Raw genomic sequence first — 71217 nt, 5'->3', positions numbered from 1 at the left:
CACATCGGCTCTCTCACTGATCTCTTATAGGCCCTGATAGAGTTGCGACACGTGCGAGTGAGACGAAACGGAGGCGTCTTCTTCTTCTCGGTCAGGGAGTCGGGTGGATTTCAGCGCTGACGGGTCCACTGTTTTGCAGCCTCCGCGACGCGATATGTTTTCCGTTTAGCTAGGGTTTATTTTACACGGAGTGGAAAAATTGAAAACTTACAAAGAGCAGTCATAATAACGATACCTCAGCAGCTAGAGCGTGGAATACATTGCGTAATCGGAAATGATTGATACACGCGCGAGGATTACGCCTGTATTCGATTCGCGTCCGCTCATCACTAATGCATAAAGTTTAACCGTCAGCGATTACACCATACGGACAGCCCATATACCATAACATTCCGCATGCCAAGTTCGACATTAGAAAGTTCGGCAAGTCGTAAAAAATGCCTCGCTCGCGCGCATTCCATCGTAAATAATCTCGAGTTCGTTTCCAAACCATCCTCTTCTCTTCTTTTTCCCCCCGTATTCTCACGGACGAATCAATCCTCTCTTGGCCCACGTTCGAAAAATCGTAAAAGCAGAGCAACAGATTTCCTCGCTCTCTCTCTCCCCTTGTCGACAAAGAGACGGAAACACGGCAATAAAGCCCGATAATCATCTCACACGAAATTCGTCCAAAACTCTTGCCGCCGACAGATGCCGTCCGTTTCTACACGTTGCACGCATAGGTCAAGGATTGAGAGCTTCCCTTCGTCCGTTCGCACCATAATATATCTCTCCCACGTCGGGGAAAGCAGAGCGGACGCGCGCGGGCGCATGTTGCAGCAGCAGCAACCCCGAAAAGCCGTATACTTATAATGAAAAAAAAAATTGCTTCGGCTCCCAGAAAGTGTTACGTCACACACGCAGTCTCGCCTAAGTAGCTATAGAATTTTTCGTGTCCTTGGTCCGCGCGCGCGCGAGCGCCAGGAATTCTATCGTATAGTCGAGGTCGCACGCGATATATATATATATATATATATATATACATACATACATACATACATACACGCATCGACTCTCTCGGCTCTTTCTTCTATCCGCTTCCTCGAGTACCTTATGTCGTCGTCGCTCTGCGGCTCTTCCCTCTTTCTTCCGACCGACCTTATACTCCTTTCTCGCGCGGCTGCGGTCCGCATCGGCTGCAAAAAATTCCCAGGATTATCGAAAGGGCTCGCTAATCTGCGCTCTCTTCTCGGATCCTGCCCTTTAACGCGCCGTAATATATAATACGCGCCCGATATACGCGCGACTCGAAGGCCAATTTCTAATCCTCTCAAGGATCCGAGAGTGTGTAAACTGTACGCCGCCGACTCGAAGAGAAACGCAGAGCTGTATAAACGAGTATCTGGCGCGTAGCCTTGCCGGACCAGTGCGGATACTCGTTTGGGGAAAAAATTTTCGAAAAAGTTGTTGCGAGGGTGAGGGCCGCAAAAAAAAGAGGAACATGGCCGAGAGAGAACTGTGCGCGCGCGCGCGGCCTCTTTTCAGCTACGAGGTGTGTGTAGGCGCGAAGGGGAAACGAGCGGAAAGCGAGAACGGAAGAGTATGTGGATAAGGTGGGAGTTTGGCAGCGGCTGTTGGATTATTGTTTTCTCGTTGCGAAACTGACGGGTGAGAAAAGGGAAAATGAGGAAAATATTCGGGGTGGAAATGTGTTCTGTGAGAGCAAAGCGGAGCGAGGAGAGTTTCGAAGAAGAGGCGGTGGGACGGAAGGAAAGTCTTGCGGACTTTGTACGCTCTGCTGAAGATTGAGTTGGAGAAATCTTTAAATATTTTGTGCAGAGATATATCGGATAATTTATTTCGCTATTTAGAAATTACTTCATGTCATTATCCACGTTTACGATAAGCTTAGCAGTCATTGTTAATACGAAATAATGAAATTGTAAAAACTTTAAGCTATCACATTATGACAACGGTAATAGTGTGTAGCGTTTCATTATTTTATCCACACTTTTTACATACATCTATCACGTATTATAATTCGCAAGTTACACTAGTATCAAATAATTACAGAGCACCAAACGTTTTGCCGATTTAGAATAACCACTCGACTCTCCGAAAGCTGAATTCAAACCTCATTGAGCATAGCGCACAGCGATGGCCTACAGCTGTCAAGCCGTCCACAAATCAAGCCGTAAAATGCAATACGCAACGTTGCCCAACAGCATTACCCCGAGCTTTTATTATCATCCGCGCTAATTTACATTCACTTCGATTTAATGCCTTCAAACACTGAAAGGGTCGTCGAGAGTCTCCGCCGCCTAAACAAATAGAAAGCTCTAAGTAGCGGCCCCTTCTCGCATAATGGCCGTTGCGCATTCGCCGGCCGCAAACTGCATCGAGGCGAACTCGTCCGTAGCGTCATAAAGTCATAATACCCCCTGGTTGTGGCCTTGAAGGCCGCTCGATGCCCGGAAGTTCTCTTCTGCGCGTGCACCTGTGAGTATCGAAAAAAGGGCGGTGAGAGGAACGATCTGAGGTAGATCTGGACGTGGGTTTCCCGTTTCCTCCCTCCTGAATATCTGCTATATCCTTCCCCGAGCTCGTTTATAATTCATCATGGGTCTTTAAACCCCTTTCTTTCTCCCCGATGGATGCCTTCACGGGGCCATTGGTATACTCGACGTACATTCACCTTGTGTTCCTTTTTTCTTTCTCCCCGCGCGCGTCTTTTTTATTTTTCAATCGTCGAGGAGGAGGAGAAGGAGGGACATATGCATCGTAATACGAGATGCGTACAAGCGGATGACCTTCGCGTGCGGAGCAATCGACGATGAATTAATGTAATTTTCGGACGAGGGAGGGTTGCGTAAGGACGGATCCGAGGCTGCCTTGGGCTACACTTGCAGGTGAGCTCGCGGATCAATGCCTTTCCGCTGAGCTTTCTAATGCTCCTTGTCCGTGTGTGCGTACGGCAGTCGCGGCGAAGGTTTTTCGAATTTTTTCGCCCCCTCTCCTCGGAGTGAGCCTGTATCGAGAGTGTCAGGTACTTTTTGAAAGCGAGAGAGCAATTAATCGCTCGAGCACGGTGTACTTTATTTTTTCAGACGTCAAAACACGTGGAAAGTAAACATTAGAAGGATCCTCTTGAGAAACGTTGATTTATGTCGTCCAATTGTTGATGAAAAAATGCGAGAGGCAGATAAACATTTTCGAAGGCTCTCTCACAGCTTTGACAGGTCGACTACACAAGAATGGTTTTACGGTAGCAGGCGCGAGATTCTCGGATATTCTTATAATCCGGCCAAAATTATGAATACGCCTTCAAAATCATAAATCAGCGGCTTCGCGCGAGTGCAGGACGTTCCAAAAGCGTTTGATCGATGCGAAAACAAGAACGTCGACAGTTCGCGAACTTCCAAAAAATTCCTCGATAATAAAACAATTAATTATACAAAAGCTACTCTGCGCTGCTCGCTCATAATACAGCTATGTAAAAGGACCGAAAAGGCCTAGACACCCGCGCTTCCATCTGTTTTCTCTCTCTCTGCGTTTCGCAGAAGATTTCTCTCTGTTTTACGACCCCGTTGTATATTTATGGTTCGTTGAAAAATGGGTTATCGAATCGCAGCTGCGGAAAGAGAAAACGAGAGGAGCTGCAAAGAAGAGAGACAAAAATAGAGGAATAGGGTATAGAGAAAAATTGACGACGAGAGTGTGTGTTGTAGCGTTAGTTTTTTGTGCGCGTTGACCCTCTCTTTCTCGGCTTCTCTCTTTTTCTAGGATGGCCTTGAGAACGGAGGATAAAAGAAAGGCTATACAGTCGTCGCGGGTTCTTTAAAGCTTCTTTTTTTTCACACTTAAATAACGATTTGCCGCGCAACGCGCTGGAAGAGACTTGCGTGCCGCGGGAGAAAGAATCGGGGCTTACGTCATCGGAATCAATCATGTTATAAGCTTTGCATGAAAATAGAGGGAAGAGACGCGGGTCCGGTATGCGACTTTCATGGGATAATGAGACGACTAATCACGTGCTTTGCTTTTGGTTTATGGTATACAAATCACGATTGTCTATTTGTCAATCCTCTTACCGAAAAGTATCGCACAAGACCGATCATTAACGGCGAAAGTTTATTGACAAAGTTTAAAAAAATATATAACTGCACGTAATCCGGATCTCAAGGTGTGCACCAAAATACGCATACGCACTAAATATCGCGGATAATTGGAACACTTCCAATTATCCAAACCCATATTCCAAGCGCGGTCTTTCTCCCAAAACTCTCGCTTTTATCCCTCAGCTCGCATACTTTCCATTTCGGAATATATCCTGTCTGGTTTGGTCTACCTTCACCGCCGGTGCGCGTGTTATGCTACACACACGCGCGGGCACGTCCGAATCACGTTTTTGTGATTCACGATACACATACCCACGACGCGGCGGCAGACGCGGGCATTTTTAGGCACGTAAACGCAGCCAAGGCCTCGCCTGTCTCTCTCTCTTTCTCGCACAGCCGACGAAATTTCGCGTGTGAACGAGGTCGAGAGCAGGAAGGAAAAGCGCGGAGGAAACGGACGGAGGAAGCATAATACGCGAAATTAGCCACGAGTGCGTGTAATTCCATCGAGAGAGCTAAGTCTAAAGCGAAGCGACGGTATGTCCGCGAGAGGGGATTATATAAGCAAAGGTGAGCCGTCGCCGCTGAAGAAGATGGGAAAAGAAGCATTTTTTCGACTCTTTATTATCTCTTTCTTCGTTTTGTTGCTCGCGGTTTACGAGTAGACGCCTACTGCGCTTTTTCCCCGTCGCCTCCGCCGTGTGTTTTTACGGCAGCGAGTATTAGCGCGGCGGTATATTCGCCGCGATTAGACATCTCTCGCGCGAGCGCGCGGGGATTATGTATAGCTATCTGTTATTTATTAATTTCATAGAGATGTGAAATTCTGCGGATCGTATATTCCCTTTGACGTCGGCGGTATGGGAGGGCGAGCGATGAAAGCGAGATGGCGCAAGACTTCGCATTCAATGAAAATGCAAATAAACACTCCGATTGTCTCCGGGCTTTTATTATATTTTAGGATTTTAATTAGACGCGGATAGACGGCCGGTCGTAAATTTCATTCGACGTCGCGATGCGCGTTGCACAATTTCTAATACTTATTATAACCGATAAGAAAAAAAGCAAACACAAACACACGCATACGACGAGATGATCGTCAACAGTTGGGTCAACATTTGCCCTATACGTGCATCGCGAGCGAAACATCCGAGAGTATTCAGCGAACAAGAAAATAAGAAAACGGCTGCATCGGCGCGCGTTTATGGCATCGGCTCTAAGTTGGCCGAGGCTACACGTTTTACGGCGATTTTGTCGCTCCGCTGCAGATGGTCCTCGCGCTTTTCTCTCTCTCTCTCTCTCTCTCTCTCTCTCTCTCTCTCTCTCTCTCTCTCTCTCTTTATCTTTCCTTTTCTTTTTTTCCTATACTCTCCTACTATCCGCCGCTGTATATAGCGCGTATATAGAGGTGAGGCGCTCAAGGTCTCTCTCGCGCGCGCGAGTCGCCTTCGTAACTCTTTTTTCTCCGCGCGTCTCCTCTATTTTTAATGATCGAGCGCGGGAAATGCGCGAAAATTCCGCGAAAAGCGCGCGTTTCACTCGGCTGGAGTCATCGCGACGTTATACTCTGTTGCTGTCTGTTGACTGTTCGTCGTTTGCCTATTAGGAGCTGTTTCTGCGCGCTGATCGAACAAAGCGCGGCTTTGATACTTTCGCGTTTGTAGAAAGTATTATTTACGTTCGAAGGTTTATCGATGTGCGCGGGCTTTGAAATTTTTCGAAGGTTGTCTGATCTCTTATCGGGATCGAGTTGATTTAAGCGATATTATGCAAATTCGAACGATGCGTGGCTTTCGTGTTGTATGGATGTAAATATTAAGAAGTATACTTTCCTACACGCTAAATGTCCTTATTGCGTTTGCATAAGTGTTGCAGATAGGTGTACACAGTATATAGGAGCCGCTTTGTATTGCGTTGACAGGATAAAAGCAATAGGATAGTCCATTCAGCTTTATATTGACGTAAATTACTTTTATGATTTAAAAAGTGCGTATCGTTATGATACACCTTTTAAATTCCAAGTTTTAACCTTATGCAACTTAGAATTTTCATTGTAAACTGTCCAATTCGCGCTTATATGTACATCGAATTAGTAGTAAAGCAAAGCTACTTTGGACTAGCTTAGGGAAGATATTTCACCTATGCTAAAACTGTCTTTTATCGGGACTATGTTTGAGCCACTCAGACTATAACTGCACTATAGAGTTTATTCAAACGATTAATTCTATTATGATCAGATAACTTTCAATAACGTACTGCACGGTATCACTTTTCTGAAACTTCACTCTCTCCCAAAAGAAAGACGAGAGTAGATCACCGTAAGAGCAATAAGGGTATAATCGAAATTGGCCAAGTGCCTAAGTGGCCCACTGCACGAGTAATTAAGCATCGAAAACCGCGCGGTCTTTTACCCTTGACAGCTCGCGCACATTCGCCGGCGTCTCTCGTCGCGCGACGATAAATACATCAGTCCATACCTACTCTCTCGCTCTCGTAAAAGCCTACTTTTCCACCGACAACTGTCCCCCTCGTCTCTGTCGCAAGAGCGCGATGCATCCGTCGCGCGCGGTTAGAATCGCAAAATCGCGCCGGTTGCGCAAGCCGCGCGAAAAATCGAAATTTCGCGCGTCCCGCCATCGCACCGGCATATCTCCACGTGTGTGTATGTACACGGTACGAAGAGAAAAAAGAGGCAACAATGGCGCCTTTCTCGCACAATGTCGCCGCCGAGGTTCTCTCTTTCTCGTATGCATGCATACGTATGCATCATGCGCTAGCTTACGTATATACAGCTCTACACAGCGAGTGCACACACACATGGATGCGAGCGCGGGTTATGGAAGCGGCCGATAACGCGTTTTATATACAGAGCCATTTCTTCGCGTCGAGCATTGGAATTTCGTTATTCTAGAGCGGTTGCTTTTCGGACAAAGAACGTGGATCAGCGATGGGGAAGACAGAGAGAAGCCGAGTGATAAGAATCGAGTCTGAATCGACATCGGGAATCAAACAGCGCGCGCGTACGTGGGGGCGGTTGCCCAATATTATATGCAATCGGTGGCGCCTTTCTCGCTCTGCGCCAGTAGGCGAGAGCGCATAAGTACACGGCCGAAAACGCGCGATGGAGATAAGGAAAGTGAGAGGAGAGCGAGATATGCATCTTTCGCTTGTGTCTCCCTCTCTTTCCATGTATGCTTAATTTGTAGCTCGAAATCCTACGCGAGAGCGATACGAGGTTATAGATCCGAACAGCTCTCGAGTACCTCATAAAACAGTGAGATACGGCGCAAAGTGTCTCGATTCATCTTCGGAAGCAAAACAAACACACGCACGCACGCACACACACACACACGCACACAAGTAGTGTGCAAAACAAACATAAACGCCTCTGAGCCTCTATTTTTAGCGCTGCATCGAAAGAAGCTCGCGCGCGAGCGCGAAAAAATGTGGTCGCGATAATAAAAGCGAGACAGCGAGAAAAGAGCAATCGCAGTGGCAACGAAAGATAGAGAGAGAGAGAGAGAGAGAGAGAGAGAGAGAGAGAGAGAGAGAGAGAGACGAAGAGAAGAAAGAGAGCACTCGTGAAGAGAGATAGATAAAGAGAGAGAGAGACCTCTTGGTATTCGTGGAGAGAGAGACTGACGCTCAATTTCTGACGACCCCATTTCGCAATCCCTCACAAACGCACTCACGTAGACACACACACACACACACACACACACACGTGCAGGCCAGCAACACATCGAGTCGCTGCTCTCGAAAATCGTCAAGCTGCGCTACTGCGTATATAGGAATATATACCTATTTTATACTCTCGTCGTGCTGTTTTTCATGTTGGCGGGAGATGCAAATTTGAGGCTCTCGCGGATGTGCAGGAAGACGTGTCCTTTTTCAGGGGGCTATAACAGCTGGAGAAGAATGTAGCACTTGTTTATTTTTATGGATCGAGTTGTTGGTGTCAGAGACGGTCGTATACAGAGATGGAACGATTGAATGCGGTAATTATGCTCCCGCCCACAGCGACGACCAGTTACAAAATCGATGTGTGTCTAATATGCGTCTTTTGCTGTCCGCCGAACACGTGATAAGTGCATTATTAGCCAGCGTTCTCGACGATTTTTCTGACACTCAACCTTTTTCGTTCTTCTCTCCGACATTTACGCCGACTAGACCTTCGCAGAAGCTTGTCGTTCCGTTTTTATATTTCTTCTCCGTCGGCACTAAAGGTAGAAAGTAACGACTTTTTCTAGCACAAAGCCGATTATTTCGTCAAATCCTATAACACATAATTTATCGTCGAAAGCTGCACACATGCATCCGTATTTATGCCTGACAAGCGTAATTGCGTTTTTAGCCGGGACGAATTGCCCTCTCGTGTGTGTGTGTGTGCGAGTGCAGTATTATCGCGCGAGGAGATCAGGCATCATTTTCATTTTTAATGAGACTCGCGAGCGCGCGAGTATTTGTTTCACAGATCCTCGTATTTATTCGTGCCGAATAAATCCATACGTATGAAGCGCATAAGGCATAGGAGAAATGCAAATGCCTCGAGCAATCGCGTCACTTCGTGTTATACGCGTCGCTCGCGTGCCCCTTTTTCTCTCTCTCTCTCTCTTCTCTCTCACTCACTCTTTCTTTAGAGGTAACTATTTCGTTCGGAGTTACGGGAATAATTAAAACGAACAAAAGAAGAGAGGCGAGGTGAGTCTTCTACAGCGTTTTCAATTATGCTCGTAATTCCTCCTCATCGAGTTCGATTCTCGAGACGGAGAATTTGATGCATCGAGGCGGTTCGTGACGAAATCCTCCTAGTACCGATAGATCTGAAAACTTTCGGATTGTTTACCAAGCTGGAAAGCCGAGTTTAGAAATACTTGTGAAACTGTGCGGACTATCACGAGTTCTGATATCTCTCGTGTATATACTTTTATTTCTTTATCGCCCAGATGTATCAAAAAAGAGTCTCTTGATCGACGAATAATAAAAAGTATATAAAAGAATTTCATGCACAGAGCCGCGAACGTACAATATTATCTGTACACATCGTAAGTATGGCTGATTCTCAGGTACGTGTGCGATTGGAAAATTGGCACGTGAAAAAAAGCTCGTTGGTTGGCACTGAGATCGGGACTGACGTGACGTTACAATCTCCGGAGCGCGCCGCCGTTGGAAAATCAAGTGCAGCGCGCTGCTCTTTGTAATCTACAGAACGTAATAGGGTCGCTATACGTGTCTCACGCGATAAGACTCTCTCTCTCTCGCGTCGGTCTCTCTCTTCATATAGGTGTATAATCTAATAAGTGTACAATGAGCGTCTGTCTCTCGCTCGAATTAAACGCATTCTTCTTTTTCCAGCGCGCGCTCTCTCTCTCTCTCTCTCTCTCTCTCTCTCTCTCTCTCTCTCTCTCTCTCTCTCTCTCTCTCTCTCTCTCTCTCACGGCGAATCGAAGTACGCGCGATGTGTGTGCACTAGGCGCGCGACGACCGCTATCTAGGTTACACACAAAATTTTATCTACATACTTTGGATACGACGAATTCCAGTTTTTTCCGGATAGACGATTAATTAATAATTTATGTAGCTCGTGTAATTGAACTGATCTGATTTGTAATTACGATCGCGCGGCGGCAGAGTCAATAAATCATCTTTAGTGTGTAAACAGTCAGTAATTTGTGGTATCGATAATTCTCAGTGTCTCACGCTCAATTAAACTTCACGATTGGGTAAGAAAAGAAAGTAAAGTATTTTTGAAGTACGAATTTTTTTCCATTCCCTCTCCACGCAAAATTCACCCACACAGTATTATACCATACATCCATCTCTTTCTCTCTCTCTTACAGCACTCGAAAAATATATGTCAACCTCTCGTTGCCCCTACCACATTGTCTCCCATGAAGCGCGCATCTCCCCGCCGCTCCAATTGCATGCGGCACGCACTCGGCCCGCGCGAAGAATGAGAGCCATAGAGCGCGCGCAAGTAGGCCAAAGCGCGCTTTCACGCGATAAGGCCTTATCGCTCCGTAGCTCGCGCATATCTGTGTATGTGCGCGCCACCGTTTTAAATACACAACCGCCCACGAGAGACGCTTCCCACGCTGAATGGCCCGCGGATTTCTCAATCGTCGATTCTATGCGGCGGAGAGGGGCGGGAGGATGCACCGATGTGAACAGGAGCGAGTTTGTCGCGCGGATGAGAAGCGCCATGCGCGTGCTCTAATAACGCTCTGGGCGATTTCGTTGCTTTTTTTGTTGGAGTAGGTGCAGAGTCACGTGATTATGTACTTATATTGGGTATTAACCTGTAACTTCCAATTTTTAAAATACAACGAACAGATATGATGAAACGCGAGCAATTTCTGCCGTCTGTTTCAATTAAACCAGACAAAGCATTCGCGTCCGAACGTTAATTTTACAAATGACGCTTTAAAAATACACGTGTTCGCGTGCGTGACACCTAATCACAAGCCGCTCGTCTTAGAAGCCGCGATAGAACAAAGAATACATCCGCCGAAAATAACCCCGAAATTGCTTTGTTTATTTACACGGCCAAGCGACACCTCGTGAAATAAATCATCGAGAGCCGCATCGTCAGTCGTCCTTTAGCGTGTCGTCCTATCACGTTTGCTTTTCTCTGCGTTTGTTATACTATTGGTAGACGAATTTAGCGACGGCGTCGCGAAAGTGGATCGAGTTCATTGCTCAGAGAGCGGCGCAGAGGGTAAAAATAATATCGAGCTTGCCAGAGAGAGCGCGCGCTCTATAACTCGAGGTCTTTCACGAGGAAGACGGAGAATGTCAGCGCGAATGTACTTCGCGCCTGTAGAAAACCTCGTGGTCACGTGCGTATAAAGAATCGGTGCGCGGGTGGAAAGTTGGTCTGTTTTTGTTTTCGCGATGCTGCGTAAACAGTGAAGAGGTGTTGTTGGGTCTGCGAAGACTTTTTTTAATTTTCAACACGGGAAACTAATGTTTTTTCAAAGAGTCGTAGTTAAGTAGGTTATCAAAACTATAGAACTGATAATGCCGCTCCACGTGTAATTATTGTGGCTTTTAAAAGCGGAGCTGGTCGAGTAGTTTTTTACTTTCAAGATAGCGGCGGCAGGAAGCTACGTCAATTCGAACACGCCAAAACACTCGCTGTTTATAGAGAGATAAGCTACACCTGAACGAAATTGTTGGGCAATAATCGATAAATAAAAAAGGAACGAGGAAAAATTTTCTAGTCTAACAAAAAAGAATGCCTACGAATTCCACCTTCTCGCTATAAAATTTCATCTCAGCGTCAACAAAACACTCTCCGCTCGTCGACTAAAGGACGTCTCGTCTCTTTGCTGAAGCACTTGCGCTTGCGCTGCGCAGCAGCAAAAAAGCTCTCCTATCATCGCTACATGTTTGCTCTCGCCTCCTCCTCCTCCTCTAACTCAGCGTAGAAAGTCCCTTTATAGATACGTCCCTGCCATCGGTAGTATATACATACATGCGCGTATATAGCGCTAACTCGGCATGCAAACAATAACGCTCTCGAGGCGCGAGACCTTGAGACTATGCGCTGCAACTGCGCGCGCGCGAGCGAGAACGTAAAACGGTCTTACGTAATAATCGCGATGAGGCTGAGCGAGAGAGAGAGAGAGAGAGAGAGAGAGGGAGAGAGAGAGAGAGAGAAAGAGAGTATGGCATAGAAGAGCTAATCGCGAGCTGCACCGCTTCGCTGCTCTCTTTCGCGGCCGCGATGCGTATGCGCGCGTGAGTCGCTGTGTCGCGATGTGCCTTTTATATAGAGAGAACGATGGGTTGTCGCTTTTTTCTGTCTGTGGTTTAGATGCGATCACTGCATATATTCGTGCGATGAATTCTATTTCTTAAATTCATTTTTTACTTCGCTATACGGAAAGAGTGAAAATTTCTAATTCATCGGCACAGGCGCGTCCCTCAAGTCTATTGCACACACACGCACACAACTTTATATTCGCTCGCACGCACGCGGCGATAAGGCGGAGGCGGCTAATAATCCAAGGCCCCGTTTTATCGGGAGCACACGCCGCTGCATTCAGCGGAATTAAAATGAATCTCGTAAACAGCCAGGCCGGTTTTTCTATATATAATACCACGCTCTTCCTTTTTCGCGCGAGAGAAGCTCGCGTAACGCCGGCCTTTCGCGCGCGCACGCGGGAAAAACAGAAACGTCATATACGAGCTTACGTTATACTAGGCGCTCGTTCTTTTTTTTTTTTAAACGAGCGGTAACCTCACTCGCTGCTGCAGCCTCTCATTTCATTACCGCACGCATACGTGCATATTCTGCGTATGCGTAAACAAATTACGCGCTCTCGACTATGCGCTGTGTATATAGTGCGCTGTGTGCCAGTCATTCTCTCTTCGGCTTTCGTTATTTTCCGATGCGGCGATATTTGCCAACTCGCTGACGATCGTCTCGTAACTGCTTCATCTCGAGGATTATTTTATTCGTTTGTTCGCGGTAAATTTGGAGGGGAGACATCGGAGCTTTCATCCGCGAAACTGGAACTCGGGAATAAGAGCGCGCGCAATTTCGTTTGGGGGTCAAACTGTGAAGTTTCCGCGAAGTGCCACGAGAGAGCTAGAAAGAGAGCGCTGTTATGTACATGGTGCGAGAGAGTTGGCCATTCATTCCGTCGATTGATATTAATTGTGCTGCAGCGATGTATCGTAGAAACTGCGCCTGAACTACACTATGCGTGTTCATAGGCGGTTATTTGTCGTTGCGATGTTTGGAGAAGCTTTTTGAATCGACGTGCAGGTTTGCCGAGGACTGTAGTAGTTGATCATTTTATTGCAGCTGGAGAAGATACTAAAATTGAAGGTCGATAGGAAAGAATTATGAGAAAGAGAAATACCCACGAAGGAGGAAAATATGAAACTGTTTTCCGAAAATCGGGCCTTTCTATAAAACGATATTTTCCTCGAAGACGCGTTATTAATGTTCTACACGTCGTCTGGTACGACACCTTACTGTACGTGTAGAATAATACCGGAAAGCATGAGGAAATAAGCATACTGGTTACCGCATAGCACACATGAAAATAATCGTAACAATAAAAGGAATTGAAATTCCACCGACACTAACAGCCTGCGTGTACTCTAATCTGCGAATCCAGATTGCTAAAGAATCCGGAACTATAAACTCGAGTCTTATCTCAACTCGCGCTATTTACCGTCCTTATGCTCAAGAACTAATAATATCACCGTGTGCGGATACGAAAAAAAAACAATCACCCGCAAATATCGCTCATTAATCTCGCGCGCGCACAGCGCTGCGGAATCACCGTAATATCGTCGACTTTATCTCGAGCGAATGGTTTCGCAAGCTCGCGAAGAAAGCTATGAGCACCGGTATCATAGAATTCCTGTCGTCTAAAGTACTACGTGCTGGTGTATCACTATAAATCGATCGATCAAATTGTGGAGGTAGAGACCAGTTTAAATTATATGGTTGTGGTAAAAATAAAATTCGCGATAACTGTAGTCATTATATACGCATAATTCACACGACACAGAACCCGAACCCTTTCCATCGGATCATTTCGTACAATGTTCTCTCAAGGGTCATCTCACGCACCGTCGAAGTGACGAAAAGAGAGCAACCGGCGAAAGAGAGAGCGAAAGTAAGAGGAAAGGGCGCGTACGCATATTATATATTGTCGCTTGGGACTAGCGAGGCTCGTACGCATTCGTCACTTTCGCGCGAGTGAAAAAACGAGTGTGGAGACAATAGACGCACACATGCATATGAGAAGGAACATTTCGCGCCGGTTGCGCAATCAAGGCTAACAAACGTCGGCGTCGTGGCTTATTTATCGGCGAGAGTATATGCCGAAGATTCAAAGGCGAAAAAATGCAGCTTAGATTCAATAAGGTAAACCAGCCAAAATCAGCAAAAGCGATCGCAGAATACAGTCGAAGCTCGAGAGAAACGCTACTAATGAATTCGATCCCTCTCGCCGATAAAGCGTCGAATGCGCGAATTAATGCAAAAGAAAGAAAGCCCTGGTATAAGAGAGAAGCGAAAAAGGCTCGAAAAAAGTCAAGGGCTTCGATGGAGCTGGGGAGAAAGAGGAGGAAAAGAAAGAAAAACGCGAGTTCGCGGCGAGTAAGGGAAAGAGTCAGCGTGAGAAATTTCTCTGCGGCGAGACCTTGGCGTCAACTCGTCGTGTGTGTAATATAAGGAGCGAATTGCCGCCGCTGCGCTCCCGTTACACACACACACACACATGTGTGCGCTATACCTGCGTCTCTCTCTCTCTCTCTCTCTCTCCGGCTATTTTTTACCTTGCAATCGTTATTATCGCCGTGTATTTATCATAATTATCCCGCGCGAATATACACATATGAAGGTGGTGCGGTGCGACGAAGGCAGGAAGTTGGAAGGAACCACGGGCCGTGTTATTATGTGCGCCGTATACACACTCTCGGCGCTGCGATGATGTTTATTTCGTATACGAACTCTCGGCGGCGCGGCGGAGGACATATAAGAGGGCATAAAAATAGTATATTGTGCAACTAGGGGGGAAAATTGGTTTTTTCTAGCGAGAGTGATGTTTTGCACGAGTAGGAGTCGAGGGCGCCGTAGGCGCTTGAGACGGACACGAGTGCTCAAAACATCACCCGAGTCAAAGTCGCGAGAATAGGGGAACTCTCGGTAGACTACAATAACACGCGTATGGCGTAACCCGCCCGAGTGTCCCGATATTTGGTGCACCAAAAATCAAGAGCCATAAAAACTTTCCTCACCTTACGAAAAAATTTTACTCCATTACGTCACGCCAAACAACATTACAACATACACTTTTCCAATCGCACGTATGTGTGTGTCCCAAACGATACACGTCGTCGCAATCGTCAAGAGCAATCATAAAACAAAGCGAGCAAAAAGGATGCAGGACAGCGCTCCCGAAAAAAAAGAGAGCAAAGGACTCGCCGAGGACGCGTGGGTGCGGAGGCCACGAGAGTGAAAGTGCCGAAGCGAGTATAATAAGCGAACAAAAAGGCCGCATCGACGATGAGGAGTAGGTATAAGAGGCATAGCATAAAAGAAATGCGCGGCAAGGGATGCCCTCGTCCTGATGTATATACTCGGGCCTTCCTCCTTTTGAAGCTCTCTCGGCCTTGATCCGCGTTATATGCTCTCTTTGTGTGCGTCGCGGCGACATCGCACGTATACATATCCAAATGAATATGGACCGGTGCGCGGCTCGTCGAAGCGACGCGCTATCGGCAAAAACCCGATGATAATTAATGCGCCGCGCTCTCGCTGCTTCCCGGAACGAGTATAAAGTTGAGTATAGAGTCGCGCGTGCGGAGAAAGAGCCGAGAGTGCAAAAAAGAGGAGAGACGACAAGTCGAAAGAGCTATTGTGTGCGAGTGTGTGTGTGCCTTCGCAGCTCGAGAGAGTTCGCAGAAACGCATTAGGACAAAAGTGCGAATAAGCGATCGCGACGCGTTTATCACTCCGAATCCGTCAAAGCCATATAGTGTCTCTCTCCTCTTTTCTCTCTCTCTCTCTCTCTCTCTCTCTCTCTTTCTCTCGGCTAAAACGACGAGCGCCGAGAGAGGCGAGAAAGATGGCATCACGGCACCGAAATAGAGGTGCACATTATGCGCGTCGTGGATGGATGCGAAAGTCGAAATCTTTTCTCTGAGAGAGAGAGAGAGAGAGATTTAGAAGTATGTATAAGATTTAGTAGCGCAGCTTGTAGATTTTCTGACAAAAAAGCTCGGCGTAAAAACTCTTGTGTTTTGCAACAGCCTTGAGAGCTGAGGATTGTCGCACTATATACGAATCGCGGAATCTTCGGCGAGGCGGGCGCGTAAAAACTGAGATTGCCTTTTTTGAAACGCGTCGCGACGCTGTTTATACTGACTCTGCGATGCCATAGAGGGAAAACTTTTCAACGTATAGATATATTACTATTATTATTATCGGCATCGAGCTATAAAGAGGATACAAATTATGCACATCCCGAACAATGCACACAGGCAGACCTTCGATATTTCGTCAACGGCTAATCCCCAATTACGAGGCTCGACTCATTGAAAAACCTTCTGGCAGAGAGGGAGAAGAGGCTCCGCGCACGAAAAATAAAAGAGACACACAGTTGCAGCAACATCCTCCCGGCAACAACAAAACGCAGCAGCAGCGAAGTGGAGTCCCTCTCTCGAATTAAAGTCGAAGAAGAAGAAATGTGCGCACCATAAAACAAGTCATCCGGTTCGTCTGAATCGCATCGCTGACCTTCGCCACTCACGGGTATATAATATACATACGGAGAGAGAGAGAGAGAGAGAGAGAGAGAGAGAGAGAGAGAGAGAGAGAGAGAGAGAGAGAGCAAAGGAAACCAGCAGCAGAAGCAGCAGGAGGAGAGAAGAAAGAAGTCGAGAGAGAGAGAGAGAGAGAGAGAGAGAGAGAGAGGATCGCCGAGGACGTGCAGACCGGTATCCGCGAGGATTCCCACCTTCCTTCCTTACGACCTTTCTTTTCGCCCATATCCCGTCGTCGCGCGCGACGGCTGCAGGTAAGTATACACACACACAGACACACGAGCTGCGCGCATAAATTCTCTCCCCGCGAGCTTTCCTTCCACCCGCCGCCGCCGCTGCTTCCTTCTTCGACTCCTACAACGTTCTCTCATTCTTCAATGGCTCAGCAAACCGGATTCGGAATATAAAACCGAGCACACACCGCAAATGAACTCTAGCACCTATGCTGAGCGCTTGTATACCTATACACTCTCGGTTTTCTCTCTCTTTCTCCTCGTTATACACCGCGAGCCGCCTGTACGTGCATGTATGTATATATATCCTTCTTTGTCCGCCGCTGCTGCTGCTGCTGCCTATACGTTTCCTTTCTTTTCCCTCTCCGAGAGTCTACAGCGCGATTCGCTCCAGTGAAAGGGAGAGGAAAAGGAAAGGGGGATGTGTACGTACCGAGCTGTACGCGCGCACTGTATATGCGCCGTCCTGCGCGCTCTGGCATCGCTGAGACTTGTGAGAAAGGTGCAAGTGCGATATTCGCGTATTAAGCAAAGTGGAGAAACGACTGCGACTGGATTTTCTCGAGTGGGGGGTATGCAAAAAAGAGCAGCTTTCTGTGCTTGCGGTTTTGACGGTAAGAAAGGATAAGCGAGACAAGCCTCGTTGCTTTCGATTTTCGAAAGACTAAAAAGGAGCGATTGAATAACGCTCTCTCTCTCTCTCTCTCTCTCTCTCTCTCTCTCTCTCTCTCGGTTTGCGTCAGACCTTATCACTTTTTGCGGATATTTATTGTTATGCGCGGGCAAAGCAATGAGATTGAGCTTGTAAAAACGGAAAATTTTTCCCGCTTATAATATAACGTGCGTATAACATGTATAACGAGCTAATTAACGGGAAATCACGCGCGAGATTTCGTTCGATCGCATAAAAGAGAACGGAGAACAGTCTTAGCGCGGCGAGGCTTTTACCCCCTAATACGAACGTTGGAACAAAGATACCGCGGTGTTGGTACATGTGCTCGAGAGACCGAGGAAACGCTATATTTACGCAGTCCCAGGAGAGAAAGGAAGTGATCGTTACTCCGGCGTGACTCGAATTTATTTTCGCTCGTATCTTCGTATCAACTCGCCCTTTCTTTGCGATGGTAATTTTTGTTTGTTTTGAGGCCCTGAATACTCTGGTAACGTGGTTTATTTCGCCGTTCCTTTATCGAGGAGAGTCGATACCCTCAAATCAAGAAAAGGGTCTCAAACATACTCAAAAAGATATACTTGTCATAATTCACATAAATGCACTGCTCTTCGAACAAAAATAATCCAATTATACCGTTCGCGCATATCGCCGCCCAACCAAATACTTCGATCACTGATACAAAAAAAAGATGAATTACTTAAAAAACAACAAGATAATAACCTCGCCATCTCATCAGCGCCTCACGCACCTTCATATAGCGGTTTCTCGCTCTTACCGAAAATATTCTGTTTACCCCGACGCTTCGGACACACGTCGCGAAAACGAGAGACGTCTGCGTACACACGATCCACGATGTATGTATATTACAGCCGTCGTCTGCCACGTGCGCGCGCGCGCGAGCGATAATCAGCTGTGCGAGCGAGCAAGAAAAAAGTGTATGTGTGTGGGGGGAGGGAGGGATATTCGCTAATTATAGCGCGCTCGTGAATGAGTCAGGGCTCGTCGACACGCCGATAAAAAAGAATCGTCTGCTCGAAGCGACGATAAAAAGCCGCCGCTCTTTAATAAGCTCGCGTTTAGCGGGGATTCGCGGAGATAAGGGGAGAAAGCGTCCTCGACGTCTCGGTGTGCATGTGTGCATGTATTGCTGTAGTCGTTTCTTTGGTCAACACTAGACCACTGCTGTATATGCGCGCGTGTCGAGGTACACGCATCGACAATGAGCGAGAATGCATTGTGAGTTTGTTTTTCGTTCGGCCATAGTTCGGCTGGGCATTAGAATTTGAAATGGAGTTTGACGAAGCGAAGAAAGGAAAAGGTCGACGGAATTAGAAATTTCGGTTCAAACGCGCTCGTTGCTTCGATTATTTTCGGCCCGAGCACGATCAAAAAGGCATTCAATCTAAATTGCGTATAAATCTAAATAATTATCTGTGACGATAATTTTAAAGAAAAGATAGATCGGGAGTGAGAGAGAGAGAACCGTTCTTACGTACGCGATTTTCCGTGCTAATAGAACCGCGATGATGAAATCTCGAATTAAGTTGCATAATTGGGGCGAAAACGTGGAAGCGGCGGCGACACCTGGGTTTAGCTAAAATTATCACGATGTACGGAGAGAAAAAATAGTCTTTACAATATACACCAGGGAAAAAAAGGAATTAAAAGTGCGCACACCCTCGTAGCTTATAGCTGCGAGGATTACGCAACGACTCGTATACGTACCGCCGCGTCGACGGCCTTCCAGGCTCTTTCAATTTTAATCAGACCATAAGTAAATAAACATTCAGAGAGCTCTCGATAACTTTCGACGCGAGCAGCGCGCAAGCGCTGCACAGCCTTGGCGCGCGAGATATTAGCGAAAAGCGCGGATGCGCGCAAATATTTGCGGCGATGTACGCGACGCGCGAGAGATTTTCATGCCGAGTGAGGCCGCGAGCAAACAACTTTTTCGATGATCTTCGGCTTTTTTCTCTTCGCGTGTGTGCAGGAAAAGAAGAGTATCTTGTGTAGTTTTGACGCAGAAATGGCATAATTCTTGACTGTGTTTTTCGATTAAATTGGTTCTGATCGAGATTCTTCATTAGAAAGTACAAATCGAAATTTATTGGCATGAATCGCACAGTATCGGTATAGGAAGAAGTAGCGTTGTACAAACACGTGCTTAAAAAATACTCTACTTTTATCAAGTGAAAAAGAACGTCGGAAGTTTTCAACGAATCGGAGCGAAACCGCGAAGGAGACGGAAGCCGATAAGGCGTATAGCTACTCGGACTTTAAAAAGTCATGCACACACACACACACACACACACACACACTTAGCCATGGCTTTTCTTTCTTCTCTCTCTCTCTCTCTCTCTCTCTCTCTCTCTTTCTCTCTATCCCTCTCTCACGACCCAAACGAAGAACAAGCACGACTGTCGACCTCGCCGGATTTATAGTTTATCGATCACGCAAAGGCGATGCCGTATCTATAATTTGTTTTCGCTCTCCGGGTAGACAGCGTAATTGTGAAAATCAAACTTTGCGTAAATCAAGGCACAATACACGCTTTTACGACGGTCTCCGCTTGTGCGTTTGGCTGCGTGAAAAGCAGGCACGATGTCAAGTGCGAATGACTTGCTCTCGGTGTCAAACGTTCGAGTCCGATGGATTTTCGTGCCGATTTCGCGCGACCGATCTGTGCGGTCTGGTTTTGATACGGTTTTAATTATTTGGTCTGACTGGTGTTATGGAGCAATGAAATTACAAGTTGTAAGTGATAAGAGCTTGAACGATCTTATACGGCATCGGTATTTATCGTGAGTTAAAGTTTTCCGTATTTGAGAAGAGCCGCGCGGAAGGTGAACAACAGTTTACAAGGTAACATCAGCGCAGTTTATCACTAGCGTATGCAAGCAAACGGTACGACTAGCTATATCGCGACTACTTAGTTCTGACTTAAGTATAGAATGAAAAAAAATGGAATTTGCCCAACGCTTTCCAAAAACTACTTCTGAGTGAAAGCTGATAAATACTACTTCAACTAGACAATCAGAACAAACATTTGAATGTCCACGATCTATTTTTAGCAAAGGGAATGCGGAGAAAACGCTACGCGATCGTATCCAGAGCTGTGAGCGCAGACTTATCTTGGGGACTCATCGGCGGCGAATGAAAATAATCTAAATCACGTGTACTCTCACGGCGCGCGTATAATCGAAATTCAAAGCCCCGCGTATGCATCTATACGTGTTTGCTTTCTACACAAACGATGTTATAAGCTACACGGAGAAAGAGATACGTTTTACGTTGTACCGGTGTATGGATGAGTGCGTAATCAGCCGTACATACGAAGCTATAATCGTAAAACAAATTATTTTGGACTGGAGCTTTCCCCACCGCTTAAATTCCCGGGTTCTTTCTTAGCCTCTGATCAGTAAAAATAGGAAAATCTATAGTCTAATAGACTGTCGCACTACTCCCTTGTTGGGCTCACTGCTTGAACCGCTCATGCTGTAACTGCCTAATAATACTTTTTTCCTCAATAAAAAATACTCAAGAATTTCCAGAGTGACTCCGATTGGAAACACGAGCGAATAGAAAAAAATCGTACGTCAACCATCAAGTACACAAACATTGTACGAGATGACGCGTTATAATATTCAAATATTACGAAATCGAAAGTATCACGATGACTTAAGCATATCAAAAACAAGCAATGTTACAAGAATACCTATCCTCGTATACAGACCAATTTCATGCATCCACGAATATTCATAAAAGCAGCATTTCACTCTTTCTCTCTTTCTAATCAAATCGACACCTGTCGAAACAATCCTTATCGTCCAATCCCGAATCTCTCCCTCCATTTTCCCCGCACTACAGCGCACGCAATGTTTACGGACGTCCACGTTTCGATAAGATATGTACAAGTACCGAGAGAGAGAGAGAGAGAGAGAGAGAGAGAGAGAGAGAGAATCGACGAATTAAAAGTACACGTATACGCACACCGATGAGTGAGCGCAGAGGACGACGTGTGTAGTAGGGGAAGTAGGCTTGCATAGACAAAGTGCCACGTGCGCAGCGTTAAAAAAAAGGCAACGCGTTAGAAAGGAGATACGCATCTACCGACAATGTATACACACGCGGAGAGAGACGAGCACAAGGTCCTTTGCTCACCGATACTCGCGCGCACGATCGTGTGTGTTATATAGTAAAATGTAGTTCACAGTCACAGCGTGTGTACAGGACGTGAAAAAAGAGACTCGCGCTTATCTCGGAAACGAGGCGAGCTTGCATATTATATACTTGTGCAAGAAATTTTAATTTCCACACGAGTGAGAAATGTATCGGAGAGAGAAAGAGTGGCGATGACTTGCAGGGCTATACATTGTAAAGCTGCCGACGTTGTGAGTTATAGGCGCCGCGCCTAACGAAGATAATGCGCTTGATGAGCTGGAGAATGTTTTTTGTGTGCGAGTCTAATCGAGCTCGAAAGATTTTATTGTAATTTTATGAGGATCAAGCTGCTTGCGGAATGTGAACGTGTGAAGTTTCTGCAAATCGGTATCAAGCTCTAATTGTTTGCACTTTCAGTCGTTTATATGATAAAGTTTTACACTCTCTAAACATTGATCAAGTGCCTGTGTCGATTGAATTTCATTGTATTCCCTCGATTTCACAACGAGTCGCGCTTGTCGAATTAAAATATACGCGCATGCATTCCAATGAAGCCTGGAAAAGAGAGCTTTTATCAGTCGCTAGATCGTGAGCCCAGCCCGAGAACTAGGGCATTTCTTATCTCTGCTCCAAAAACGCTGCCGTCTTCCAAACGAAAAGCGAGATGTACACAGTTTTAAACGCGCGTTTTATGTACTATCCCCAGACCTACGCGGTTCCTACATCGCAAAAATTTCAAAGCCTAGCGAGAGTGAAATTCAGAAAAGTTAGAGCGCGTTATAGTTCTATTGTGACGTCACTTTGGTTACGCCTTCCGACATTGTGACATCACACGGTGCTCGCGCTCGGCGGCAGCGGCGCTCTGCTCCTTTCAAAACTCCTCACTTTCTTCTCGGCGATCATATTATATTCTCGTTCCGGACGAAAATAAAGGCGGAAAAACGCGCCACGCTTATCAAACTGGGTCACGCACGCGGCGGGCTCCTTTCGAATTGGCACCTTTCATCCCTCGCTCGAAAACCTCCGGGCGTTAAGCAGACAGCTGCATACAAAACAAACGAGTTTTTCAGCAGCAGCCGAAAATCGCTTGTTGGCGAAAACGCAAAATCGGCAATGCGCTACGCTTACTCTCTTTCTCTGTCTCTCTCTCTCTCTCTCTCTCTCTCTCTCTCTCTCTCTCTTTCGCGCGGCAACCCTTTCACCGAAGGGGCCAGCGCCTACCTCTTTCTTTCTCTAACTAGCTTCGGAGCGCATTACGGGCAGAGCACCTGGCCGAGAGCGAGCGAGCGAGACGGCACGAGTGTTATATAGACGAGAGTCCTCTATACACTACCACCACCAGATACGACACCACCACCACCACCTCTGCTCTCTCTCTCTCTCTCTCTCTCTCTCTCTCTCTCTGTCTCCCTCTCAACTCTATCCTCTCCTGCACGCGCCTTCTCTTTTTCCCTCTCTCTCTCTCTCTCTCGTTCGTCGGCGCTCGCGCGCGCTCACCTATAATACCTAGGACACTTGGCGCGCGTGCCGAGAGAGAGGGAAAGCTCTCTCGCTCTCGCTTTGCGCAAAAGTTACGGAGTACACACAGAGCGCTGCTGCGGAGAGAAACACCGCGCGCGCCGAGAGACCGGAAGAGATCCCTCTCTCTCTCTCTCTCTCTATCTCTCTCTCTCACTCACTGTACATCGGGCAGACTCTACTGCGGCGTTATACCGTCGAGCTTCCCGAAGAGCGAAGCGGAGTGCGGCGCAGAGAGTGAGTGCGCGGCGGTAGCAGACTGTGTCTGAAGCGAGACGGAGAAAGAGAGCGCGGCAGCAGCAGCAGCAGCAGCAGACCTCGTGGCTGGCACTCGAGCAGCGGCAGCAGACAGCAGTGCGTGCGCGCCCGCCAGTGACGACGATGCATCGACGCCGATGCCGATAGCAGTACCCACCACGTTCTCTACTCTCTCGCATACACTCGACTGCTACCAGTGTCGTCATCGAGCCAGTGTCTCACTACTGCCAGTAGTCCCAGCCTGTCCCGCAAAACGGTGTGTCCGTGTGTCGTGCAGTGTGTTGATATAATACGCAGTAGCGGAGCCGCGCAAGCGCCGCGGAAGCTCTCAAGCGCGCGCGCTTTTCGAATTCAAACTTCCCGCGCTGCGACGCGTCGGCGCGCAGGTGTGCTGCCAGGAGAAGAAGAAGAAGACAAGGAGGAAAGGAAAAGATAGAAAATCGGAGCAGAGTGCGAGGAAAAACACGTCGCGCAGATACACACCGAGAGCGGTCTTTCCGTCGAGCCGCGCTCACAGTAGGCTGGCTGGCTGGCTGTCTGGCTGGCTGGCGGAGAGTTGTGTAAGAACTTGAAAGTAAAAGTTGAAACCGCCGAGTTCGGCTGCGCGCTCGCTTGTGTATATAGCATAATACACACTCTTTGGTGAGCGAGCTCTCTCGCGAGTGCGCGCGCGAGCGTTAAAATTCGATCCGGCCGGCCGACGTGTGTTTCTCTCTCTCTCTCTCTCTCTCTCTCTCTCTCTCTCTCTCTCTCTCTCTCTCTCTCTCTCTCTCTTACTCTCTGTGCAGCAACACACGGCCGAAACTCGCGCTTGTGTAATCCCTCGGCGCTGTACACACGATTCACGAGAGAAAATTCGGCGAGCGAGACGGAGCGAGATACGCGCGCGCGCGCGAGTGAAACGGAAAGTGATTCGGGTCAGTGGGTCGAGGGAATCTCCCGACGAGCAGAGTCGCAGCGAGAGAGAAGATGCAGCAACAGCAGGAAGAACCGAGAGCAGCGGAGTAGGAGAGTTTAAAAGAGAATATTCCGCGCGCGCGCGCAACGAAGAGAGAGAGAGAGAGAGAGGCGCAGCAGAAGCTTGCGTAATAGCGCTGCGCTATAGCTCTCTATAACCTATACGACTCTCCCGCTTTTCCACCACGAAAATCATCAAGCCTCAAGCTCGCTGAGTCGCCGAACGAAGTGTCAGTGTGTTCGTGTGTGGAAAGCTATCTCTCTATCAAAAGAGCCATCCGCGCGACGTTCTGTCTCTCTCCACTTTTCCACTTTTACTCAGCAGAGCGCGGAGAGCGTTTCGTAAAAGCCGGATTACAAAACACGACTCTCGAGAGACAGCAACAGCAGCATTAACAGCGTAAGAGAGAGAAAGATAGTGCGCTCGTCCGTGTGTTCCTCAGAGTGTGTTTGTGAGCGAAGAGCCGAAGGACGACCGGAGAAAGAACCGCCGCAGCAGCAGCAGGAAAATCGAGCGCGCAAATACGCCGCGAAAAAAGGAGCGAGTCGAGCAAGTACATACAGCAGCAGCAGCAGCAGCAGAGAGAGAGGAGATAGCGAGCGGAAAAAGCGAGCGGGCCCCGCGAGAAGCGAAAGGATAAAGAGAAAGGAATAGGAGAGGCGAGCGCGAGCAGCGCGAGTCCTTGAAGCTCGAGCCTCTGCGCCAGCAGCAGCAGCAGCAGCTCTCGAGAGTGAGAGTAAAAGTTTTGTACTGCCGCTGCCTACTACTCCGCGCAGCCGGCTGACCCTGGACGGCAGTGCTGTTGCTGCCCCTCTCTCTCACACACACACTCGCAGGGGAAAAGAGTCAGCGGTTTCTCTCTCTCTCTCTCTCTCTCTCTCTCTCTCTCTCTCTCTCTCTCTCTCTCTCTCTCTCTCTGCCTCCGACTCTTTCTCCACCGGTGTTTATCATTCGGGCTTTGCTGCCCGTCGCGAGAGGATCATCATCCCGCCGCGCCTAACGATAACGATGAGGACCAGCTGACAGTGGTGGAGTTCTTCCGACTGTGATCGTTTCTTGTTCTTGTTCTTATTGTTCTCTTCGTACGAATTCCTAGTGCCTCAGTGATATACATATTGATATACATACATACTACTCCGACGTCATGTCGTCGCGCGGCTGGATTATCATCGCCATGTGCCTTATCGAGCGAGTACAACCGATCAAGTGACGACTTACGGGACGACACGCTTACAGAGCTGCGAGTGCGCGAGTGTGCGGTTAATATTCTATAAGAAAGCAAACGTCACCCCCCGAAGAACATCTGTAATACGGCATCGTTAGAGATCGCCCTGACCAATGCAGGCTCTCGGCCAGGAAGTGCACCATCGCTCCTCCTCGTCGTCGTCGGTGATATGCGCGCGAGGCTCTGCCCCGCCGCGGACTGATCCCCTGTAACTTCCCACCACCGCTATACCCACCCTCAGAAGCTTCCTCTCTTCCGACAACGCTATACACGAGCTTATTTCGAGCGAGGAGCGCACGCGAGGGAAGAGAAGCGCCTACGCGCAGCAGCAACACGTGCCAGGGAAGCTGCCGGCCGCCGCTGCACAAGCTGACAGGTTGGTGGTGCTTTACTTTTTTTTAAGTTTTCTTTCTTTTGGTGGCGTGTTAGGATAAGTGCACGAATCGAGCGTACAAGAATTCTAGATACGCCTTTTACGTTTGTTTTTGTTGCTCGCATTTTTGGTACACGCGGACTATTAAAGCTGAACGTCAGTGCGGATATAGAGAGTCATCCGATGAAATCATCGCAAACTTGTTGTTTGCGCTCTAGCGCGCAAACACTTCCTGTAGATCTCGAAATAACAGAGAGAGAGAGAGAGAGAGAGAGAGAGAGAGAGAGAGAGAGAGAGATTTTACGCGATACGCAGTTAAAAAAACTAACCCATCAGTCTTAAAAGTCCCCGAACAACGAGACAGCTTATAGGAAAGAAACAGCATTTTATTCGCGCTACGGTTCACCAACGCGGAAATTCCCATTAGTCCCCGCCGTGAAAAATAAGACGAATGCTTTCTTCCATTCAACTCCTACCACCGTCTATCCCATTGCTTTGTTCCAACAGTCTACTCACACAAAACGAACGAGACGCTGCAGCAAGTAAAAGAGTGAAACAGACTATCGCGAGAGAGAGAGTATACGACTTGTTATCTTACGCGCTGACGATAACCAATCTCGATATAGCCTCGTGAGTCTGTGATTGTGCAGCCATACACACGTGCGTGTGCGTGCGGACCTCGAGTCGGCAATGCAAATGCACGCGTGTCGTCATTTTCAAAGACGGATTTTCTCTCCCTCGGTTATCATAAATGAAAATAGCTCGAAATTCGCATTCGTCGAAAGAAAGAACTATCCGGCTTTAAATAATTCCAAGCGCATTAGCAAACACTCGATGAAGTGCTAATTTTTCGGGCTTCGAGCGCGCGCGCGCGCGACGTCGTCGTCGCGTTGAGTAAGGTCGCGAATCGTAAATCAATTTCTCGCTTCCCTCTCTCGCTCGCTCGCGCTCGGACGCTTACGTTCACGATGTCGGGCTACGATAACGAAGATCCAAAGTACACGCGTCGGCGGCGGCGAGTGTGCAGGCTCGATCGTATTGTTAGATACACGATTGCAAATAAAAACATTTCGCGCGCGACGCCGCCGCCGATGAAAATGATAAGGCCGAGAGAGAGAGAGAGAGAGAGAGAGAGAGAGAGAGAGAGAGAGAGAGATCCGACGGAATTCATATCGTGTGTGTATATCGGAGATAATTGAGTAACGATTTCTTTTAATTTTTTTTTTATCGGCGGGCAATTAGCGCGAGCGACAAAAGTGCTGAGTAATTTTCAAGAAAGTGTCGCGTACACCTTGGCTTTTTGCTTTCTTTTCTGCCGGAGTTACGTAAATATTTATGAGTATATAGGTTTTAGCGATGCGTGTGTATGCGTGTGTCTATTTCGATTTTAAGTGCGTGCGGGTGTCGATCGGTATAGGATATTAATATATAGTCGAAGAGATAACCGACCGAGAAAGACGTCACTTTGTATACTTGAACTATTGCAGTTTTTCCTTCGCGGTTGTAAACTGATTCATGAAATCGAAGCAAAAGAGGTTTATCTCTCGTATAGCGCAGCAAGAGCGATAATATTTACAAAATCAGCGCCGACAACTATCTAATAATAAAAACAACGACGCGCGACATGAAGCATTGCAAATACTCGCTGTATTATTGTTTGAAAAAGCAGACGCGGACAAATAAAGTAATATCAATAAATATACTCGAGCACGTGCTGACGAACATTATCGATTTCAATTCCGTAATCTCTCGTAACAAAGTGAATTCGCTTTCACTCCTGTACTCGTTTGTGTGTGAGTGAGAGTGAACGTATCAAGCATAAACGCGCTCTCATCGGCTTTGAACAATCGCGCGATTATCATCTAGCGACGCAATAGACGATCTTTTTTCGCGTGTACAAGCTGATCGGAGAGAAAGATGAGTCGTCGCGCCGAAATTCGCGATGTGCGATTAGCGCAGTCGCGAGCAGCCTTTCGAAATGTTAATCGCGAGATCGAGGAGGGAAGATCGATCGATCGATAGATCGGCTGTATTGATCGGTAGACGGAGTTTGTAAGTTGTGTCAGAAAAGAGAGAGAGAGAGAGAGAGAGAGAGAGAGAGAGAGAGAGAGAGAGAGAGAGAGAGAGAGAGAGAGAAGAAAGGAGGCCCAGTCGTCGTTATCGCTGAGCGAGGTTTTGTAAACCGCTTTTTATTTCTCGATGGCATTGTTTTATAGAACGGAATGGAACCATAGTCGACTATTCGGTGGATTAAAATCATGAAAAATTACTTTTATTTTCAAACGAATTCGTGTAAAATCGGCGAATCTCGAACCGTTCGCTAAAAAGCATGACGCACTAGTTAAAATTTCGACGTCACTCACACGCAGAAACCCCTATACAAAACTCGCTCGAGATTAAGAAACAGCTCTCTCGCGGACGCAGAAACAGCTGCGCGCTTAAAATCGGCACGCGCTGTTCGAAAAATCGCGCGCGAAAAGTGCACCTTTCGCGCGCGTTCCAGACCGCCTGTGTGTGGGCCGCCTATACAAGTACGTGAGTCGCGAGATATTATGCAGTCGCAGAAACGACGCGGAGAGAGAGAGAGAGAGACGCGAAAAATAGAGTATTATTTATCGACTTGGAAATTGTTATGCGGGAAGAATGTGGAGCGCGTTGCGGTAGACCGATGAATATTTCGATAAGATTATCGCCGCTGCAGCGAATTCATTCAGAGAAACGTGCGCATTTAAAAACCGGTCATTTTTAGCGAGACGTGTTGCAATTTCGAGTTATAAAAGCACACACACACACACACGCACATTAGCATTACTGAAATATCCTCAAATCCGAGTGGTTCGAAAGCGCATCAGTGTATATAGTGTGTGTGAGAGAGAGAGAGAGAGAGAGAGAGAGAGAGAGAGAGAGAGAGAGAGAGAGAGAGAAAGAGAGAGAACGCACTTACGCCGAGTGTAAAGAACCCGCGACGAAGGCGCGAGAGAAAACGTCCCTGAACGGGGCATTCCGAGGGCATGAGGCGAAGTCGAACGCGCGACTCGCTTGTGTATAGAAAGCCGTTGCGAAGAGAGAAGAGGAAAAAGAGGAGCACACGCGACGATATTCTCGCTCTTTCTCCCCTTCGGCCGCCGTCGTGCGTGCGATTCCCACAAGAGAGTGCAAGGTGAGAGAAAGATAAGCCGGCGAGATACACTCGTACATACGCGCATATAAGTAGCTCTCGGTGCGCCAGGGGAGACTCGCGCGCGCGGGTGAAGAGAAAGAGAGGCGGACAAAGAGGCGGAATAATTGAGCGCTTTGTCGAGGTGCCGAGAGAGAGGGAGGATTATTAATTTGCGCGAAAAAGGAATCGTGAGAATCAGGAGTAATATATACTTTGAAATAATTCGGAGCGCGTTATCAGAGTCGATGAAAGAAGCGCTCGAAATGGCTCGAGGACACAGCGCGTATGCGCGTTTTGAAATAGAGAAATGGCTGTCGTCGCGACGCGTTACTCAATCGATGACTGTCCGATTTCTTCTTTTAAAAATCGCCCGCGTCTCGCTATAACTTCTGAACCTGATACGTACCGCGCTATAATTAAAACCAGATTAGCCTTGAAAGCATTTTCCGCGTTCGAGACGAGCATTGGTATCGTCATACGTCTCAGCTCAATCGTTCGGTACACACTAGTTTTTCCTCCCATCATCGAGTTGAAAGAAAGAAAGAGAGAAAGAATAATCGCGCGAGTGTACGTAAGGCCGAGAGAGAAAAAGAGGAAGAAGAAAACGTCGGTAGGAGGAGGACTGAGCGATGTGGGAAAAGAGGAAGCTAATCAGAAGCGGAAGCGCGCTCCGGCGAGCTCGGGGGCCTTGGAGAAGCCGCTCGCGCGCGCGCGCGCGCGGTTTTTAGCTCTTTAATTGCGGCTTGATTTACCGACGCGCGGCCGCCGCCGCCGCCGTCGTGCCACTGTCGGCGGAGAAAAGAGAGGAAGACTGTGTTACTAATAAGAGCTACGCGAGACAGAGAGGAACACCTTTGTGCGAGGCCACACGCTCGCGAGGCATCCTAATGAAGCGTTCCTTTGCGCGCTTTGCGCCTTGTTTGTGATTACGCTTTCTTTTTTTTCCTCTCCTAGTTTATATCGTCATCGCTTTTACGACGTTAATTTTGCACGCGACATCTGCAGCGTTGGGAGGTTGACGAACGATCGTCGAATTTGGATGAGCCGTCAGACGACTTTATACTCACGTGCATTTCAATGCTTGAGCAAAGTCTATATCGAAAGCTGGAACAATCGTGGAATAATCACATTTGTCAAGCTCCACCGGCGCGATGTTGGCTTCGACCGTGTTTATCTTTCCTCGATCGAATTAAAAATTTCTACAGAAAAATTACTCTTGCTTTTTTGCTTTCACAAATGCGAGAGCAAAGGCATGATTGTTTAATGCAATTTCTCTCTGTATATTTAATGAATTAAAATTCTTAATTAAGAATTCAGCGAGTACTGCGTTCGTTAAATTATAAAGTATTATAACCGGTAATGTATTAATGCGGAAAATGTATTATGTAAATCTTCGATGTAAGCGCGTGTAAAAAATCTGATCGAGACGACGCGCGATAAGAAGTTTCCGACTTGCTATTCACACGCAAACGAGGATCTGTAGAAAGAAAGTGAAATGACCGTTCGGATCTTATCGATAGTACATAACGACAATGTTTCGAAAATCAATTATGAATGACAAAAATTTCCGCTCTTCCGAAAGATCACGAACCAAAATAAATCGGTGCGCACGTTCTCATGAATGAAATTCACGTGAAAGTGATGATTGACTTGTACCTATCTCTCTCTCTCTCTCTCGCTCTCTCTCTCTCTCTCTCTCTCTCTCTCTTTCTCTCTCTCTCTCTCTCTCTCTCTCTCTCTCTCTCTCTCTCTCTCTCTCTCTCTCTTACAAAGTAACAGTCGACGGCACAACAATCAGCCTCCAGAGATAACGCGTCCAAATTAGAAATGTATGTTCTTCGATAAAATCGCTCCGTATAAACACACGATTGTGTACACATCTCTGAATTCCTCGGATTCGCACGAAATGCCATAATTCGGCGTCGATTTTCGCAGTATCACGTATCTCTCTGAATAAATATCAGCTGATGCGAGCTGAGCGCCAGATTCAGAAACTGCACCGTCTGAACGAACATACACGTGCATAATTGACGTTCGCAACAGTAGTGTGTTATATACACGGGAGGTTTTTCATTAAACGCGATTACGTGCGCGCGATACGAATCTCGCGCCGCAGGGGAGTCACTTTCGCGAGTTGCAGCCCTGAACCTCGAGAACTGCTGCTGCTACGGACTGTTTCAAGATGAACAGGAAGTGTGACTCTCTTTATGCGTTTTTATTTACGTTCGGTGCAAGGTACGTTGGCTTATCTTTCGAGTTTCGCGCGATCATACGCCTGGGATTGCAGTATCTTTACAGCGCGGGCTAATTTACGATGTACAATAATTATTAACGAGAGATAAATTCGCGCGCCAGGTTGAATAAACTTGCTCGCACACGATGGGGGCTGCGAGCGCGAGGCTTTCGAAACGGATTTCTTACGCAAATAATAAACGATCTTCGCGCGGGAAATAAATAACCAAAGTTATTTCGCGTATGGGTAGGTACATTGAAAAATTTTGAAATTCAATTAGCCCGCGCTACTATTATGCTGTAGACTTTGGATCAATAATAATTATCGTATGAACCAAGTTTCCTTAAAAGAAATAAAAGCCGTGTAAAATAACTCTCAGCAGCTGCCGCAACCGAAAGTCTCCACGACAACAAGCTTCGCAACTATATGTGGAGCAGCATTTCTCAAGCCGCTGCAGCACCAACAGCAATATGCATATCGAAACAACTCCCGAGCAGAGAGAGAGAGAGAGAGAGAGAGAGAGAGAGAGAGAGAGAAAGAGAGAGAGAGAGATGAAAGAATTCGCGAGTCTCTTTGGAAAAATCTCTTCAACACACACATGCACACGTGTCGCTGCATTAAAACTCGAAGCGGCAGCTCACGGCTCCGGTATTTCGCCGGTTCCCTTTCTCGCGCAGTCTACATATATTGTGTATAAGCGGGATGACGACGACGGCGGCGCGACCAGTCCTACTTCCCCGAGAGCGCGCAAAAGCGAGCGGCAACCCTTTCTACCTTCCCTTTCACTTTCATCTATCGCTATAAGCGCACTGCTCGCTCCGTATTATTCGCCGCCGTGTATACGCTGCGATTGCCAATCGAGAGCGCGGCTTATATTACTGTGTAGAGCGATTTCGAGTGTGTATATGTATACGTGTACCGCCGTCGTCATCGTCGTCGCTGAGGTGTATGTAGAGAGAAAGAAAGAGGGAGAGGAAGAAAATGGAAAGGTGACTCGGCGATCGTAGAGCTATACACAGTTTGCCGCGCGGGATATTCGTCGCTGGCATAAGAGCGTGTGGGTTTATCAGAATGCTCGAGGATGAAGAAAGTTGAGAAACGTGTGTAATATTACAACACACCTTTCACTTATATTCATACAGGAAGATTCCTATAGTCGTAAATCACGCGCATACTCGAAACCATAACGCGATTCGTAAACACCCCGTACACTGAGGAAAAAAATTTACAACGACATAATTACGAACTCGTAACGCAAGGACGAGAGGATCCGAGCGAGAAAGAAAAAAGAAAGGACGGCATAAGTAATACCGAAACGAGGACTAGTCGTGCAGCCCATTAAGGAGCAATATCCTCCCGGAGAGGATTACGCGCTCGCAACAAGGGCGAATGCAAATCCTAATAAGAGCGTCGGCACACGCGCCAAGCGAGAGAGAGAGAGAGAGAGAGACGCAATAAATATTGCGCCGTTAGAAAGCGTATAGCGCAGCAGTCGAGGAGTTATGGCTGGCAAAGGGTTTTTCTAGCGCTGCAGTGGATCCTCCCCTCCCGCTGCGTTTGGGACCGAGTTTCCAAACTTTGCCCCTTTCTTCGCGAAATCTCATCCGTCTGCTCTGCTTTGAGGGAAAGCGACCTGCGGAGCTGTTATGTGTGCACGCTACATCGGCGGGAGATGAGAAAAAAAAAGTTGAAAGTTTGGGGCACAGCTGGGACACACCGGTGAAATTTTCGACATGCGGGCGAGATTATCGCCGGGGAGATAAAGGATTGTGTGCGTATACACTCGGTGTAATGGGCTGGGAGAGAGAGAAAAGATTCTTTTTTTTTTCGGTGGTGCTGCGGTTTCGGCAATCGGTAAATATTTTGTTAAAAGAAAGGAAATCGAGTGCATGTGTCACTGCGGACGATATTACTCGCAACAAACACTGTCTCCGTTCGCGTGTGCGATATCCGTGCTGTCTCGGCTAATTATGCATACTCGCAGCTCGATAAGTGTTATACACGGCATTATCAATCGGCCGTATGAAAGTTGCGCCCTTGTTTCGCCGAGCCATTGCCGCGCTACTTTGTGTATTTACAAATTGCGCTGATAAAAATAAGTACGACGGCTCTGGACGGGCAGATAAGTCAGTACGAACAATTCGCGTGTGCGAGGAATAAAAACTTTCACTATTTTTTTTTTCTCCTCGCCATTCTTAATTTTATTACGGCTCGTGAAGCCGATAATTGCAGCGCGCGCCGAATTCCACATTATAATACACATTATACACAGTGTGTCCATAGCATAGTAAATGTCGCAACACAACGAGTAAACGAGGCATGACATTCACCGCGTGAAATTGTCGTAAAGCAATGACGCTATACACCCCAACTGATGTTGACAATGAATAGAGAGACACACAGCTATACACCTATGCACAGGAAACTTCCGGTATTTCCAGCTGAATTTTAGACCAACTCATTTTCACTTCCTCTCGCACACGTATACTATGTGACTTCCGCTGCACTTGTCCGCGCCTTTCCAATCGCCCGGAGGCGTTAGCGGATTTCAAACTCGTGTTCGCGCGTGAGAATAGGAATATTTTTTCACGAAACATAATACAGAATCGTAATAAGTATTGACTGATTAATATCGCGAGAGGCGGATACGCGTAATTACCGCACGCATTGAAATCAAAATAGGTGCACAGAGAGAAAGAGAAAAAATCGTATAGCGGGAACAAAAAAATCATTCTCATTAAAACGATCGAGAGACCTTGATCCACTGAGGCTCGCGCGCGAAAAAAATTGCTGATTTTTCCGACTGCACAGGAATTCTCCTGAAAGTGCAACTCACCGAGAAAAACAACAAACGGAAGCGGCAAAAAATACGAAGGCATTATCAGGAGTATACCTACCCGCCGACGAGAGGCTAATACGACGGATTTATACTTGTTGTAATACTCGCGATAAATCGCCTATTAATAAATCCTTACGCGGATAAGAGACAGATCGATTAAGCCTCTCGCATTAGCATACAAATTCAAGCTGAATACAAAAAAAAAACGACGTTGCTCACTCGGAGATCAGTCGCGCGTTCCCACTCCCTCTATTCTCCATCACAGCTGTATGATAATCGTTTCTCTTATTTTTTTTCTATCTACACTGCACTTCACGCAGCGATTTTTCAATGTCGCGCGAGAAAAAGAAACGAGACAATGAATTTTTCCTCGGCGAATTTTCCAGGCAGATAGAGAAGAAACGAGGCTATCGCGCGTGAGCTTTTTTCCGAACGCCAGCGGTAATTACCGGTGATATGCACGAGCCGAGCGTCCCCACCCACCTAAGGCGCGTGAGATCATTTCGATTGCGTAACTCGGTGCTCTCTCGATGCGCTGCATTCGCTGCGGCGTAATATGGTTCGACCATCGTGTGCGAGTATTTTTCTCCCGAAGTTACCGAGGAAAAGCTCGAGAGCTTTTGGTGATGTAGGAGGAAGTGGTCGAGATAAAGATGATTCGGGCGATCGCGTTGCAGTGAATCATTGAAATTAGAGTGAAAACATGATATGCTAGAAAAATCGTGCGAAAGAAAATAGTTTTTCAAGCTCGCTACACCGCCGCATAGTATAAATTATATTTTCTCGCTAGAATTTCCTTGTCACGCATGCCTTATACACGATTCATGTGAATTAATGCTTTTTTACAGGCTGAAAGTTATGGCATTTTTATCTCCTGAAAGCATTTCGCATTTTTTTCCTGTTACGTCGTACTTTTCTTCGCGCGCGCTATGGCATTCCTCCACTTCGTCTTCTTCAAGCTTTTCGTATACGGACGTAGAACCTAGACTCTTTCGACTCACCTGGAGCCGCAGTCCGCTTATTAAAAGGAACGACGATTCTCCAATTAGCTGAAATTTTCCAGCGCAAACATCCTCGCACGTGAGTCGACTGCAAATCACACTCTAATATAATTCGCACTATTTTTTTCTTTCTGCTTCGTCGCGCTCTTTCTCCCTGCTGCGCTCAATTTTCTCGAAACTAGCGCGACGGATCGCATTAAGCTCTCTTTCTCTCTCGGTGCATTCCGCTCTAGCTGCGGAGTGCGTGTGCGCGCTGCCATACTGCGCACGTGTGCGTTCGACCTCTCGAAACGAGCGGGAGAAAGAATGATCGCTGCTCTTGCGTAACGCACTCGATGGAGAGAGAGAGAGAGACAGAGAGAGAGAGAGAGAGAGAGAGAGAAGCGCGTGCTCCGGCATACAGATCCTGAGTGCGCGCGCCGGGGCCGCGATAAACGCTCCATATAGACCAGAGACTGCAGCTTGTATGTAGGCTGAAAAGATTTCGCCGGGTGGACTCGTTGTGTGTGTGCATATACCTGTTGATTTAATTTCACAACGACAGAAAAAAAAGTTCCATTTTTCCTCTCTGAAAAATTTATTCTCCAATTGCGTCGCTTGCGCCTGACGCAATTTTTCTTAATTACGAGTAAGTCGGAACAAAAGACCGGCTTAACGAATTTGACTTTGTGATGTGTGTTGATAAAAATTTCAATTTCCACGCACAAAGAAAATTGCTCGCCGCGGCAATTAATTTCTTGCCTCCTTTTTCTCCGCGCACGGCGCCTTATATTTACTCGAAACCGCAGCGCGCGTAGCTGAGCCGATCTACGAGTGGCACCGCGTGCATTAGCGAATATAAAAGCGCTGAAAGCCGCGTAGAGAGGAGAAAGAAGGCGCAGTTCAAAGATGAATCCATATGCATTTTTCAAGTACAAAAGAGAGTGAGAGAGAGAACAAAAACAAGGCATTTTCATGCATCACGCGGGAAAACTGCGCGAAAGGAAGGACGACTCTCGGAACGAGGCGTGTGTTTTTTTCTTCTTCTTCTTCCCTTGGCGCATTTTTCCTTTCTTGTATTCATAAACTCCGGAACGTCACCTCGGCCACTCCCGCGAGTGCTATACGTGTGTAGTTGTCATGGTTGCACGTCTTTTTTACATACGCGTGCGCGATTAGTGGGATATTCATTAAATTGGACTTTTTTGCAAGTGTAATTTTTTTCCGCGCCGCCGAGCTTATTGCGTTTTCTTTTCTCGGAAAAATTATGGACGACTCGTAGATCTTGGAATAGTGGCTATATAATAACGAATGAATTATCGTGGACGACAAAGAGAAGCGCGTGTATTGTTTTTTTCTCTCTGCTTCCACATTGTTGACGCAAACGACTACACGTGCGGGGGAAGAAAATGGAATTATCGATTAGGCGAAGCAACAAAAAAATCGATTGATTTTCGTCGAGGATATCTCGGCCTTGAGGATTTTCATTGCCTCGATATCATTAGCATCAATGACAGATGGTAATTTACGACGGTAAATAGAGAGTATCAATGTTGCGCCTCGCGAGAGCTCGTGATTTACGCGAGCTATTGATTACCATAAGAATATAAAACTATACAAACACAGAGTCAATTTCCCAACGTCGAATCCGCTTAGAGCTGATCCATCAGCGCGATAGGACCGTCCTCGCGGCGCGCGAAAAAGTAAATCTCTCTAAATCGGAGTGCGCGCAACGCTCGTAATTTATCGATAATTCGCTAGCGCGCGTTAATCACCTCGGCACCTGCACCAATTACATGTCTGTGGAGGAGACTATACTCCGACAAAGTATTAGCGAACAGAGTAAATCCGCTCGTTGCTCAATCTCGCGCTGTATCGCCGTGAAAAATCTCTCGTTCGCCAGAAGATCGTCCGTTTTAACGCGGAGGGAAAAAAAAGAGAACGACGCTCATTTTTCCTCTCACTCGAGCGCGGACACGTGTTCTCTCCCGCAATCTAGAGGCCATCCTGCGCGATGGATTTGCATAATGCATGTACAGAGGCGTATGCGTGAGAGAGAGAGAGAGGCATTTTTTCTTCCCCTGACGCATACGCAGTCGTCGTGATTCCCCTGTTACGTTTTTCGCGGGCGAGAGTGAAATTTCAGAGACGAAAGAATGGCGAGTCGTATAAGATGGTGCTCTGGAAAATTCAAGCGAGAGGTGTGATTCAGATGGCTGTCTCGCACGCGCATTTGCAAAAAAGCGACTTTGTTCCGGAGTCGAGTGACGTAATCGGTATTGTCGAGCTGCTTCCCTGGTAGAAATTAACCTAAAAACTGGCAAGTTCTTGTGTTAAAATCCTAAGAACTTGCCAGTTTCTAGATTAATTTGTACCAGGGTTGTGTAAAGTTTTTTTTTACGGAGAAGATGCAAAATATCGCTTTTTATGTAAGAAACAAAGCTCGTTGTGTCTGCTTTATTTAGGCATTTGTTTCATCAATATTCAAATAAACCAAACGCTTTGAATCTGGTATAACACGATCGTCTCCAAAGAGATGCGGTTTCATCCGAAACCACTTTCCAGCTGTAGTAGTTTTGAATTTCCCCTTTTAATTGTAAATTAGTGCACGGGATCTTGTTGTCAAACTACGACGCAAGTAAACTACATAATATAGTGAGGCAGAGAAAACGGAGAAGGCAAATAATACGCACATGCTAGTATATTGTAATAAAAAGGATAGTCTGTCTCAGGCGACGGATTTTTTTCTCTCTTTTTTTTATTACCCGAGTGCGTTACGTAAATGTAGTTTGTGTGTGTATGTGTGTGTGTATGCAATATCGACAAGTCGTCCTCAGAACAACCGACTTGGTTACTTAATAGACGGCTGACCATAATGTCTCTTAAATTACGAGGAAAAGGAGAAACAAAGGAAAATTCATTTTCGCTTTCAAAATTGCACGCAGTACACTGTCCATTTCAATAATATAGCCGAAGCTTAAAAAATAAAGTAACGATAAATCGGTAAATCTAAAAGCCCTCGAACGTCAAAATCACACGCGAAAGCCATGAGTACCAATGAAGCGCGACCTAAACAACAAAACCCTTTCAATCCCAGCGGCTCCGGCTAGAAACGCAAAAACAGAGTCCACAGAAGCCATAGAATCAAATGAAAAAGGCAAGCCACGAAAGAGAAAAACATCGCGACGTAAAAAGCGCGCGAAGCGGAAAAATCGCTATGGAAAACGACTCGCTGCGACAAAACTGACTCCCAACAACAAACGCGGTACACACACGGCGCAGAGGCCGCGAAAAAGAAAAGCCGTGTCGCTTGCGTCCTTGCGCAAGATCGTATGCCGCGCCGCGAGAGAGAACAATAAAAGAGAAGAGTCGTCGTCGCGTATTACGTGACACACTATAGGTGCGCTCAGACACTGTCGGTGCGCGTATGTGTATATCCCGCGAGTTTCCTGCAAGAGAGCGGGGGACAATCGGCTAGCACTAGAGCAGCCGTTAACCTTGAAAGAATCTTTCCGTCATTGCGCGCAACTCGCTTGTGTATAGATGTATGTGTGTGTGTCTAGCTCGAAAGTCCCATGCAGCTCTCGGTGCGCGGGAGGAGGTGGAGAAGGGGGTGGGAGGACGCACACGAGTTGTTAAAGTAAGAGAGAGAGGTATATCCTCTCCGGCCGGCAGAAATGATCGCGGGTTTACGTAAGAGAGAGGATAGTCGCATGCGCGTTTGGCTTTCAGAGCTGGATTCGCGAATGTGGATAGAGATTTAGTGAAGTGTAATTTTCGAGTGTGAGCTCTAACAATGAAACAAATCAATCAGCATAGCTCACAAAAGCTGAAGCTTATCCGCGAAGTGCAAAATTACAAGCTGTTAGAAGTTACAGTGTAACCGCGACTCACGCGAGTGGCATGAATTTCCCGCCGCGCACTATAATGCTAATTGCCGCTGTGCACATAGTCGCGACTCTCTTACCAGATGGTAAACATACCAATGACACGACGACTGAACGATAATAGCCATAGAGTATACAGAAGAGCTTCTATATGCACCAATACATCTTATTTCATCCTCAAACATTATTCTCTTCATTCACCGCAGCTCGCGGTATCAAAAACTCTCGGCGGCAATTTAAATTTCAAATTTTCCCAACATCAGCAACAAGTCTCCCTCCGCCTCCAGTACACACAGCGCGTCTCTCTCTCTCTCTCTCTCTCTCTCTCTCTCTCGGAAAAACGCTCAAGGCTGATGGCAAAAAGCTCGCTCAGACATCGGTCGCGCTCCTCTTTTTGCCATGTCCTCTCCTCTCCCTCTCTCCTCTCTTACACACTCCGAAAGCTGCAGCAGCAGCCATTAGAGGAGCGCTCGTGCGATTGTTTCTTATATAATGAGCGCGGATCATGTAACTCCACTCTACTATACTCGCCTACGCTCGCTCGCGAGCCTCGCCTATCGCGCACACTGCGCGGGCTCTCTCGAAAAGACCTTTTTACCTCGCTGACCTTGAATTGTAAAATGCACGTGTATGCCCCGCGTCTCGGCGCGCGAAATTTCCTTGGCGCTCTTTGTCGTCGCGCGAGCGCTCTGCCGTGACGGTATTACGTCTGCGCTTAGGCTCTCCGACGATCCGCTGCTGGTGGGAGTGAAAGAGAGAGAGAGAGAGAGAGAGAGAGAGAGAGAGAGATGTGTAGAATAATGAGTATAGCGTATATAGTTTTCAAAAGTTTTAAGTATGACGGCTTTATGCGTGTCGGCGGCTTCGTATTTGTTTGTTTTGTCCTTTGTGAGGGAGTCGCGCTACTGCATCGTCGTAGCTGCAACGATGATAGGCCTCGTTCTTCGCGCTCAAAAGCACGTATAATTTATGCGTGCGAACGCGTGTGCAAGCAGAATCTCTGCAGCGCGTATGTGAAAGTCTCTTTTTTTCTTCTATTTTTCGAAGGCTAGTTAGCGCGAGTAAGAAAGCCGTCGACGTCAAGTCGTCCCTTGTTTTATTTTTATCGCGAATTATGACCGCTGCTATGGACGACTTTCGATATAATTAAACATGCGCGTAGGCTGTTAATCAGTAAACACGTCGAAAGTTGGCTCTTGCCGATTACGCTTATACATTGTTGCAAATAACTTTCGTTGCGCGTTTAAGCAATTATTGGTAATAAGACCGGGAAAAGTCGAGTGCCGCTTGATGACTTTGGATAATATATAATTACGAGCGAGCGATATGGCAAGAATATGGTGCAAAATTTAAACGCAAAAAGCACGAGTAAGCGCGGTCTCTAAAAATACGAGAAAGTCTCGTTAAACACGCAGAATCTAATCGAGTGAATTAAAAGGTACACATTTCCACACTAATAACCAGCTAATAAATGAGTATACGCTATTACATTCAGAAAGAGAATCCGTCGTGCGGCTGTCGCGACACATATACTTATAGAGTGATGCAAGGTCTCGCTCGGTAGATTAGCCACGTGAAATGGTCTCGCATAAATAATTACGATTAGAATCACAGGCATTGTTATTGATTCATAAAAAATGGAGCGGAAGCTCTAAAGGCCCGTAACGAGCAGTCATCTTCATTCGGTTGCTCAACCTCTGCTCCCGCGTCTCTCTCTCTCTCTCTCTCTCTCTACACTTATGCCTATACACACATCCCCGCCGTCTCTATGCACTGGTGAGCGGTTTCTAAGCACAAGTGCACAGGGTCTGCATTTTTTCGTAGACTCATTCGATGCATCACGCGTGAATTATTTATTGTTTTATATCTATCCGTTATATCATCGGCGGTCACACCTATCTGAATCAGTCATTCCCTCGATCTCTTTTCGCCTCTATGTCTCAAGCTCTCGATCTGCATTCCCTCCTTATGTAAAGTGCGACTTGGGGCTCTCACGCATCGCATAAAAGTGACTCAGCCGCGGTGCGCTTGAGAAAAACGCAAAGCGACACGGAGAGCGCAGAAGGAGCTGGAGAGAAAAAAGAAGGATATCGGCTCGAATAAAAATTTCTCGAGAACTGTCCTCGCCTGCGCGCGCGACTGAGCCTGAAAAAGAAAAACGGATCACTTTCTCGCTTCTGTAGCCGCTGCCTCGGTATTAATGCCAAGGGCGCGACGCTAGAGAGAGTCAACCTATGAAAATCGATCAAGATGGGAATTCCAAGAGCGTGTGTGCTACACGTATACTCTCGCGCGGCGGGCTCGAAGAAAAAAGCTCACCTTACGGCGGCTACCGTTGAGACAGTCGTATTGTAGAGATAAAAGCATGCAAAAGCGCTGATATGTAATTGCTCCGTGCAGATGTCGAACGCATGCTATAGGGTAGGTATGTCGTGGAGGCCTGTAAACGTGTGTTAATTGGATTTACGTGCGTCGGGTAAATATTTTTAATAAGCCGGACTTATCGGATCTTTTGGGATTTCCCAAGGCTTTCTAGATAATGAAAAGTGAATAGCCCGTAAAGATCGGCGCGAGTGTCATGGAATTTTTCAAAACTAGAGCTCCCTCGTCTGATCGTTAACGAATTTACTTACATTCGACCGATTGATTATTCACGGCTAGCTGGAATCCGATAGATACCTATATTATACGTTACAAGAATCACGGGGCGCCAGAAACGGAACTCGCTATACACGTAGACAAAGAAAAACAGCTGTATACGAGAACGAAAGCCGCGTTCACGGGCCCAAAGCGCCGCGACCAGAGGCCTTCTCGAGGCGCGCATTTTAATTTCCAGCCTCGACATTTGCGTAACCCAGTTTCGCCATTGTTCGATTCAATGGTGGATCGCTCGCGCATCCGTCGTTCTCCGCGCGGCGAAAGCAAACGAGTGTTCGAAAAGGGCAAGCTTTAAAATCACACTAGCACAGCGAGTGAAGATGATTTATCGTGCAATGGTGTTTCGGAGCCGAAAAGAAAAGGTGCGATACAGGAGCGTCGTCGGGATTTTTGTGAAACTCGCTTTGGGAAACTCGAATGTGGGCTGAATGGAGTTGGGCAAGCTCGGCTTTTTGTATATGCAGGGGAATGTGGGATTATACGCGGCGGTCGTGGGCTTTTCGAAAGAATTGGCTAAACGCTGCTCGCTTTTTCTTTCCCAACGCGTATTCGTTATTTTTTCTCGAAAAGAAAAAAACGTTGCGTACACGGAGGTAACACTTTTACTCGCAATGAAATTCGTCTAAAACAGCTCGCAGGAATATGCACGATCGAATAGGCGCAGAGTTCTCGCGCAGCGCTCGCGTTCACGAAATTCAAGCGGCGCTTTCTCTTCTTATCGCAATCTCTTTCGAGGGGCTCGAGAGAGCCGCCAGGGGACCGAAATGAACGCGCGATGCCCACCTACGCCGTGTGTATCGCATCGGCCGAATTTCTCCGTCACGGTAAAGCGAGCGCGATTGCCGCATTATGTATAGAAACAGTCAGACGACTGTTACCACTGGCGGTTAGTTGTATGAGTCTTATATCGAGAGATTCGTTTTTTTATACATTTCTATTGGCGACGGTTTAATTGAATTATCTATTGCGAGGCATTCGTGCGTGTCCGCTGTAAAGTTGCATCAGACTACAATATAGCCTAACTAAAAGTGACAAATTCACGCATAAAGGCCCTTTCAACATCATCCACCAACGAGCCGCGGTCGAATGGCTCAGCTCTCTTTTTCCCGAAAACCGTCGACTTTTCTCTCTTGTATAACCATCGCAACTTTCCGGTCATTAAAACCTCACCGCGGCGGCGCTAGACTCTATAAACGCGCGCGAGATTACAATCGTGCGACGCTCGTGACATCACCTTTTTCTTTCCTTCCGACGCTATTATGGTCCCCGTGAATTATATTCTCGATTGTCATATACACATAGCCAAGCTACGCGCCTATACGCATATAATGAATCTCTCACCAAGGGCACGAAGGGAAATGGGAGTGTCTATGGCACAGGCTCGGCTCTCTCGCTATACAATAAAAAAGCGCCGCTTTTTATAATACATTCGAGCGACACACACACACACACACACACACACAATCTGCTTTTTGTTGTCGCAATTGACGCTAGCCGTTTCCGCTGGCCCAATTCCGCGGCCGTTGTTCGACGCGGCGCGGCGCTCTTACCTAATTCACCGCGCGCGCGAGAGAGAGCGTTCAACACTTTCTCGCGTTATGGGCGCCGTTTCACGCTGAAAATCGGCGAAAGTGCTGCTGCTGTTTTTTTCTTTCTGCTTTCGCTGCCCAATACGATTCGGAAGCGGGCGGCGAAACGACCGGCTGTGCGATGTTTATTGTATTGTCGTGTGCGAGGAGAGTTTTGTGTGTTTCTTTGAGCAGCGAGTGACAATGTATATTTTTATGTGGGTTGCGTTGGGCTGAGTGCTCGCGATCGAAAGTTTTGCATGGTCCATTTGCTCGCGAGCACTCGAGTTGATTGTCGCCGTCACGCGCGGTGTGGGGCACGTTGGGGATGAAAGTGAGAGTCAAATTGCGTCGTGATTGAAAAAGCCTTTTTGTTTTCCCTCTTAACTGCTGCTATAATCGATATTATATAAAAATTAACAATCATCTCATAACCCGTCAAAGCTACACAAATTTTTTCATAAAAAAATTAAAATCATCAAAAGCTCTTATCACCGCCGGTAGAGCAGATCCCCTTTCCTCGTCAAGTTCGCCGTGTCCCCGCTGGCGGCAGCACCGCCTTTGGCCTCTTTCATTTCCTGCCCCACGCTCTCCAAAGCACACCTTCGCTCTTTCCGCATCTTTCCTCTCGTGCAATACAGCGGCCATGTCCCCTCCTACTACTCGACGACCACCTGCACAGGCTCCGCCCGCCGATATCCTCGCGAGAAAACACCTCGAGTGAGAGAGAGAGAGAGAGAGAGAGAGAGAGAGAGAGAGAAAGAGAAAGAGAGAGAGAGAAAACGCGTAATATTGGCGAGGCGTAACGCCGGATTGACCTTGAACTTGGAACTAGTATCTGCACGTGGAATAGCGCGAGAGAAGCGATTGAAGAGTAGTTTTGGAAAATTTTAGATAGGGAAGAAAGGTAAACACACTTCCTAGTCGAGGCACGAGGTGAATTTGCATAAACGAGGCGCACGTGTGCATTTCGATAATCTCGCTTGGTACACCGGCGAATGTAGGGGACACGGCGAGATTGTACAGACGTTCTTTTATTAATACGTGATTCACCGCGTCGCCGTAATTATTTTCCTTTTCTCAATTAGCTTTGCATAGTTTCGCGCAGTATCAGCGATTTCAATCTAGCGATCGTAAAGCCGATCAGTACAAGTGTCAGGAGGATATGCGTAGCTTTTTATCTCTGATGCGAGATTTTTTAGCTACGGCGAACAGAGGAGAGATCTGTTTTCATTTTAAATCGAGGGGTCGAGGATAAATCACTGCGCGTACGCGGGTGGTGCTCGTTCGCGGAAATGCAAAACACAAGCGTTTCTCTCTCTAGGATTCGTGATTAATTTACGAGTTTTTTCTGGTTTCCACTTTTTTTCGATTGACGGATTAATCTTGGTCTCAATCTTGGTTCGAACGTCACTTTAATTGATTCGTTAGAGGCTCTTAGTTACGGTCTCTCTCTCTCTCTCTCTCTCTCTCTCTCTCTCTCTCTCTCTCTCTCTCTCTCCCTCTCCCTCGGTTTTTGCGCCGAGATTGTTAGATCATCGTCGAGGAAAAATATACTCTAGATCTTTTAACGCAGTGACAAAATCAATTACAAGTCAGACACGCGTTCTTGCCTCAGCTTTCGTCTTTCGGCGAACGATCGACCATGACCGCAAGGATATAGAGAAACTTGAAAACGCTTCGACGCGTATCCACGCGGACTCAATTTTAAGAAACGAATTTCGCGTTACGAAAACAGCAGCGTTTTCGGAGAAATTTTTCACGGTTCCTGAGAAACGCTTGCGCTACGCTAGACTCGATTTCACCGAATTTACGAAAAACCTTCGCTGAACACACATTGCCCGAGCAATCCCCAGTATTATACACGAATATAGTGAAAGCATCGTCGCATATCGAAAGACGCACAAACACACACAGCCTCTCCCATTGTGCCTAGGAGCCGCATTACATCACGAGGCAGACTTACATTATGCGAAAATACGTTCGAGTACTATCGAATGACGTGATTATATCGCGTTTCCTGCATACGCTCAAAAAGGCTCGCGTCTTGTTTTCACGCTCCCTCTATCTTGTATACACGCGCTTCCTGCTCCCGCCATGCGTACTATACACGCGTTATATACTTTCGTACGGCGGCGGGAAAAATGAATAATCAATTTAATCCTGCGCTCGCTCGGAAGAAAGATAAAGTATCCTTGATTGTTGTACACGCTTCACTCGACGTCGCGACCATGAATTTAATTCGCCCGCGAATCGAAGTAAGATACGAATCTGAATGACAATTTTCTACCCGGGCGGTTATAATGAGCACTGATTACTCGGCTGAATCTTTCTCGATTATACCACGCGCGATGATCGATAAGTTAGTCGGATGTGGCTAATACTCTCGCGTTGTGCGCCGCGTAGAAGTGAGAGGCGACTTGCGGACACGCGACGCAAATAGGAAGCAACAGGAGAACCTGTTTCTCTATCGCGCGTGCAGCGGACGAGAGAAAAAATGAAAATTGTTTTTCCGAATGCCAATGTCGTTGCGGCGACGACCGTTTTGCGGAGAGGCTTTTTTCCTTAACGAATGTTGTACGCGGCGCAGGTGGCACTCCTTCACTCCACCGTTTCAATGCTCCTTTTCTTCTCTGCCTTCGGCTAATTAGTATTTTCAAGAAGCTTCGACATTGTACATAGCTAGAAAGAGCTCGGTTGTGCGAAAATTCAAATGAGTGTCTCTCAGAGCGCCAACGATGTATCAAAATCCTAACAAGAAAAATCCGTCACTCTTTGTCCCGCAGCTCTAATCGGTTGCACCATCCGCGACTGCAGGCACACGCGGTATAGCGCACGGACAAAGCCGCGTAACTCTCGGGATTACGTATTCGCTGGCGAGTTATGCGCTCTCCTGGAAGCGAGAGAGATGTCTATATAGCGCGATAGAAGCATTAGCGCCCGTTGCTGCGTGACTCTTACCCAAGGTCTCCCTCGGCAGCGCCTTTCCCATATTGCAGTCGCGAGCGGCGCGTTCGCGCGCTCGAAGGTCGGGCCGTCCTGGTACGTGTGTATTATACGTTATACGCGCGTGACACATCGGTCGATTTACCTGGAAAAAAGACGAGCGGCTCGACTGTGGTTTTGTATTCCGTATGCGATAGAGCGCGAGCGGGAAAGCGATTGATATTATACGCGGAGAGATCGGTGCAGGTTGATTCGAGATCGAGCTATTTGATCGGTTTTCTTTGCTATCTTTGCTTGGATATAACGTGTATATGGCTGATCTTAAACTTGACGGAGTACACGAGGGTGACAATTTTTCTTTTGAATAAGTTGCATGAGTAAATGAGCAGGCTATCGGTCGGTTGTGCGTTTTTTTATCGTTTCTGTACTTTTAAATTTTTATCTCTTAATCTGGTTGAACCCATCGGAGAAATGCGACAATGACGGATACCTCTGCGAGGCATTATCGCTGATGCGTAGCCGCTTTTTTTTCAATTATGTGACTTATTTAGAAAATTTACGATTCTCATGTATACGCTTGATTTGTGCACTGCATATATTTACATTGCAAAGACTTTCATTTTTGTCTGTCTTCCTTTCCGTTGTACATACATTTACAGCTTTTAACTAACTTTTTATTAATTTTCTTCCGCAGGAATAAGGACACAGGTGATGATGCCATAGATATCGTCGGGCAACGGAGGGCGCAAAATTGATCGTTACTTTTTTTCACCAAACGGAATAAGAAGATGATGTCATATGGCATCATTGGGCATGTAAGGACAATTTCTCGTAATAACCATAAAAGTATAACATTTAACAAACAATTAATCTAATCTAAATAATTTTTTTTAAACGACACTTGCAGACGATGTATCCGGACGGGCTACTGACGCTCCACTACGGCAAGCATCCGGCGACCTTGGCCGCGGAGGTCGGGTCATGGTACTCCGGGGACCGTCACGTCGACGTGACCCTGGCCTGCGACGACGGCTCCGTCGTCCGCGCCCACAGGGTCGTACTGGCAGCAGCTAGTCCACTACTGGCTAGTCTCCTCAGGAATCCAGCGCTGGACCACGTTGTGCACCTCTCGGGGGTGCGGAAAACCCAGCTGTGCCACTTGCTGGAATTCCTCTACAATGGCGAGGCTCTCATACCCGTGAGTATCATTTGCACATCTTTACTGTATTGGTATTCTTTGAATTTTCGCAAACGTCTTATACTCATGCTGTTTTTTCGCAGTCGACGGAGTTGACGCCGCTGAGGGAACTGTTCGAGCTTCTGCAGATAAAGTCGGAGCTATTCGAACCCAACCAGTCACAAGGCTCGACGAGTTCCGATGCCGAAAGGATACCCACCCCACAGCCCTCGGAAGAGGGACAGGAGAGCTCGAGTTACGAGTCGCAGTACGACGGCAGGTACATAACCATACACAATAATTCTGAACGATCTATAGAAATATCAGTTCGATCTAACACTCGTCCCTCCGATTCACAGGCAGTCGAACAACCCCGCGGACTGCTGCTCGGTGCTGATCAAGACCGAGGACGGCTGCGTGGATGAGGACGAGGCCGAGCCCGAGGTGGACGTCGAGGGCGTCGAGAGCGCCGAGGGCGAGACAACGCGATGTTCGGAGAACCGAGAGAGCAGTATAGAGCCGCCTAGGCGAAGGGATAGCTCGGACCCGGTGAATCTCAGTCTGAACTCCGGAGCCTCGACGACGAGCGACAGCTCGCACGACATCGCGCACAGGCTCGAGTCGTCGTTGCGGGGATGCCTCGACGATTCCGGAAAGTACAACCGCGAGAACAACACCGAGGCGTTGCGGGAGAGGGAACGCGAGCAGCAGAGGGAACAGCAGAGGGAACAGCAGAGGGAACAGCAGAGGGAACAGCAGAGAGACAGAGAGCGCGAGCAGCAGAGGTATGCAATAGGATTGAATTTTCTTTTTTTGCTACAAATAAAATTTTCAAAGTCGGTATACTAACGGACTATTTCTCCGCTTTCAAAGGGCGAATTTCCGACACGAAAAGGCAGCGCTGGAGCGACGAGAGTCGATGGAGGAGCAGGACGAGCGACGGAGACAGTTGGCCGCGAGGTTAGCCCTGGGTCTCGAGACGACGAAGCGGAAACCAGAAGAGCTACCGATACCTGCGGCGGAGGCGTACGTCGTCACGCCGCACAGAAAGCGCCGGCCAGGTTTCCACAACGCGCCTGCGCAGAATCCCGCCTTCGTGCCCTTCAACCCCGGCTTCGAGACGCCCAGGAGGCTTCAGGCGCCCCACGCACTCAGCGTATCCGCGCCGCCTTATCCGGTAAGAAATCGTATACCTCCGTAGCGCCAAGCGTACGGCAACCTGCCATACCTCTCGGTATGACAGATTGTAATACTTCAGGCGCAACGTTCTCACTAAACCCTCGTTCACCCACAGGACCGTTCGATAACACCGCCAATGCTGATCCACCGACCACCGTCGGCCGACCCAGCGACGGCGGCGGGTCTCGAGCCCCCATGGGGTGCCTGGACGCTGCCGCCCTCACGAGCACCGCCAGCCCCGTCATCCGAAGACTCGCCGAAGTCGACACCCATACGCGAGTACCGCTGCACCTACTGCGGCAAGCAGTTCGGCATGTCCTGGAACCTCAAGACGCATCTGCGCGTGCACACGGGTGAAAAGCCTTTCGCCTGTCGACTCTGCGTCGCCATGTTCAAGCAGAAGGCTCACCTGCTGAAGCATCTGTGCTCGGTGCATCGGGGGGTCATAACCGCGCCCGACAACACCTTCACCTGCTGCTTCTGTTCGCTCAGCTTCGACAGCCAGTCGGAACTCATCAGGCATCTGTCGGGGCCGCACAACAGTTTGCTGCTCAGCAAGAACCTGCACGACTAACGAATCAGTTTGAGGCTCACCGATTGCTAGGGGGTCCCGGCTCGTCTGTTTTCGAAGGCACCTCTCCGGTTCGAATCGCGTTGTTCATTTGAAAAATGAAAAGAAACCGTTGGATCCTTGCGAGAGGGAGAGCACGAAAACAAAACCGACGATCGGGATCTACGCTTATGTAGAGAGAGTCGAATCCGTTGCAGTCCGCGAAATCCACGTTAGAGACGATATCAAAGTTCGCCGGGAAATGTGTGTGTGTATGTGACTGATGGGAATGTGATTCGACACTCGGCATCAGGAGAGTCTTTACATGTTATAACCTCGACGATGTAACTCGACAAGAGAAAACAATTATACATAATGCTGTAGTATAAAAGACAACCGTCCGCACAAAAAGATCCTATAAAGTGACAATCGACGAGGAGCGATTGCCGCGATCGTTAACCAAGGACAATAATAACCGCTCGACGACGGAGAAGCCGAGAGAACGTGCGCGACGAATCAGCTCGTCCACCTGAAGTTTCTCCGTCAGTCGATCATTTTTTTAGCCCCCCCCCCCTCCCCCCATAACGCGCTAATGAATTAGCAAGCAAAATACACGCGCCCTAACAATTTAGCTAGCCCTAACTTTCTTTCTTGTTCTCTTAGGCGATAACGATAGTTTTCATTATATAAATATATTATATTTTCTTGTCTTTTTTCTGTACATAGTGTTACATACGAAACGAGAATGTATGAGTTGTTATTTATTTTACTCTTGCAATGGGACCAACCGAATTTCCACCGAATATAACAGTTATTAGAGCGTAGATCTTTTAGCGGCCTGCCTACACAATCGCCTCGAACAAATTCTTTCAATATGTCGTGAGATGAAGGGAGAAAACGCGATGCGTCTTGAAACTCGCGAGAAACGGAGACAGAAACAAATCAGACGTGTTTTGTACGAATTTCGTGTCTTTTCGAAATCGACGTATTTTTGCACATCGTTCGACTCTTCGTCAAATCGCTGCGAACTTTCGTCCTCCTCTCGGATTTTCTTTTCATGACTATTTTGCAAAATATTTACACACGATAATACTATACATACGTGACTCGAGTGCCTTGTCAAATGGGTCCAAATTGGTCGATTGGGCAGTGATTTCATGTGTTCATAGGCTTAAGCGTTTTTAGATGAAACATTATAAGAGAGAAAGATATGAGATAGAGAGAGAGAGAGAGAGAGAGAGAGAGAGAGAGAGAGAGAGAAAACTTATAAAATAGCTAAATGATGCGGAAGCAATGTTCGGCTTCTCTTTTATTCTGTTGACGAAAATACGAGTGACAAAAACGATATGAATTATAATCGAATTGGCCCGTAAACGATCATCATCACGTAGATATGCCCGCAGTTTTCGTCGCAAAAACATTGTACATGATAAAAGTGTGCGCGAGCGCTTGGAAGAGTGAATGGACTTGACTTTTTTCTCTTACACGAATAAAGGAAGGTGCAGCGACGACGAGTGTTGATATATACATGCATATAAAACAATATTTTTTGTACTTCATCGTGTGTACGTTCTTTTGTGAGGAATAAAGGAAGCGAGTCGTAGGTAGTCGCGTTGAATTTAAATATACAAATATACACTTTAGCGTTTTTATCTCTCTTTTTGATTGTTGACGCGGGTCGTCAGGTCAAATGAAAAAAGAAAAACAATGGAAGGAAAGAAGTACCGTTGAACTCTCGATTTGGTGCCTCGAAGGGATCGGCCTCGTTCTACATTATATACTATATAGTTTCGTTCGATATCGCCGAAAACGTACACTTGACATTCCAAACGAGGCGCGTATCACGAACCGAAAAACGCAAGCTCTTATCGCAAACGAAAAATCCTATTTCGGAGGAAAGATGCTTTGGAGAGGTGACACACAACTACTCTTGTAATGCCGCAATTTACCCCAACGTGAATAGCAAGCTGGTATTTGTTTTTAACAGTGAAAGTAATTATTTAACCAAGCAGTCACACCAAAGATACGTTCGTAGGGCCGATCGAGCGTAGACTTTTCTTTTTCAATCTTACAACCCTTTCCTCCCTTACTTCTCGATCTTTGCTTGCGTAGAGAGAAATACCCTTGCTTGTTTTATTCCTAGTAACTTAACTCGGAAAACAACGTTCTTTCGCGTATCAAGACCGCCCGTAAAGTTGCCTGCTTTCGAAAAAGCTGCTTCCCTCTTTCAAATTATCTGTTTCATTTTTGCACACGAAAAAAGAAAAAAATTCTCGGCCGAGTGTCTCAAATCTGATAATACGGTTCTCGTGTATACTTTCGAGGTAGAGCCCAACGAGGTCTAACAATCGCGTGCATCGCGCAAGAAAAAAGCACCACAAAAATAAGAACGGCAACATTCTCGAAAGCCAGGCACAGCAAACGGCCAGCATATAATAATATACAACACATACACACCCACACAGTGAACGCAATGTGATACTAAATGATAATAAATAAAGTAATTATTGTTTAGCGCGCAACATCGTCCTTTTGGAGGCGACGCTTCTGCGCGCGTTTGTATACATCACCGTGTAATTACGATTTACATATAGAAGAAAGAAAACGCAGAAAAACGATACGAGAGAGGAGATTTTTTTTTAAATAAAAAGCAGAAAAAAATCGAAGCGCGGCGCGACAAAGATTATAGAATCAACTCGTAATCTTAAGCTTTAGCTACCCTGACTTCTTTTTTTTTCTTACCACGAGAGAGATCTTATTTCAACACCCCTTAGACGTAACGTTACTGCATAGAGAGCGCGTTATGCATAAAAAAATAGAGAATATAATATATCCGTTAATCTGTAAGTATTACCTTGTACGATGCAAAAAAGCCTAGTGATGTAAGCGTAATACAGATAAAGATAGTAATTTGAATTTTTGTAAATAAATAATTTTAATTATACACACCTAGCTATTAAGAAGAAGAAGAAGAAGTATAAAAAAGACCGCACAAAAACACACACCAACACTAAACGCGTATAATATATAGAGCAAAAAGCAAAAGTCCCCAGACTTGCGCTCGCGCGACTATCATGATAATTAAATGTTGTTGTATTAAGTGAAAAAACCGAGAGGAAGTACAGGTAAGACGGAAGAAGAATAATCGAAGCGCAGACAATAAGTCCGTATACTGCGCGACGACGAGGCATCGGACGCGATCTTATTGTCGCGGCGCCTCGTCGTCGCCTCCGGTCTTACGCACATATTTATACGCGGACGAAGTCGTAATAGTACAAAAGAGAAAAAAGAGAAAAAAAATCCGTACCTCTTTTTTTCCCTTGCGATAGCAATTCATAAATGTATATTATTTCGAGCGCAAGTCCCGCGCCTCAGAGCGAGTATTATGTGTATTATATATTTCAGAGTTCTTTTGTAAAATACGAGGAAAAAAATGCGAGTAAATAAAAATTAAGACGGACAATCAGGCGACGAGCGAATCGTTGAGGAAATTTCGATATAATATACCTTACTACGTGTGTATACAACACAGTTGACGTCCGACTGTGATCGGAGAATGTTATGTTATATTGCGTTGAGTATATGATGAGACGGGACTTCGATTTGTATAAAAATGATTGAAGAAAAAAACAATGATCTCGCGACGAATAAAATATTGTACACGTGCACTCTCTCACACACACACGCTGTTTCTCTCTATCTCTGACTTTTCTCAATAACTCATCTTCTGCTTTCTTTCTCTCTTATCTTTCTCTTTCTTTGCTCTATTGTTTCCGACTCTGCGTAAAAAAAAAAACTTCCTTTCGATGCTCCTGTTCTTTGCTGAACCCGTTCACTTCTAACTTTCTTAATGATTACGATTCTTTCGCTTTCCTTCACACTCATCGACGTGCCTCTTTCCTTCCGAAAGTCTGGATGACAATAACAACAGCAACAACTACTACTACTACCACAACAACAAAAAGAGCAATAGTTCGTAAGCATCTCTTCCGAGAGCGGAGTGCGCCGCTCTGCCGCAAATGCTTTCTTAGTGTTCATAGACTTACGATGATGAAATATATTAATTGAGAAAATTTTAAAAAGAGATTATTTATTTTCATCCCTTTCAACCTTTTTATTTTTATACGATCTCTGAAATGGTATTAGCTGAAGCTAAGTGGTAGAGCCTCTATGTCTTCTACCGCTTGAACTTTTTGACTTTCCAGTCTCCAGCCGGCGAAGATAAATGGCGTATAGGAACGCGTTTTTATTTTCTCTTCTCTTCTGTTTGTACATACATCTTCTTATCAACAAGTTCGACATAGAGTCTCTACCACTTAGCTTCAGCTAATAACATTTCAGAGATCGTATAAAAATAAAAAGAAACGCCAGTCCAAAACTGATTTGTTTTACGGCACCATATAATATCATGGACTTCGAGCCTCTACGATTGACTCCGCACATGATCGCGCAACGTCAGGGCAGCAGGTTATTTTTCTCCGTCTGATAGTCAATTATCTAAAGCAGCAACGCCTCCTTGCCAAAGTAAAATTGTCCCTTGGGGATTTTTTTTACCCCTTTTCTGATACTTTTCATATTTAAAACTTAATTTTTCCATACTTAAGGGCCCTTGAGCATATTGCTACATTCAACTTTTATATATATATATATATATATATATATATATATATATATATATATATAGTAAACGAGACTACTTACTTAAACATTATACTTTTGAGAAAACGGCTGTACCGAGGACCTCGGGGTACAAATATAATAATGTTTGATATGCGCTTTGTGCGCGGAAGAGAGCTGAAATGCCTCCGTAAGCTAAAACATTTGCAAAAAATAATTTAAAAATGCGTTATCAGAGCTATCCAATCTTAATAAGTATATATCGACTCGTTGCCATGGTAGCAAGGTTATGCGCTTTGACAGCTCCTGAAAATCTAATTTAAGATGACTTGTTATTCATTTTCTAGCTCATGGAGACAGTTCAGCTCGCTTCCGCGAATAAAGCGCATATCAAACAGTATCATTTACTTTTTTCATGGCCAATATATCTATAGCGATATGCTCGAAGGCCCTTAAAAATGCAAATAACGGCACCGACTGTATATAGACTCAACAGTGCGGCATCGATCTATACCGAATGATTTATCCTCGAACTAGAGTTACTACGGTACTGTAACGAAAATTTCAGCATGAACTCACCATCTCCCAACAATTATCAATTAGTACATACCATCACATAAAACGACACAAAAGCTATTCGCGATAAAATTCGCTATCTCCTATCACTAAATGAATCTCTCTCGTGAGCAGTGCACATAACCACGCGCCAATTAAAGTCTTCGCGATCGTTTACGTTTCGTTTCAATATAAGATCCTTCCGCAATGCGCAGCAGCAGCATCGTTACGGACCATGAAGTTGCAACTCGTTCATCATCATCGCTAACCGTAAAAGCGCCTATCCCGCGGAGGAATTAGTATCTAATGCGTCTATCATGCGCGGGTTTTTCGCCCGCGCACACGTTACACGCGCATGAGCCTTAACGGTATCAACGCCGTGAGGACCATCCATATCCTGCAATCGATCTCGAAGGGGGTTCGCGCGCGCGACATTAATTATCGGCGCGCGTCGAGGAAAGAGAGAGATGATTTTGTACACTCGCCCTTCTACACTCGAGACGAGAGATGAGAGAGATGAGCGAGAGAGACGCAGAAGAAGAAGAGAAGCTGGGAGGGAGACTCTAACGGTTTCAGGTTTTACTTTTGTAAAAAAAGTCGCCGGACCCGTTAGCCCACGGTGGGCTACGTTCCACGGCGTGAAGCCTCTCTCGCTTTGCCGCCGCCATGTGCTGCCGGCGGCACAGGTGGAGGTGCGCCTATACTTTTATAAACGCGCATCGAGAGCGAGACAAGGATAAACATAGTTGCGCGTCTCGTCGACTTAGCAGGATTATCGCTCAGTCTTCCGCGCGCTGCTTATCGTTAATGTCTTTCCACGGAGATGAGATTTTTAGTGGCTCTAGGGACCTCACATTTTAATGTGTGCCGCCGGCGGGTGTCACGAGCGACACATATTCGAACGCTATCGCGATTTCTGATCTGGTAATGCTGGCTGGGTTACTGGTTTTGGTACGGTGCTTTTTTTTCGACCAGTCGAATTGGGCCTTGAGGTATAATGATAGAACGAGCGGATCTCCGGATTGAACGGGCCTTTTAATGATTCGATCGGAGATCATATAGTTTTTTCTGAGGGTGGTGCGCTGATTGCGAGATGACCGATTTTGAGTCGTTTGTACTTATGGATTTGATAAATCATAAGAACTTTGCTATATGTTTATTATCGATATTAATTAATGAATATAACTCGAATACAAGGTTGTACATAAAATTTCCAAATTATGAAAAACTATGAGTAAAAGGTTTTTCTAAATTCGCAATACACAATGGGCTGAGATAATTTGCTCGTACGACACACAAGGTCATCGACACAGCCGTACCGCCGAAATTTTCATCGAGAAAGTTTGTTTTTTTCTTCACGAGGTCAATCGACGCTCTAATAGGAAAACAAAACGTAAAGTTGATACCGAGTCTCCGGCTTGCTAATTCATTGTCCCAATACGTGCGCGGGGTTAAGCAGATTTTGCAGGAACTTTAATTAAAACCTATTCGTCCCCACTTTGGCTATTTTAAGGCCAGAAACGGTACACGGCTAAGATGCGCGAGTAAATACAAATTACGCTCTGCCGTGTATTTCATCGAATAATAACGGAGCATTCGCATGTAATATTAATTATTGCACTATACTTTCCAATGCACTCGTAACATCGCGGTCAGATATTCGAAATTCGGGTCTTCCCGCTGTCAGCTGAGTCAACACTAGCGAAAAACAAACAACTTTCAGCAAAACGACGAAATACTTTTCCGCAAAATCAAGTGAATCACTACAATATCTAAATTTCTCATAAACTTACGAAGCAAACGATTTTTCTAGAATCGAGGCCAGCAAGCTTCGATTATCACTGAAACCCAAATACATATAACGAAAACAAACTACCGGCCGGCGCAACCTATATTTTTCCCAAATTTTATGCGCATCTCCTTATACCCACAAGTCCTCTGCCCATCAATTATACCTCCAGCCGCACAACTAGATTTTCCGAAAGAAGCGATCATCTCCCGACTTAATGTATTAGCGGTCATCTCTCGTCTCCACAAACACAGCTCTCGTGCATGCGCGCCTACAAAGGTAGAAAAATGCAAATGCCTCTAACGGCGGCGACGGTGTAACGACCTCTAATGCTTTAAAAGCGCATTCGTCCTGTGTCGCTGCATCTCGAGAAAAGTGTCGAAGAAAAAGAGAGGCTCGAGAAAAGAAGAAGAGGAGTAGTAGTAGTAGGCACACATCACGCAGTCTCTCGACTCCGAGCTCGCGCTGACAAGAAGGGTGTCGGACGGAATTCCAGATAATGCACTTTCGATGCCAAGAAAAAAAGGCGCGACGCGTCGCGTGAACTTGAACTCTCGAGAGCGGCGCGAGACGCTGTCGATCAGCGGCAGCTGCAGTTGCAGCATGGCGAGCTGTAAAGGAAGGAGACACGCGGCTGTTTTCCACGAGTTCGCGGGCGATACGAGGAATCGCCGAGCCGCAGGTTTCTCACGTTTTTTCTGCGCTCGACGGATGGATCTACGTGAATCCTGCACGGCGAGACGGGGGGTAATGCGTTTTAGGAAGTGCAGCTGTGGGAGGGAGACATTTAATTTTTAATTGTCGGCTCGTGCACGACTTGACAGAAGCATAATTTCGCGAAGAAAGCTGAAACGATAGCGCAGTTAAAAAATATAACGACTCTCGGAAAGCCTCGCTCCGATCGCTAGTCACTCCTTAGGATGATCCGCTGTCGAAATCCGGTTTGCGTCGTTATAAATCCCCGTCGTAAAAATAATAAAGTCATTCACCGCGCGACGAGCTTCGATTATATACTCGACTAAACGTGAAATACAAACGTCCTCTCGGCACGCAGCTTCCTCTCTCCTTATATGTTCGCCAAGCTCTCGGGCGGCTGTGCCTATCGCAAACGAGAAAAACGATACGCGCACTCGCTCGTCGCGTAACAACAATTACCGGGGGGAGGCGAGTTATGTCACTCATTACGCCGCGCGCAAGAGTAATGCCTACTCGGAAAAAGAAACAAAGAGCGAGAGAGAGGCGCGCTTGACCGCGATCATGAAACCGGGCCCGCCCTTGACTCTTACGAAACCAAAACAAACCGTGCCGACGCATAATATGCATCACCGAGTCGCTCGTTAATATCCGATGTACCGTTCGGACCGAAAAATTCGGTATTTCCCACGCGAAGCGCTGCTGCAGTTTTCGGTCCAGCATCTAGGACTAGGCCATAATGTACATAGGCTATGGAATTACGTCTCTCTTTCTCTCGGCGTGGCGGAGAGCTGAAAAATATCTTTCAGAAAGGAGAGAAAGAGAGAGAGAGAGAGAGAGAGAGAGAGAGAGAGAGAGAGAGAGAGAGAGAGAAGGAGAGGAGGGAGCGGTACCGTAAACTCACCGGCGAATCTCCACACACACACGGGGTTATCGGGCGGGACGCTGCTGCCTCTCAGGTGGGGATGAGCGCGAGATACGCGTGCGGTCCCCGGCGGTCAACGCTCCTACCTGCCCTCTCGCGCGCCGGCTCTTAATGGATATAAAGCTCGGCGGACTTTGCCGTGGACGGCAGAACCTCCCGTGACCACCGCGAGAGAGAGACACACAGACACAGACGGACAGAAACGGAGAACATGAAGAGCATCGCCAAACTCCTGCTGATCGCGGCCCTGGCCATCACCGCCAGGGCACAGATTCCCAGTCTGGGATTCTGCCCGGAGTACCTGCCTATGACCGGCTTCGACATGGAGCGGGTGAGTACCGATTTTTTCTTAAACTTTCAAAGTCGCGAGTTGAAGGGACAGTGGTGTTTTTGATGGGAGCTTGTTACGAAGGGGGTTCGTTATTTTCGCATTCGTTGCGTCTGATTATTCATTTTACGGTTGTAATCTCACTCGGAGCATGAAGATGAGAATCAGTTGCACGTAGTTCGAGCGTTTCCTTGCTTATTACGCTAATCATCGCATAATTAATCGCCGACTCGAGCATCAATTAGTGATTATAACGATGCATTCTGTACTCGTGTGAGGGTTACAATATTAATGAGTGATTTTTTAAATTTACAGTTTTCCGGAATCTGGTACGAGGCTGAGCGTTACTTCCAACTGACCGAGGTGGCTTCCCGCTGCGTCATGGCAAACTACACCAAGGGACCCGACGGCAAGTTCCACGTAGTCAACGAAGTCACCAGCCGATTGTAAGTATTTGATAATATCGAGTCGATTGTGATTATTACTGCCAAGACAAATCGGTGGATTAACGAACGATGTTACTATTCCATCTCGCAGCACCGGAATCAAGCGAGTGCTCGAGGGTGAGATCAGGAAAGCCCCTTCCAAGGCCGAGGAGGGCAAGCTCCACGTGAAGTACACGACGGTGCCGCTCATTCCCTTGGAGACCCAGTACAACGTGCTCGAGACCGACTACGACACCTACGCCGTGCTGTGGAGCTGTTCCGGCGTCGGCCCAGTCCACACCCAGAACGCTTGGATCATGACCAGGCAGCGACTCGCCCCCGGTGAAGTCCTCCAGAAGGTACGCTATTCGCATATTTCACCTCGATTAGTTTCAACGTCGGCGAATTTTAATAACTCTGAACTATCTCTGCTCTCCAGGCCTACGGAGTCCTCGACAAGTACAAGATCTCCAAGGTCTTCTTCGTGAAGACGAACCAGGACGACTGCGCCTACCTGGACAGTCTGCAGGCCGAACAGGCTGCCAAGCCCACCGAGCCCCCCAAGAAGAACCAGACTCCTCAGGTCGCCGAGGCCGAGGAAGAGCAAGAAGAGGAAGACCAACCCAAGCCTCTGGCTGGCAAGAGCGCCGATTTCAGGTCCGAGCACATCACCCCAGACGCGCCCGAGGCTATCATCAAGACCAGGAAGGCTGAAATCGCCGCCAAGGAGAAGCTTCAGGAGATCACGGAGCCCATCGTCGAGGCCGTCGTCGAAGCCGCCGAACCTGCCGGTGAGTCGAAGTTCTTTTATCACAAGCACTTCCGATATAAATACGACTTATACCGATCAAACTAAACCCAACGAATTTCGCAATCACAGTAGCTGCCCCCGAGGAGAATGCCGTGAAATCGGTACCCGAGGTGATCCTCAAGATCGCCGACCAAGCCAAGGAACTGGCCAAGGAGCCAGCCCAGGAACCGAGCATCGCCACCCAGGAGGCCGCGATCACCGAGCCGATCAAGGAAGAGCCCGCAGCGGCGATCGCCGACGAGCCCGCAGCTCCCGTCATCGCCGAAGAACCCAAAGAGGCCGTGCCAGCCATCCTCGAGGAGGAAAAGAAGCCCGCGCCGGCAGCCATCATCGAGGAGGAGAAGAAAATCGAGCCCGAGCCCGAGAAGATCATCGAACCGATCATTGAGGAGAAAATCGAGATCGTCAAAGCCTAGGATGCATAGCTAGACCAGAAGACTTCTAATCACACGCCTACACACGTCCATAGATAGAGAAACTCACTCACACAAAAGGAAACCCATAAGAGAGCTGCGATACTATGCGCGTAACGCCTATACACTTCGAATCCTCATCTACGTTTAACGAACGGATTGCTTAATTATTATTATTAATTATTTATATACGTCAGACCCCGGGCTCGTAGCGGTTGGCCGAAGCGGTGCGCCGAGACAGATGACCGCAAGACGCGCGTGCGGACACACACACACACACACGATACACACCGCGGTTGGCCGCCAGTCTCGCTCGGGGTCGCCCTTATTATTTCTTCCCCCTTTCCCCTCGCCCCTCTATCCTTCGTCCTCGTTTATCCCAATTATTTATTTATTGTTTCGAGCAAAAAAAAATGTCGAAATAAAAACAAAACAAATGAATTGTACCCGATGTGGAGAAAAAAAGTAAAAAAAAAATGAAAGAAGATACGAATAAATTGTTACGAAAAAACCCTTTTTTAAAAAATAATCTGTGCCGTTGAATTTATTCCATCTTTGCGAACCTTGTTCCTTCGAGCCGAGATTTAAGTTTCTATCAATAGCTCGTCTCGCGATATTAGACTTATACGCCGATACCGTTACGCATCATTAAAATCCTTCCCGGTATTTCAAAAGGTCTCGGCGAGAGCATTTTTCAAAAATTACATCGATTTCAACTTTTTCCTCGTCGAATTATCCGCGCTCGGTACAGTTATCACAAAAAGCGCAAAAGCAGCACGTGCTTGCAATAACAACGCTCATCATCGGTGAAAAAAAAGGCGACGCAGTAGAACGTTCGCATTAATAACAGGTGTTCGCCGGCGTTATTATCGCTGCTCGGCGCGGAAACGACTCGCGGCAAAAATGTCCGCGCTTCTCTTATATGAAGAGCAAAGTGATGTAATTCCCCGCAGCATCGGCATCTGGTCCGCCTTTGGTCCCTACGGTGGAGAACCGCTATATTCACGATACACGCACAGCCTTTGACGGTCGAGTAAAAATATATGACGAGTATCGGAAGAAAATCGGAAAAAACGAGTATTGAAAAGGAAATCGGCATGGAATATAAGAAGCCGGGAAAAAATCGGCATTCAGAAAACGATGGGTTCGGTATATGTATATATAAATACAGATACTGCGTGCAGCAGCCTCGGGAGTTTCTTGAACCTTTCGCGCTCTCGTCTTTCTCCTGCGCGTATGAACCGTTACTGACCCAGTAAGTTGCGCCGCGAATTAGCGAGAAAGAGAGAGAGAAACATCGACGAGGACGTCCGTATAGCGCGCCGCAGTCGCGACGAGCACCAGCGCCCCGGCGAGAGGTCATCGCGATATTATAGCCGGCAGCGTCGACGGGGACAGGTGTGCGTTGCAGCATTTCCACTACTGCCGAGTCCGCGAACGGAGCCAAGACCGGAGCCGACCTTCGCTGCAGTACACGTGAGAGCGGAACCGCGAGTGTGGCTGTCTGTGCCGAGAGCGAGCTCTTCAAGGTCAGCAGGTAAAACCTATTACTATACTACTAGAGTCAGCGTGTGTATATTTCTATTCGCCGCCGTCAGCGAAGTCTGCCGGTATGTACAGCGTATGCGAGCTCTAGGCTGAGAGATAGAGAGATTGAGTTTCTGGGACGCTGCTGCTGCTTCTGATGATGGCTGGTAATGCTTCCGCGTTGGTGTTTTGATAACGAGCCGGTGTGGATTATAACAGTTCATTGGGATGTGGCTCGATTCGTATTGGAAGTAAGGCTTTCGGTGAGGAATTCGGTGTTTTATCCGCCGGGTACCGTATGGATCGAGACGTTTTTTTTCTGTAGTTTTAGCCGTATAAACCGTGAATTTGTATTCTGTAGTGCAGTTTTGTCATGCGAATACTCAATTCATTCTAGTGAAATGTTTTGATAGGGTCATTTTGTAATCATAGCACAATTACAGGAAGTTCTAGGCTGTTCGGCAAAAAATAATATTATTCTCTGCTGGAATTGGCACAAATATGATTGTTCACTTATGTATGTGGAGTCGAAATTACACGTGTTTTAAATGTAATTGAGCACTATGTGTGCTAGGTTCAAGATTACGGAGCATCATAATTTGAGTCCATTCAATTCACTACAGTGTCATCTACATTCTCATTTGTAAAACAAACATTTCAGAACAAAGGAATTAATTTACCCCTTGACCTGAATACTGGCCATAAAAAGTAAAAAGACTGTAATTAAATGTTCTGACAACAAGATATTCAAACAATTTTCATATTTCAGACCTGCTTAGAATCAAAATTTCAATTCTAAAAAAAGAGTATTATATGAAATTTTAGTAGCTTCTCAAATTCGATTTTTTCCATCAAAAAATAAATTACTCTTGATTAAATAAATCAAAGAAGACAATTTCACCAATAGATAGGCCTCTGAACTTAACCCTACATACCTCGTTAGAATGCCTTATATTTTTAATTTATAAATTACTAAGATATAAAAATAAAGCTATTATCATGATTTTGTTGGAAAGTTTTATCGATGAGCTCTGAAGATATTATTGCTTTTACAAACACAAAAAACATTGGATTTGATTATCTGAATTATAATGAATGCATATTATGACATTAATCATAAAAATAATTACACATCCATGCTACAAATACATGCTAAAAACTTTACTATTGCAAAGCTTCCTCTACGAGAAAGCAAAAATGAAATATAGATCATTTATCCAAGCCAAGCTCTTTCCAATACGATTTCACTGAACTAATTTGAATGATAGCAACATTCAAAATAGACGAAATTCATCGATGATTACTTTCACTTTGAAGATTTTGTTTTATTCAAATTCGAGTAAGGGTGCACTTTTTTATTAACATGTAGTATTTGACAATGTTATATCAACTATATAGGTCTTCTGTAATCGTTGATATCGTATTTATTTCAAAGAGATGCTTAACCAGTTTGTGCTGTAACTAAGAAAATTTTATAAACTCGCTATAAATATTGCGCTAATTATAAAACTCGTTCAGTATGAAATATATTAAACTCTTTCCTCATTCAAAATTTTGACAATTACAAAATATAATCAGAAAGTCTAAATTTTCATTTTCCATTAAAAAGAAAATATGTTAATACACAGGCTCTAAATGGCTCACGTCTTTTCTCGAGTTCACTATCAGTAGAAACGAATTTTCGTCTATAAAATATTATATGTGTCACTAGTTCACTCGACTCTCCAACGACACTCAACCGCTCTCATCTAAACCAGTCTGTCAGAACACTCTCGAATATCAAATAACTTAACGTTCAAAACAATTTCTCAATCTTTCCCTACCTTTCTCGCGTTCTCGTAACTTTATGCAGATACGCTGCGTATCGCAACTGAATTTACGATATTTTTTGTCATATACGTTTTTGCTCCGATCTATCACTCAAACGATACATACGAACATTTGGCATGCGGGTACTCATACTCTATAATAAGACGCGGTGCAATCGAAACGCAATCATTTCGAACGAAAACATTCTCTGCTGCGTGAACATGCAGCTTTTTTCGCGGCCGAAGAAAATGATGTAGCTAATCCGGCCTCCCGTAATAAAACGTGTCACTGTGTACAGTGTACGATTGCGCAGCAGCGCATCTATACGAGGCAAAATAGTTTCTCTATAGCTTTTCCTTCTGTCGCTCGTAGAGAGATAACGGATGCAGAGGGGACACAAAAATCAACAGTCTGCCGGCTTTTTAAAACGCAGCGCATCTGCTTAAACGCCTGCAGTCGTTGGAAAGGTGCGAACGTCTATAGGTGCTCACTCGCGCTCTGTTTTCGATAAGAAATTGCGGGTTGAAGTAGCTCACTTTTTCACTGTCTCGGGCCGATCTTACATTCTTGTGCCGAACGGTAGTGTTGCACTTTTTCTTGTCCTTATTCAACGGTTGAATAATGAATCGGTAACGGTATTATGCGAATGTAACACTATACAAGTATTGCGTTTATTTGTTGCAGGTTTTTAGCATTGCGTTCTCTATTGGAGCAAGATGATTTGGCTATATTTGGGATTTTTCCTGGTTGGAAGTGCCGTGGCACAAGTGCCTTTCTTAGGAGGATGCCCCAAGGTGGAAACTATGCCAAATTTTAACACGCAAAAGGTGAATATATTGTATAATATATGTGACTTTGCGAGTTTGAATTTTTTGTAACGTTTGCTTGTAATACAATAATATAACGTTAAGCGTAAAGATAAGAAGTTTTGTTTATAAACAAGAACTTATTTAAATTGAATAATTATTTTTTAAGACCTTGATCTAACAAAAACATTTTAGTCTGTAAACAATAATTATGTAAGATTACGCAAATATTTTCTCGAATCATTACACATATAGGGAAAACTAGCACTTATTCAGATATGTACTAGAAAGTTCGAATGATTTAAGCAAAATTGATTTGACCCTTTTACATACAATTTGTCACTTTGAAACTAGAAGAAAGATTATAATTTCAAATATTATAGACACAGCCAAGCATATAATCACGGTACTTACACAAATCTCTATGATTACGTTACAACCGCACATGTTTGCGTTTGGCTTGTATATCAACTCATTAGAAGACTTATTAAGTTTATGTTTTACCTCAAAATGATAACACATCCGTATATTCATCAGATGATGAACTGTTTGAAAAAAACCGGTATTTTACTTTCAGTATCTTGGAGAGTGGTACGAAGCAGAGCGTTACTTTGCTTTCTTCGAGTTCGGTGGAAAATGCGTCACTGCAACGTACCAAGCTAATGATAACGGCACCGTGAGCGTCGTCAACAGGCAAATTTCATCCTTGTAAGTATATGGGCCATGTCTTATTGCTCGTTAACTGCGTTATCTCTTTTTTAAAAAGAAAGAAAAGAGCGTAATGACTGTTGTCTTGCCTCGTTAAAGGAGCGGCGTCGCGTCGAGCATCAAGGGTTTTGCAGCTCAAAAGAGCCCCGAGAGATCTAAACTGTCGGTCGTCTTTCCTTCCTTGCCCGTTCATTTTGACGCGCCTTACTGGATCCTCGACACTGATTACACTTCTTACGCCGTTGTATGGAGTTGCAACGATTTCGGCCTTTTCAGGTAATTTTTGTTTGATGCATACTTTCGACCTTCTTACGACATCTTTCTAATAATTTGTTATCTTTGACGATCAATTTTTCAGCACACGAAACGCTTGGATCTTAACCAGAGAACAACACCCAGCAGTTGCTACCGTAGAAAAAGCATATCAAGTATTGGACAAGAACCAAATCAGCAGAGCATTTTTCGTTCGAACAGATCAGAAGAATTGCCCCCAGCAGAGTCAAAGCACCACCGAAAGTTCAGAATCAAATCAAATTTCTTAAGCTTATATGGTTGGCGTGTATATTTATAAGTTATCGATTTACTAAAGTTCCAAATAGTCGTTAAATCTTATTTATTGTAAATAGATGAAAATGAACTTTGAAAATTGTGAATAAGTAGAAATTCGTATTTGCTTACACCGTTTGACAGTAAAGAAAAGTATACGAGAAATGTTGAAAAATAGTCAAGTTCGTGATGATTGGTTTTAAATTTATAGTTTTATTATATTATTTATTTATTGTAAACAAATGGTATGTTATAACAACTACTAAGTGCTTGGCTGAGTACTTAAGTTGAACAAAATGATTTAATTTATTGTTACTTATCGAATATATATATATATATATATATATACACAAATGTGATATTGCAATTCACTTTTAATTATTTTTATGCTCTATGATATAATTTGCCCTAAAATTTTTAATATTTTGTAATGATAATTGAAGTTTCAATCTTGGTCCCGAAAGAAGAATCATCCCGCCATCTGTGAAGTGAATGGTGATACTAAATGACCGGCACAGTGGTCCCAGAGTTTACCATGAGATGGCGACAGGTTGTACAAAGATTTATCGCCGTATAATACACTCAGTTACCGGCTCATAATAACTAACTCAAAGATAATTTGTTCTTAATCATCATAATCTTATAACAGATACATTACTCTTTCAAGCTTTCAAGTACTATTTATTAATTTTAAAATGTTTTACAGAAATTGAAAAAGTTAACTGGTTTTGGCATCAGTGCATCATTTCTGCAATAAATTTAATATACTAATTAGTTATACATTTTCTAGCTTTGCGTAATTCAAAAATTCATCAATCAAAAACTTATTTTAAAAAAACGATGCGTGAAACCACCGCTTCCTCTTTGCCAATTCGCCAACTAGAAAACGATCAGAAAAAAATCGTCGTTCACTCCACCACGTGCCCATTCCTATTAGAAGCTCGCATCCCTCCGACTCTACCATTTATTATTTACTCCACTGCTTTCGAATCCGGCGGCAGCGGCCATAACCCTATACGAGTTACAGACGGGGCGCGAAGAGCCGCGCGAAGCACGAAATCGTGAAAATTGGAAAACGCGCCACCACACGCCCCAGACATTTTAATCTCGAGCTCGCAAAAAAAAAATCACGCCACGCTCTCGGCGACCTCTTTGCCACATACGCATTTGTCCCCCTACTATGTATACTACTTCTATCGGCTTTTTCCCACAGCACGGCTAAAAAGGATACGAAAAGCGGGAGTTCTCTCGGCGAATCAAATATTACCGGGGATGACGCATCGGCAAATATAAAAGAGCGTATCGTTCGCCCCTCGACGCGCGCGTACGACATAATGCCAGGCACTAAATTAAACAAACAGGATCGCGGGATTGAAGAGCGCGCGCACGATTGCACGCGAGCCGGAGAATGAAAGGAAGTGTGCGAATGTGTCGCGTGCAGAGCAAGCATGTAGATGTATAGACTACTCGGACTCGTATTAGTTTGTTCTCTCGGTGAATCGAGTGTGATTTTTTTTCAATTTGCTCCCTTGCGCTTATTGACCTTTGCTTATGCTGAATCTCCGAGCGAATGGGAAATTGCTTTTACTGTGTATATTTGTATGTTTGAAACGTTAACTGTTGGTGATTGACTCAAATGAAAATTTTATTTTCACGAAAGGAATACCTGCTATAAATACCTTCTGGCTACAATTTAGTTATTTGTATATTATGGAAAGAGTATGCAATCCTTATCTTACGGAAATAACATAAATTACTTTCATACAACGGCAAACGCGGTGGGATTATCATAGCATTACACAAGCGTATTGTCCCAGGCGGACGAGCAGTAGAAGCAAACACAAAACTCAATAAAATATTATTCTAATGCCAGCGCTTCCCACGCAGCGCCCATTCTCTTTATCGGCGGCTGTGCGCGTTGCAGTCATAACAGTCGCTAAACCGAGGCACACAATGCTTCCGTGCAATGCACACACGAGAGCCTGTTCGCCCGAGCACACATACACATAATCACACACGAATGGTCCATTGAATCCGCGGGAGCGCGGGAAAACGCCTCCTCCGCGCTTATCTTCAAAGTCCGCATTGTGACAGTATACTGCACATAGGACCGAAAACCGGCAGTTCTCGTGTCCGGAAAAAATAATCGTAAATTTAGGTACGAGCGCTGCTCTCCACGGGAGTCTTGCATGTCGCTGCAGGAGTCTCGCGATAGTTATATACCTATACCGTGTGTCATATGCACGGAGGTGTGCGGAATATGATTTCACCCTTTTCGCGCGGACACCCGCTGCGTTACCGGAGGCACTGGAATGAATGCTGCGCTTTTCGAGAGGTTCTTGTTTTTTCGTCGGTGCGATTTATCACGAGGATTGTACGGTTTTTAAGTGGCTATCGTTATTTGAGACTTTTGTTGGATCTGATATGTGGGAATGGAGAGGACACTCTCTCCCTGTTATAGTTTATGGCTGGTTTCGAGTTTGCCTTTTCTCGTTGATTCAGGGAGATTTTTGCGATGGGTATCTCGATGTTAAGCGGGAAGCGAGAGAGCTGAAAATTACAGCCGTGTATAAAGTATCTTATACATTATAACAACTCTTTTGGGTATGATTTTTGAAAAATCCAAGTTGCTCCATTCTAACGGTCTGATAAACATTTTTTATCAATCAAAATTACACGATGAAATTAAATTTGAACGAAAAGTAATGTTGATTTATAAAAATGCAGGCTACGTTAATTACATGGTACAACCCTAAAGCAAATGGACGATGAAAGATAAGAGAAACTTCATCACTCTTGGTAAATTCACTTCTCGTTACTCACGAGCGATCGGTCAAGCCATATTGCAGTTTCCTTGTACGTATATAGTGGTGTAGATAACAAGAATGAAAATATTGATTTATGAAAATTGATTTTGAATTCTTGTACGTATTATAATGAAGCAATATTCAAGATTACGTAGAAAGATAGTTTCAATTATCAGTTTTCAACAGGAACGAAAATTATACCTACATTTAATGCAAGCAAGATGTATTTTATTTGTATGAAAAAAAAACTTCGATAGAAAGTCTCGCTTGAAAATATCGGAGAGCATTGTAAGGAATGCATTAGAGATATTTAAAAGCACCAGTTTTTGCTACAATGAATAAAAAACTACTGTTCCGCTTTCGTAGTGATTTACGTGCTTCGGCAGCAACGTCTGCAATTTGCCGAAGAGGTTTCCACAGCAGCATAAAGGATATTTTAATAAAATAAGAATTTATGAATCCACGATGTACTTTAAGTCAAATTTTATGCCACGAAAGAAGGATACTCTACAAATTTGTTCATAGAATAAAAATATGAATTTTCTAATTCTCACTCGAAAAATGACCATTCAATCAACGGCTATCACGAAGTCGAGTTTTTTTCAAAAAAATATTCAGCAGCGTTAACTCTATTACTCGAGGAACAATCCAAGTTCAAATTATTAGCCCATCAAATTTTCGCAAATTCTGCATAATTCCTCGGCTCGGCTGTACGGAATCGCAAAAACCGGCCTACAAGCTAAACGCCCTCGTGCGCATCCTTGTGCAAATACTACCTCAAAATGAAAAAACGACGAGCCGAACGAAACACGCCGGCGCGCGCGAGCCAAGCAGCGCAGTACAGCGCCAGCAGCAGCGGCTCTACTCCATTCTCTCACACGGAGCGAGCAAGAGAGAGAAAGAGTAAGAGAGTCCCATCAGAGATAATGCAAAACCTCTCTACATGTACATAGCATCGTCTGTGCAGAGCCACGAAGCCGGGGGAAGAAAATTGGCGATATTGAAGCCTGCAGTCGATTCGTATCAGCCTCGGCGCTACCGAGGCACGTTATATCTCTCCCCGAGAGCAGCCTGCACTTTTCACAGCCTCTCCTCCGCCAGAAGAGAGAGAGAGAGAGAGAGAGAGAGAGAGAGAGAGAGAGAGAGAGAGAGAGAAGGAGAACACCGGCCACGGTTCTAATAACAGGGTGCACGGCCGAGGCTAAACAAACATACACGCCCATGGCAGGTCTTCGCTCGACTCTCTCTCTCTCTCTCTCTCTCTCTCTCTCTCTCTCTCTTGGAGAAAATGCGCGTAGCAAAAACGCACGCGAAAAGGAAAGAGAGCAGAGCGGAGCCGAGAGTTTCTGCCCCGGAGTGAAAAAGGGACTGGCGAAAAAAACGAGGAAGGAAGAAGGCCGTGAGATGGGGGGAGAGAAAATGAGCGTTGTCGGGGTTCAATAACTCCCGGAGAAGAGATTTTGCGAGCTGCTGAAGGGTATAACAGAACTCAGAACTGAATGTCAGCGTGTCTGTAGATAGACTGACTCTGGTCCACCCCGGATCTCCCTCCGTAGTGTTCTAAAAGTGCCAAAACTGCCTATGCGCCACCTATATTTGCTGATCAGGAAGTAGAGAGTCGGAAGGTTCAAGCGGTGGCAAAAAGGCCAGTCAAAACCGTTTTGATTTACGGCTTCTTTTAGTTACATAATTCAGAAACTCTGAAATATATAATAAGCTAAATCAATAAAGCCAGATGCTATCCAATATGCAAAGAATTCAACAGGTGCTCGTTACGGCAAATTTTTCTCCTCGTCCCGAATCATCCATCGAGCCTCCCGTCAATTTTGCCCATGAGTTATTAACAAAAAACGAGGCAAAAGCCTATGGTAAATTCATTAAAAATTACGATCGATGTTCGTGCAAGCGCTCTCGCAGCCCAGAACCAACGAGAAAGGGTGGATGAAGAGGAAAGAAAACCAGGGCCCAATCAATTACCCGGCGTCATAAAAATCCATTTTGAGCCCAAGCTGCAGCAGCAGAGCCGATGCAGCTCGTGTCGAAAGCAATAACAAGCTGAACCGAACGAGGCGGATTTTGCGCGTCAGTCAAAACATACGTGACTTTTATTCCGCTAACGGGTTTTATTGCGGCTGGCCTGCGCGCACCCCTGCACGGCCGTAAACGTCTTCTGGTGAGCCTGTGGTACGACGCACTGCGGGCTCTCTCTGTGTGTGAGGCTGCATAATGCCAGGAATTCACAGCGGCGCTGTGCGGCTTGCCGAGCTGACTGCGCGTGTATATATATATATATATATATATATATATATATATATATATATATATATATATATATATATGCTGGTATTATGCTAAGTACCTGTCGCGGACCTGACGGAGGTGGTAACGTCTCCTTTATTATGCAGATTCGTTGCTTTGATTGTTTAAGAGTTTTGGGAGATTTTTATACTGTCCCAAAGCAGATTTTATACTTATAGCGATGCTGTTTTTGTGCGGTTTTAACTTGTGTTAATGTCTAAAATTTCTTAATTTACCCAATCCTCGATTTAATAATTTCACAATACGAGTATTCCAAACAATTGTCAGGGGTCAGGATCAAATCACCTAAATATGAATTGAAGCTCGCTGAACAATTTTGAATATTCCAGAAGCTCGAAACAATATAAAAGGCACTGTCAATAAAAACTGTAGTACACCTACCCGAAAAATCTTCAGACGAAGATCTTTAGAAGAATCAATCGTACGCAAAAGGCGTTATCCAAATTTATTCGATCGTTTGTTTACATCACAACAAGCTCGCAGTTCGGCGTACAGTCGTTTAAAAAACCAACGAGAAAAGAAAGCCGCGTGTGCCGTGCATATCTCCTTTCAAGGCGATTTTCGCCGGCAGAACTGCGCGCGTGGGCAATAAAAGAAACCAGAAAAAATCCCGGCACCATCCGGCGATTAAATGGATGAGCTTACGTGGAATCATGAATCTTTCGCGAATAAATTTCCTCCTTGTCCATTTCTCATGTCTTTCTCCTCCTCTGGCTGGTTTAGCATATATTTCTCGAGGCTTCTACCGTCGCCCCGGGAGGGCGCGCAAGCGGCTGAAAAACAGCGAGACGCTTCATGGGAGGAAGAGAGAAGACGGGACTAGAGAGCTGGATGGATATCAGGTGTCGCGGAACGCAAAAACACGCGAATTCGACGCCTCGTAAGGTAAGGCAAGCGACGTGTGCGCGAGCAGCGCTGAGCTCGCTCGCCAAAATCGGTCCGGCAGTAGAGTTTTTATTCTCTCTGTCTTGCCTTCGCTCGTTCGTTCGTTCGTTTCTTTCATCTGCACACGGGGAGGATTGCGTTTCGTTTGGCTCGTCGGGGTGGTCCTTCGTCCGAGACAGCTCTACCTCCGGATTTCTTTCGTTTTTGTTTTCCTTCTTTTACCGAAGTTGGCCTGTCTTGTTGGACGGTTTTACGCGAGCTTTGGCGTTTCGCGTTTTTTTGTGTTC

The 71217-nt window shown here is 46.0% G+C and overlaps 3 protein-coding genes across 9 annotated transcripts; all 3 read left to right on the top strand.

The window, feature by feature from the left end:
- The first annotated feature begins 22992 nt into the window (after positions 1-22992).
- LOC100122379 (transcription factor Ken 1) lies at positions 22993-53049 on the top strand. Of its 3 annotated transcripts, none has more exons than XM_031924179.2 (7): positions 22993-25793; positions 46756-46876; positions 46969-47259; positions 47343-47518; positions 47598-48023; positions 48112-48415; positions 48533-53049. In XM_031924179.2, the coding sequence occupies exons 2-7, from the start codon at positions 46850-46852 to the stop codon at positions 48989-48991; spliced, it is 1683 nt and encodes a 560-aa protein (XP_031780039.1). In that variant the 5' UTR covers positions 22993-25793; positions 46756-46849; the 3' UTR covers positions 48992-53049. The 3 variants fall into 3 exon arrangements, with proteins under 3 accessions (XP_031780039.1, XP_031780040.1, XP_031780041.1); XM_031924180.2 differs by lacking the exon at positions 22993-25793 and adding an exon at positions 34903-35102; XM_031924181.2 differs by lacking the exon at positions 22993-25793 and adding an exon at positions 46272-46406.
- Positions 53050-53785: 736 nt separating this feature from the next.
- On the top strand, positions 53786-60052 carry LOC100122394 (apolipoprotein D-like). Of its 2 annotated transcripts, none has more exons than XM_031924094.1 (5): positions 53786-57877; positions 58190-58320; positions 58412-58658; positions 58739-59090; positions 59183-60052. In XM_031924094.1, exons 1-5 carry the CDS (start codon positions 57758-57760, stop codon positions 59524-59526), a joined length of 1194 nt encoding a protein of 397 aa, XP_031779954.1. In that variant the 5' UTR covers positions 53786-57757; the 3' UTR covers positions 59527-60052.
- A 611-nt stretch (positions 60053-60663) lies between these two features.
- On the top strand, positions 60664-65699 carry LOC100118091 (apolipoprotein D). 4 transcript variants are annotated; one of them, XM_001607235.5, is made up of 5 exons: positions 60664-61060; positions 63544-63686; positions 64243-64373; positions 64473-64649; positions 64732-65699. In XM_001607235.5, the coding sequence occupies exons 2-5, from the start codon at positions 63576-63578 to the stop codon at positions 64913-64915; spliced, it is 603 nt and encodes a 200-aa protein (XP_001607285.1). In that variant the 5' UTR covers positions 60664-61060; positions 63544-63575; the 3' UTR covers positions 64916-65699. The 4 variants fall into 4 exon arrangements, with proteins under 4 accessions (XP_001607285.1, XP_016838627.1, XP_031780250.1 ...); XM_016983138.3 differs by having other exon boundaries at positions 60891-61052; positions 64732-65532; XM_031924390.2 differs by lacking the exon at positions 60664-61060 and adding an exon at positions 63172-63326 and having other exon boundaries at positions 64732-65532.
- Positions 65700-71217: the final 5518 nt, after the last annotated feature.

The sequence above is a fragment of the Nasonia vitripennis genome, chromosome 2 (genome assembly GCF_009193385.2).
Source record: "Nasonia vitripennis strain AsymCx chromosome 2, Nvit_psr_1.1, whole genome shotgun sequence".
NCBI classification, from domain to species: Eukaryota; Metazoa; Arthropoda; class Insecta; order Hymenoptera; family Pteromalidae; genus Nasonia; species Nasonia vitripennis.
The sequence above is the reverse complement of the archived record's forward strand: the minus strand, read 5'-3'. Positions and strand labels throughout refer to the sequence as shown.

Bases quoted from the DNA above. Each gene is read 5' to 3' on its own strand.
- LOC100122379 (XM_031924179.2), top strand. From the start codon at position 46,850: ATGATGTCATATGGCATCATTGGGCAT. The intron at 48,024-48,111 runs GTATGCAATAGG...CCGCTTTCAAAG, and splicing joins AGAGAGCGCGAGCAGCAGAG to GGCGAATTTCCGACACGAAA. The intron at 48,416-48,532 runs GTAAGAAATCGT...GTTCACCCACAG, and splicing joins TATCCGCGCCGCCTTATCCG to GACCGTTCGATAACACCGCC.
- LOC100122394 (XM_031924094.1), top strand. From the start codon at position 57,758: ATGAAGAGCATCGCCAAACTCCTGCTGATCGCGGCCCTGGCCATCACC. The intron at 58,321-58,411 runs GTAAGTATTTGA...TCCATCTCGCAG, and splicing joins AACGAAGTCACCAGCCGATT to CACCGGAATCAAGCGAGTGC. The intron at 59,091-59,182 runs GTGAGTCGAAGT...CAATCACAGTAG, and splicing joins CGAAGCCGCCGAACCTGCCG to CTGCCCCCGAGGAGAATGCC.
- LOC100118091 (XM_001607235.5), top strand. From the start codon at position 63,576: ATGATTTGGCTATATTTGGGATTTTTCCTGGTTGGAAGTGCCGTGGCA. The intron at 64,374-64,472 runs GTAAGTATATGG...GCCTCGTTAAAG, and splicing joins AACAGGCAAATTTCATCCTT to GAGCGGCGTCGCGTCGAGCA. The intron at 64,650-64,731 runs GTAATTTTTGTT...TCAATTTTTCAG, and splicing joins AACGATTTCGGCCTTTTCAG to CACACGAAACGCTTGGATCT.